The following is a 72,089-nucleotide window of genomic DNA, read 5'->3' as shown; positions in this document are numbered from 1 at the left end:
GATCAACCCTGTGCTGTTGCGTTAATCTGATTTGCTCGTCATCTAATTCGTTGAACTAACCAGCACCCGCTAAAGTTAATCAATAGAATTCTAACCACAAACCGCCAAGGTGGATTTGAACATATATTCTTAAGACATTGATTATTCTTGGATTGTTTGAAGCAAAGCTTTTGAACAGATAAAGAAAGAGGAAGACAATTGTCACTCTTCTCTTGATAATGTGATAATATAAATGATTAAATAATGCATTTAATATTCAGATGCCAATAACAATCATTGTCTCAGCGAAAGTGTGACCCTATTGATCAGTGATCCTGGACAGCACATAGAGTGGTCACATGGCTAGAGAGGCTTTGACTCAACCAAGGGAAATTATAAATCCGTGACATGATGCCATAATTCACATGGAATCTGACTGCCATGTGTGTCATAAAAATATTACATGTTCGTATTAAAACAACTTGTGCTTCCCATGGCCCATTACTCTCTCCTAATTAGAAAAGGGTTTAGTATAGATGTTCAGGAAGATTTGATGCTTTAATTTGGAGGGATTTAGAGAGACAGGTAGATCTAGACTCTGCATCTTGATGTAACCTGAACAATAATGAGCCACTAGTTCCTTTTTTAATCCCTCCCTGTTTTTATTTCCATCGCCATATCGCCCATTTTCACCCAAATCACACTCCTGCACAGTTTAGAGCCTTATCCCAATGTGTCACTTCACTTGTTTGGAAACTTAGTTCTCGAGATGGTTCCTGTTTCTGGAAGGAGAAAAATCTACCTACTGCATAAAGAAAGTTGCCATTGACCTTTCTGATAGGCTTTGTGCAAGAGGGCCAACGAATTATCTTCAAACTTCAAGGATTTTGGTCAATTCTTGCTAGAAATTAATGGATGAGATTTACCCTCTTCTCTGTACAGCAACTTCTGGCTAGATAATCCACTCCAAGATTACTGAAATCACCAGGAGAATTTGAAGGTCAACACTATTCTACAAGTGCAGCAAAAAAAGCAGAGTTTTGGAATTTGCTCAAAATTAGTCACTGGGGTTGTGCCCAGTTGGACCAATTCACTAGGCCCATTGTATCTCAAAGCAGGAGCTAATAACCTCAAGAGCCAGATTTTCCAAGCTCTGACAGCAGTTAGGTAAAGAAAACTGGCACTTGGAGAAATGCTGGCTTGGCTTTCGTACCAGATTTACAGTAAGATATATCAGCCACTTCAGAAAAATAAAGTGAAGATCACAATTGTCGATTTCATCCTTTACCCAACACAACAAGACTGGCTTATTATTATGGGTTTAAACCTCCTGAAGCTTTGCAGCATTTGATTATTAGAATGGAGCTGCATAAATAATTTCTTCTTCATTTTAAGTTAAAGCTGGGCATAAATTTCGACAGCGCTCAAAGCAAATATTCGAAGAGCGAAAAAGTGCATGACATGATTTGAACATTTAGAATAATTTAAAGAAGGAAGAGAAAACAAAAGCTTGTCTTTAGGTAGCACCTGTCAGAACATCAGGATGGTCCAGTGCTCTACAGCTAATGGCCCACTTTGGAATTATATTCATTATTGTGGGATAGGAAACACAGGTATGTAAGTAGGGTTCAGATTTCAGTTGAGTGTTTGATTGAATGAGTTGAAATGCCGGTGGAATAAAGTAACATGGAATAGTACCCTTTTGATTATCCTTGAGATTATCCTGTGTTCCTCTCATGTGCACTTCAAATCTCTGATGGTCTTTCCTTTGGTTCTGTTTTCTTTACCATTTTCCAGTGCTAAGGGTTATCAATAAATGTTACTAAGGACTCAGCGCTGTATATAGTAAGGAATGCCCAAGACAGAGAAATATTTATTGATCATTCTAAACATCCATTTAACGTCTCGAGGGAAAGTTCTGTGTTCCCTGACTTCTAATAGCTATCAAGAGCATTTTGTTTGTTGCCAGTGCCACTAATAGGTAGAACATCAACTGGGCACTTGCACAAACACAGCTTTGCAGTGCCACACCATGGCATCTCCGGGAGCAAAGATGGTGCTGCCTACCTAATCACACTTTGCCAGGAGTCAAATTCCTGTCCATTGACGTTTGGTCAGGTTGTAAAATCCACGGCCAATCCATCTCCACCCATCGTAAAATCACATGGACAATCCAGCTTTACTCATTGTACACTGTCCTATATTGTACAGCACCAGTGGATGAGTCTTAACAACATATTCAACGCCTGTGGTGAGGCCTACATCAAACAAAAATCTCTAAAACTGTAACTAGTTCCTAGTTATAGAGGAACTTTGATCAATTGTACTTTTGGAGGTAGGAGAAGCATTTACAATCCGTGGAGAGAATTCATTCAAATGGGCCAAATCCACTTAACACCCTCATCATTCATATTTCTACAAGGTTGTGAAGGAAATACAAGCAGACTGCAAAAGTGCCCAAATATCTCTGAAGAGATCAGTTTTGTTGACAATAACAGTTGGCAGCCATTTTTGTTGGTGTTCAAATCAAGAAAAACACTTGACTATACATTCATAGAATCCCTACAGTGTAGAAGCTTGCCATTCAGCCCATCAAATCCACACCAACTCTCTGAAAAGCATCCCACCCAGATCCACCACCCCACCTTACCCTCTCCCTGTAACCCTACGTTTCCCATGGCCAATCCACCTATCCTACACATCCCTGGACACTGTGGGCAATTTAGCATGGCCAATCAACCTCATCTGCACATCTTTGGGCTGTGGAACAAAACCTGAGCACCCAGAGAAAACCCACACAGACAGGGAGAGAACGTGCAAACTCTAGACAGATGGATTCTAAGCTGGAATCGAATTAGGGTCCCTGGCACTATGACGCAGCAGTGCTAACCACTGAGCCACCGTGCCACCCCATTCTTCAGTATCTCTCCAATAATTTAGTGGTTTTATTGATAGATGACAATTAATCTCTTTTATACCATTGAATCATTGTACATTTTGCATAGATTCATTTAATGAAGTCTGCAAGAAGGAATTGTGTATCTCTGATTGAAAGAGCAATCAAGAGTACCTTACAATTCAAGGATTTCATTGAGCTAATAAGCTTAGTGTCATGGAAATTCTGATCTACTTTGTGGTGCTTTCAGAGTAATGCTGTTACTTTTGCAAGCTTTACTTAATTTCAGCTTTCCTCATCTCTTGCAAAAACATCTCACCACTTGTCAGTAAAATGTATTGACGCTCCAAGAGCTCCACTAATCTCCACACACCCCCACCTTAATCTTTACCTTTACTCAGGAGACCACCCTGTTGGACAGTAGCATGAGTTTGTGAAGTATTAAACTGTACAAACCACAAATCTGATCCCTGGTCTTTACTGAATTGGCCATAATCTAAGTCAAGACTGCATTGAGGTGCTATAATTAGCCCTAGGTCCTCGGGCCTAGAAAGGAGATGAACATGTTGGTTTCTGATGTCTACGGCTATCTGGCAATGCCTGACGATAAAAGCTTGTGTGTGCATGTTGACTGAACAGAATGGATCTCAATAGCAATACACTGAATCTTAAAATAACCTATTGACATACATTAATCACCTTAGAATTGTTGTTCATCATCCTCTGATTCAGAGACGATAATGCTACAATTAAGCTAAAGGCTCGCTGCTGGCACAAGATGCTATAATTATGAAGTAAAGACAACAAAGGAAAATTGGAAATTACATAGAATTAGAACTACATGTAATGTTAACGCACAGAAACCAGCCATTTGGCACAATGATCTATCACAGTATTATTTTGTTGTCTGTTTGTGGTCTATCTCTGTTTAGTCTCCCAAGGTAATTCTGTTGGTGTCCATGCATCTATATGCAAGAACACTTTACTCACAACTTGAACTCTACACAGTAAGTTAGAGTGCCAGCTCCTTTTCAGCTCTCTTGATTAATCATTTATCATCACTGCATCATGATACATTGTCATGTTGTATCCAGAGCCCACAATGTTTATGCTCCACATGTACCTCCTCGCATTCCTCTTGCCTATCAAGAAATCCACAGCTGGGAGAACTCAATGGTATTTTCCCAGATGACCACTTCTGGAGCATGATGGTGTTTCCCACCTCAAACGTAAAAGCCTGAGTTAATTAATTGCTACCAATTCTCCTTTGTCTTTGTGTTGACTTGGTCTTTTCTAATGATTAGTGATAAAGGGTACACCACACAGTATAACTACAGAAGCTGCACCATTCTTAGATTACAAGAAGGTTTATTGCATGATAGCAATAAATACAACTGAATTTGGTCTGGCTTCATTACTAGAATGCTAAGGGGATGGTACAGATACATCTGCTTCATCTGTGTGTGACATCAGTAGAGTGAGTGGAGCCAATGTAACGTGAACATTGATCCCTTCAAATCCATTATGTCATACAACATCTCCCTCCAAACATTTTTTTCTGCTTGGTTAACCCTTATCCAATCTTTTCATATAACTATGTTATAATTAGCACTACCCCAACTCTCCCCAAAGCTCTGACAAATGCGAATAGTCTGGACATTAGACACTTTTCTCAAAATACACTCTAGATTTGGAAGAATGGTAGGCCTCTTGCTTGATGGCTGTTCCTCTGGTTCTGATCTGTGGATCATTTCTTTGTTGGAGGATATTTTATCTCTCAGATATCTTTCACAGAGTATGCCATTCTCTGTAGACATTGTTGTTGGCACATTACCTTACTTGGAGGACCACAACGACTCACAAACAGTCCCTGAGAAGAGAAGACAACCAATACCTCAAGAGGACAATAGGTTTCGAGTCTGATCAATCTTCATCAGAACTGAGTCGGTTTCTCCCCACAGATCTACCAGATCTGCTGAGTTTCACCAGCAATTTCTGTTTTTGTTTCAGATCTCAAGCACCTGCAGTTCTTTATTTTAGTTAGCCAACTTACCCAGATGAGCCAGAAATTGCCTGTGCAAAAGGACATTCTTTTGATTTTGTACTTGATACAGGAGCAAGTGTTACTGTTCTATGAGACCAGTCACCATGACTGTGGATGGTTGACTGGGGAATGAAACTCTTTCAGATTCTCAGTCGAGTTATTGCTGATTACACAGCACTATCTATGTCACAGGTATTGATTATTCTGTTCTCAACAACAGGGGATCAAACACATCCATCAGTCCTGTGAAGTCAGTGAGTTTCTCCATGTTCACAAACTTAAACAGATCTTTTATGCCAATGTAAGTCATTTCACTTGATTCTTTCTTCTTTTTGGGTGCCACCATGAGCCTGGTCAGCCCAATTAAGTCTTCTGTTAGTTGCGTCTTCATAAGGTTGGTCAAACACATTTAGTTCCTGAATAACTGATTGGATTGCATTTTGCTTCCGGGCCAGATATTCTCTGGGATGTTGCTGCTCTCCTCCAACTCATCTGATGAAATTGAGGCCGAGACACGCATGCAGACTCAAAAGTGAAGTTTGTTGCTTGTGAGCAATGTACATATTCTCAATTCACTGATGTATGTTGTATTGTCATGTAGCTTGAAGCATTCCTATGTTTCTGATGGTTGTTCCATCTGCAGCATTCAGCCTTACCTCCGTGGACTGTAACTGCTGCTTCTTCAGGCATGGTGACTGGTCTCATAGAACAGTAACATTTGTTCCTGTATCAAGCACAAAATCAAAAGAATGTCCTTTTGCACAGGCAATTTCTGGCCCATCTAGGTAAGTTGGTTAAAGAAAATGAAGAACTGCAGATGCTTGAGATCTGAAACAAAAACAGAAATTGCTGGTGAAAGTCAGCAGATCTGGTAGATCTGTGGGGAGAAACTGACTCAGTTCTGATGAAGAGTCATTGGACTTGGAAACCTGCCCTCTTGAGGTGTTGTCTTCTCCTCTCAGGGTCTGTTTGTGAGTCTTTGTGGTTGCTGCCTCCAGCAGGACTTGAATAGTTTTGTCTGAAGTTAAATTTTCTGTGAACTTTAGGAAATCTGACAAAGCTTCATAATGAATTCCAACAACAATTCAGTCCCTTATGAATTCTGATTTCAAAACCCTATCTTCACAGTTTCCACTAATCTGTAGAGTTCATTACTGAAATTGTCTATTGAAAGCCAAACTCTCTGTTAAATCTTGCTTGTCGAAGATTTTATTTTTGTTTTTAAATTGAAATAATTGTCAAAAAGCTTTTGGAACTGCTCCAAAAACATCCGCCATGTTTTGTCTGTCAATAACATCATTGGAAGAGCACAATTGGACCTATTGAATATCTAATAATTTGCTCAGCTTCAGTCTTAATATTCAATTTTGAGGCAATGCTGTACATTTCGGACTGTAACTACCAAGAAGCCCAGTCTGCAACATCCTTCTCTGACTTTAAAATCTATCAGGAAGTATTATACCTGTTTCAATTTATTCTCAATATGCTGATTAATCTTATTACCGTACTATCTCTATCATTCCGATAATGCTTTATAACTGTTGTTCTTTAACTTATTTTATTGTACTCACAATTTTGTTTTAATTGAATAGCTGCAGAGCTTGCTCATGTCTGGATCATCTGGGAAGTGTTGCCAAAGACAACTGCATGCCACTGTGACTGACTCCGTTGTACAGAGGATACAAAGAGGACAGGAAGAGCAATAGAAATTGGAGATTTGATAGTTAAGAGAACAAACAGGCAATTTTATGGAGACAGGTTTAAAAAAGACATGGGGGCAATATTTTTAACGCAGAGGGTGGTTTGCATGTGGAACTAACTTCCTGAAAAGTGGTGGATGTGCACACAGTTACAACATTGAAAAGTCATTTAGATATGTACATGAATAGAAAAGGTTTGGAGGGATATGGGCCAGGAGCTGGCGCGTGGAACTCGTTCAGTTTGGGATTATGTTCGGCCAAGACGGGTTGGACCGAAGGGTCTGTTTCCAAGCTGTATGACTCTATGACATGAATCCAGGATGGTGAGTTTCAGTGCTGAAGAAAAGTCACTAACCTGAATTGTTAACTCTGCTCCTGTCTCTACGCAGAAAAACCCTTTGTTTTTATTGTATGGTGTGTTGCCTGCCTAGTATCATGGTCAAGGAAGCGAAGGCATTAGTGAGGGTTCAGAAAAGAATTACAGAAATGGTTCTAGGAACATGGAACTCCAGTTACTTGGACAGATTGGAGAAGTTAGGTCTATTTTCCTCGGTTAAGACAAGGTTAAGAGGAAATGTGATAGAGGTATTTCAATCATTAGAGGCCTAGCTGAAACAGGTTGGATGAAGCTGCTCCTGTTGCGGGATAGATTCGGAGCCAAAGGCACGGATTCAAGATAATCGGCAAAAGAAGCAATGATAGCCTGTGGGAAAACTTTTTCACATAGCAAGTGGGATCAGGAATGTACTACCAGAGGGTGGTGGAGACAAGATCAATTGACAGCTTCATAAGCAAATTAGATCAATATCTGAAAATGCAAACTTTGCATGCTTACTGGGCAAAGGCAAGGTAAGGCTCTAGTTGACTTGCTCCTTCAGAACACCATCACATACTCAATGGGCTGAATGACATTCTTCAGTGCGACAACCATGCTAGAGATGCCTTTAAACATCAGAGAATCATCATCATTTTCACTTGCAATCTGCAGGCCTACTACTTAAGAACATCATTGGTTTCTTATTACAGGGTCATTGTGACTGAATGAAGAATTTCATATGTGCCAAAAGACACACTCACTCCACCCTCCCTTCCCCAATCCAACTGCAGTATCCAGTGTGGTTCTTAATGAGTCCAGGATGTTTCATTTGACTTTAACATGCTGGGTACATGTCACTTACATCTGGGCATCTGCTGCAAGTGTCAAATATAGGAAACCTTCTAGTGTTGATGCAAGATTAGCATTTTAGTGGCTTGAATCTTTGTCCTAGTCCTCTAGTCTCCCAATTTATTTGTAAATTATATTCTAGGCATGACTTTCCTACAGCATTTATAATCTTGTCTACATCCATAGGGTCATTTGTTAGATGTCTCCTTTAAAGTCTAAAAAGTCATCTAAGAAATTTTATTTATTTTGGACACAGCACAATTGACATTGTTTCATAATTGAGTATGTGGTTAATGTTTTTAAAGTTGGAAAGAACTGAATCAATAAGTTATGAACACAATCATTAGCTGGTTTAGGTTTTGTGGGTCAAACTCATTATTCCTTAAAATATTTACTTATCCAAAATAACAGTTGATTATCTATATACTAAAGCAAACCTTTAACATGTCAGGCACAGACTTCTATAACAATATGTCTTAAACTGGCTCAGCCATCGTTATTACAAATATTTTCATGGAGTTTGCAAATATAGACAAAAAATGCTGTAAATACCGAGCAGGTCTGGCAGCATCTAGGGAGAGAAGAACAGAGTTAGAGTTTCAGATAGGTGGCTTATCATCAGAACTGGGATATTCCAGAGAGGAACAGCTTCTATTCACTGCAGAGCACCTAAAAGGGGACAGATAGGTGGAATGAGGGAGATTCTTATTTTACAGAACAGATTTTATGGTGGTAGAAGGCAAAAGGAGACAATAATGAGAGAAGTTAGAGAAATAGATCATGAGTCTGGAGCATGTGTGCACGCTTTCAGAAGGACAGCAAAAGGGGAAGGAAAACACAGCAAATCTTTCTCCACAAATGCTGACCGATCGGTGTTTCCAGTATTTCTGGATTTTATTTCAGATTTCCAACAACTTTATTATGTTGCTCTTCTACATTATCAGTGGCCTGCCACTTTAACTCCCCGTTCTATTCCCACACTAACTTCTCTGTCCTCACTCTGCCTCCTGCATTATTCAATTAAGCTCAATGGAAGATCGAGACACAGCAAGTTGTCTGGACACTTACATTTTTATATTTTGCTGACATTTCATACTCATACTGCATTTTATGGGGTTCTAGCCTTAACATTGATTTTTAATAACTCCACATCTGATGACGGGACTAGGAAAGTTGTGGGATGCTGTTTGGCATGGGAATGTGTCATCAGCTAACCAAACATTTATTTACCAAACATCATATTTGAAACCTTTGCAACATTTTGCCTTATTTTTATAGGAGCTTTTTCAGAAGGTTGTCCTAATTCTCTTCAGTATGTGCTCAGCAGAGAGGCCTTGCAAACAATGAACTCTCTTATAAGAACAAAAGAACATAAGAACTGGGAGCAGGAGTAGGCCATCTGGCCCCTCGAGCCTACCCCACCATTTAATAAGATCATGGCTGATTTTTTTGAGACTCAGCTCCACTTACCCGCCCACTCACCATAACCCTTAATTCCTTTACTGTTCAAAAATTTATCTAGCCTTGCCTTAAAAACATTCAGCGAGGTAGCTTCAACCACTTCACTGGGCAGGGATTTTCACAGATTCACAACCCTTTGGGTGAAGACATCATTGAAGACATTTTTCTCTCCACTTGGGCAAGGGATCTGTTGCAGCTCAACTGCTCATCTGCTCAAAGTAAGTGTGACTGCTGCTATCTGCCAAGTTATTTAACCACTGCCAGCGACTGGACACAACACACTTGCGATCACCTTTCGCATCCGTAGGACCTTCTAAAGCAGCTCACAGCCAAATAATCAGTTCTGAAATACTCACTTGTAGACAACTTGCACACGGCAAAACCCAATAAACAATATTGTGATAAATTTCTCGATAGCCTGGCTTGATGTATTGATGAAATGATGAATGTTGACCAGAGTGCAAGGGGACCTCCAATGCTGTCCTTTGTAAAAGTACCGTTTCAATTTATATACGTATTAATTGAGCAATTCAGCACGGCATGGTGGCTCAGTGGTTAGCACTGCTGCCTCACAGCGCCAGGGACTCAGGTTCAATTCCACCCTTGGGAGACTGTCCATATGGAGTTTGCACATTCTCCCCGTGTCTGCATGCGTTTCCTCCGGGTGCTCCGGTTTCCTCCCACAGTCCAAAGGTGTGCAGGCTAGGTGGATTGGCCGTGCTAAATTGCCTGTAGTGTTCAGGGATGTGTAGATTAGGTGGGTTATAGGGGGATGGGTCTGGGTGGGATGGCTCGGGGTGGACTTGTTGAGCCAAAGGGCCTGTTTCCACACTGTAGGGATTCTATGATTGATTCTATATCCAGGCCTTCTAAAAATATCCACCTGCAACTACCACAGCCTGAAGGAACAAAAACAGAAGTTGCTGGAAAAGCTCAGCAGGTCTGGCAGCATCTGTGAAGACAAAAAATCAGAGTTAACGTTTCGGGTCCTGTGACCCTTCCTCAGAACAGCCTGATGGAATGTAGCATGGCTCGGCTACTGTTATCAGGTATAATACTGGACTGCTAATCTTTAGTTCCATTGAATAATTTAGTACTTGGGACCTTTGTTTGAAAGAAAACCACCTTAAATAAGCCAGGACACTGTTTTAGAGTGGTTGCACAGGTCACCTGACCCACAAGAAATGTCTAGTTTCAATTTAAATGAACAGTAGGTACGTTTAGGCAGTTCCTCTGTAGAACTTTACATTTGCTGTTGTTGGAACAATTTGGAAAAAGTGGTGAGCAACAGCCACATCAGCTGGAGAAACTGCTAGCGATCTGGGAAACCTATTGTACCCACTGCACAAAAGAATGCTGAAAGCCATCCTTCTGTTTCAGCGACACTGCAATAAGCTTTGACAGTTGCAGATTTAACTCCTTCATTCATATGGATTATCTCCGTTATGTGCCAATAACCAGCAGTCACCCGATCAAAACACTACCTGGAACAACCAATATTAGGAGAATGAGAGAATGTAACCGATATAATTGGATAATACAATCTTCATATAACCAATATAATTTTGTTTGTACCAGAAAGGTAGTGACACCAATAAGGCCAATGGAACGGAATAACTGCATCTCTCCTGCAACAGGCTTCTTTTTAAAGCTCAAAGCATAACTCTATGACTAGTCAAAATACACTACAGAGGCGGAGAATTTAAATCAAGGGCCACACCACCCAGCCTGGGAAAAGGATTGACTGCAGTTTATAAAGAGACTGCCGCCAGATGAACAATCAGTTTGGCTGCAACACCATTGGAAGTTCAAGACCAACATCGAAATGTTTATTTTTCCAATGTGGAATTTAACTTTAAAATTCCCATCAGCTACCAAAAGGTAGCTGGTTTCTCATAAGAGAAGGTTTTTTGTGGTAATGTTTGTTTTCTCTTTTCTCACTCCCACAATGCTCACTGTCAATTAGGCATGGCTTGTATGGTCTTCCCCAGACAAGCCACCCCACCCCCTTTTCCTCCCCACCCCCAAACTCAACTGGATTCCAGCCTATCTGGTCTTGTTGGTTCTGGTCATTACTTTCAGTGCAAGGAGATCTCCTGGAGTGCCAAAGGTCTTCACATCTGTTAAAACCAGGAAGAATACAATCCTGCCTGCACTAGCTACAAAACACACTGGCTTCATGCCTTTTGAATAGGTCAAGGAGACCTCCGTTCTATAAAACTAGAAGGGTCTGAAAGGGTTAATACTGTGGAGCTCTGTAAGCACTGTCCACTCTGACAGTGTCATACACACTTGGGTGAGAGAACAGCCCAGGAGCTTGAAGTAGACTGTCTGCGTCCTCACCATGGTCCCTGTAACAATGGGCAGGATCTTCACTGGCCCCAAATGACGTAGGCTATGAGGAGAAATTTGGAAGAATCAAGTGGCAATTTGAGTGAGGTCTTTCCAGATGTCGTGAGCAACAATCGCATTTTCCAACAAAGTTCTGGACTTTGAGGCAAGATGCTGACAAATGAGTGGTGAGTGGCCAATTAACAGGAATTAATAATCATTATCACCCCCGTCGCTACCTAACGTCATCTTATGAATAAGCAGGTTTCCATTCTACCACCCACGGGATAGACACTAGACGTTGAGAATTTCCGACAAAAATGGGTCAGAACAGGTTCCTGGTGGATCCAGCTTGCAACTTGCTCCTCTGACCTCCATCTTGGACACCCAGCGCCAATGTATCAAGACACGTTCCACAGGCAGTGACCACATGAACCTCACATCCACAGACACTGGTGTCTGACACACGCCACCCTCTCCGTGCCATCATGGATCTGCTGCACGTTGGAGCATACAAGCACCTCGCATTACAATGCTGCTCTGAGGACTGACTGTGCAAGGATATGCACCCAGCTCACAGACTGGACGATGTTGTATATTAGGGCTGCTCACTCATTTAGCACCTATCTGGTTGCTCACAGCATCCCTGCCTTTCCTTGCATTGCCTTTTAGTATTTCACCCTGTCAACCATACTTTAAAGGTCCTTAGTACTTCTGCCTTGCCTTGCTGCTTAGGATTGCTACAAAGCTAGGCAGCGGACATTAGTCATTATTAAACATGCTGTACGTGCAGCAAACAAATAGCCGTGTCTCAAAGTAATGGGGAGTAGCACTCAGTTGAGTCAAGAAGAGCTGCTTGGGCTAGGGATTTAAATGGCTTGGGCACAGTCATTTGCCCATGTGGGGAATCAGGGGAGTCAGCTTCACTACAATCTGGGACATGTACCACAGACAGTCCAGCAGGTCCAGTATAAACGGTCAGGGGATTTGCAGATCATCAGTTGCAGATCATCACAGAGAATGGTCAGCAATCTGGTCAACTATCACCTGGGTCTGTCGTTTCTAGTCAGTCAGGGCTAGAGCGGTCATTCCTGAGGGTGAGCGGAATGAATGTCATTGGTAAGTATCAAAGGGCACTGTTGTGGTAGCAAAGTAGGAGCCTCAGCACTGGGGATTGGACTCAGCAGCTTGGAGGGTACAAGACAGTGAAGGGGAGCTAATTGATACATAATTGGTGGAACCAGTAGTTCTGCAGGAGTGGAGGAAGTGCTGGCTGGATCCAGGGACACAGCATAGATGTGTAGCACAGCTATGACCTTGGGCCACAGGGATAGGATGGTCACCCACCCGTTCAGATTGCTAGTCTTGCTTCCCCCAGATGACGCGGTTCTATGAGAATGTCCCGGGACATCCTCGGTCTATAGTGGCTACGTAGCTCGGTCTTCCGGAGGAAATGGCGTCCAAGACAAGAAACTGTGGGTCTCCTCTGCCTCTTCAACATCCTGAGAGGAAGGTCAGCTACAACCTGCCACATGCTGCTGCTGTCCCTGGCCTTGCTGACACTTTTCTCCCTTCTCAATTTCTCCACACCTTCTTCAGTACTGCGACCGCAACAATAACGACCGCTGTTGTGGCTGGATCCACTGTGATGGATCCAATGAACCTATGTGCAGTGTATCAGAAGCAAAACTCGCTCTTGGGAATGTGAGCATTCAGTATTCACATCACTCACAAGCAACAGTTTCACACAGTCCTACATACTTCCTGCACACGGTGCACTCCAACAGGTAGAGCCATGACTGCCTCCACATGGAGCTTTAACAAACTAGACCTTATTCTGAAGCCTGCAGCACATGCCATGCTGCATAAATGCGAAAGAAGTTTACAAGTGCAGCTGGAATAGTAAAATTAATGCGCAATCCCCATCCCCACCCTATTTACCCAAGACAAGCAGCATTGCCTGTAAGCATATTTATGCAAATCCTTACAGTTTAAAGGAAAAGTTCTCTGCCCTTGTGCAGCTTAGGAGACCTTGGATTGTCTTTCAATGCTGCGATGATTACTTCTGTTTCACAGAGATGACCACAATCAACTTGCAATGACCACTGGCGTGGTTGACATTAGTTGTGACAAGGATTTGTATCGCGCATAGTCAGTCACTACATGCATTTCACATGCAGAACTTTGTGATCACAGACATCTTTACCCTGCACTTTGTAAATGCCTGGTTTAATGCAATTTTCACTTGAAAGGCCTCACACTCTTAACAAGTGGACCCTGCATGCTAGGACAGACAAAACCACTTACTTTACCCGCAGCGTGCTGGCAGCCAATTCTCATTTCCATTGAATGTTTGCAGTTTGGATGCGGATGGAAGTCATGACGGCATTTGACACAAAGTGAGTTCCAAACCTTCCTGTTCATTTCTTCTTTGCCCTCCTGCTGACTCAATCAGTTCTGACCTTCCACATGTCTTCTCCCAGCCCTTTTATTTCAGCCTTCATCTCCCAACATCAACCTCTGACCCTGAAACCTACAGCTTAACCACACCAGCCATTGTGATGCCCCATTGATGAACACCTTCCATTGTAACCCATATTCTCCAATACCCTGTGTAATCTTTTGGAACGTAACCTTCAACCTGAGGTGGGGGAGGTAGTCATTGAACATTTGATCCTGGGTGACCCAAGATGACAGCAGTGCAAAATCTTTATGCAACAGGCTGCTTCTCTGGATCCACTGGAGACCTGTGTGGGATCTCTCAATCTTCACCCCATAATGAAAATACTACTACTGATGTAATTTGTGCTCGACGACCCTGCTTCATCTCGTTTCCACATGAAGAGGTCAGTGTTACAACCCTGTTGGCAGTAGGCATTGCCAGCATAGCTGGCATTTCCCATGGTGCAAGGTGTGGTAGACTGAGAACATGTTGTGTTGAGAGGCACCACATCATAACATGACTGATGTCATCAATAGAAAAGGCTTCCATTGCATCAAGGAACAAGTCATCTGTGATCATTAGTACCACATCCGGGAGGTCAACATTGGGTTCCATAAACACGATGTGGCAGCAAATGTAATGCAAAGGGAGCAATAGTGCAGGCAGCTTCGTACAACACAATGGACAGGAACGAGGGTTACTCATATAACAGTCTTTCCCTTCGATCCCTACTTGAATTAAACAAATGCTCGTAGTTGTCATCACCACGACTACCATCATCCTGCCATACCTGAATGTGATTTCTCAGCCCTCCCCACCTGGAAACACAAGGCTGAAGGCCCATTTTAGCTCGGAAATCTTCCAGCACACTTTCTCGCAGTAGCCTGGGAAATGGCAAGTCCAGGTTCACTGGGTAGTCTATATTGTAGCTTCAATTAAATAAGATTTTGAGGCAGTGCTTGAGGCATTAGAAAAATGGTAAGTCAAAAAAGGAAGTATCAGAAGGCTGATCAGAAGTTTAGACAAAAAGATTGGTATTAATAAGAGGGAGGTGGGGTGGCTCATGGAAGCAACCCCACCCATTGGAGAATTGATGGAAGAACAGAGTGGGAGGAGGCATTTAGAGGCCAGAGTTCAGAGTTGTGGAGTTGTCACAGCCCTTCATACCTCATTACGATGACTGTTTTTATGACCTGCACTTGATTTTAGTGTTTTTTTGTGCTTCCAACAGAATTTTGCAAAGTTAAGCTGAGCAATAAGTTACATTGTAATCAGATGCACCAATTAAACTGCAAGAGATTTCTTCAGCTGTTTATTGTATAAACCTACCTGTTTAATAGACATAGCCTAATCTTTCACAAGTCTGCAGCTGAGTGTCTGCAAAAAAGATATCGTCACAATGATGTCTGTTTCTGTGGCAACAAAAAATCTTTTCAATCTTGTCCTGGTCACTCAATTGCATTTGGTCATTTAAAAGATATTGTGCAAATGTCATGGGTTTAATCCTCAGTGGTTGTATGTTGTATGAGGATTGATTATTTCAGAATCGAGAATCTCCTCCATCCATTGCAGTATTTATGTGAAACACAGCAGAGTCCGGGGGGGGGTTACAGAAAAGGAGTTAACACTAAATTGGGAGAAGTTTGCTGCTTGTATCAACGACTCCCCATTTAAAATGAAAAGGAAATGTCCACTTTCAAGAAGCTAAATGGAATTTGTTAGGAACATTTTGTTCAAAGAAGCTGCGATGTGGTTTAAAGTAAAAGACAAAGGCTGGTGGTGTGCTAAGGTGCAGGGAATGTTGCAGTTACATTTGTGCTTATGTATTTTCTAATCAACCTGCTCAGAGACCACCTCTGGAGGAAGGTGGGACTTGAAACTTGTCTGCCTGGCTCAGAGGAAGGGATACTACTGTTGTCTGGTTCGTCTTTAAACAAGTTGCAGAATGCTATGAATGAATTTTCCCAGGTGTCCCGCAATACCAAAGCGATTAAATCCATATGGAACACAAGCCGGTACCAAAGCAAAACATTCCCACTTTATTAGGAACAAAATTACAGTAATTTTTAATACTAAAACATACTATCCCTAATCCTATTTGGAGGCTTACAGTTATAATACTTCCCGAGTCTCTTGTAAATTTACACAAGTCACTCTCTCTGTGGCTCTGTCTCTGCAAAGCTGCTTTCTCCCTCTCTCTCTCCCTCTGGATGGTCAACTCGTCTCTGCCTCTTGCTATGCTGGTCTCCTCAAAAGGCCTCAGACAATTCCAAGAACAGTTCCAAGAGACTGTCTACAGTTGAATTCTGTTTTTATACCTTTTAGATAGTTTTCTGGAACTTTCTGTAGTTCTAACCAATCAGGGAGATACACTTAATAGTTTGAAACAAGAGTCAATCACTTAGATGGCATGCTACTGTCAAATTTCTTTACGTAGCATGACCCGGTGCCTTTCTGTCTGGGCTGCCCTTTGTTTAGTAGATCAGTTGCTCAGGGTGACTGTGCGGACTAACTGTTTTCCTTTACATTACGCTACTGTCATTAGCACCTGGCTGCTGTGTTTGCCCTGTGTCTGATGTGTGGGTTTTGTGATTTCAGCATTTCAATTGGCCAATGTACCCATCATCCCTTGCTGTTTGGCCAAGTTGGCAATCTGAGTTTTAGCAGCCAGGAGGCTGCTACACTACCACTACACTACAAGATCCCTGCGTATTTGTGCATATATGCGTGTGAACAAATGGGAAACTGCTCAGCCTAACCTGCCTCCAAGTCAAAATCAGAATTAGTCCAGTCTACTGATGCTTGAATATGAAGATGAACTTTGGGTGCACACCCACGTGAAGCTTGAGCTCCGGGTCATTGTCATTAACTTCCCCGAAGCACATGAGAAAATGGGCCTTTCCCTCATCACCCAGAAAAATAAGGTCCTCTTCCAAGCAAGTCCCACAACATAGTACCTCTCCCGTTGATTATGGGTAATAGCGAGATGCTGGAAAATGGGAACCATTTTATGCATCTTAAGAAGCTTTTTTTTGACAAATTTCATCATTGCCTCCAATGTAGCAGCTCAGCCTTTGGCCAAAGCATTACTTCAGGACCAGGATCAAACTCAGTTCTAAGGTCATGGTTTAGCAGGCAACAGTGATCCCATCCCTCCTACATACCACAGAGACTTGGGCAAGCTGCAGCACTGCAGTAATGTTGCAAATGGTACCTTCTCTAGATCCCCCTAACCTGGTGGCAGAACAGTGGTCCAAGAGCAACATTCTCAGTGAACCCATTTACCCAGCATCGAGGTGCTATATCACTTTGAATCAGCTCTGCTGGCCAGGACATGTTGTACGTACACGTAACACCAGGTTCCCAAACAAACTGCGCTTCTCGGATATCGATAAAAACAGTGGAACTGCTTTAAAGATGTCTTCAAAGCATCCTTTAAGAGATCAAACATCTCTACCAATTCACAGGACACTCTGGCCTGTGGGTAACCAAAATAGAAAAGAATTATTCAGAAAGATACTGAACACACCAAGTTTTGAGAAGATGCGGAGAGAAAGTATACCTCGTACAAGAGAGTGTACCAGCCTCCAAACAACCTGCCTACCTGACCCTTTAAGTACCAGTCACCCACACCAGGCAGTGTCTGCCAATCACACATTGGAAATATCCAGCATTGCCAAGCCCATTGCCTCACAGTGGAAAAGCTTGTCCCAGATCCTGCGGGACTATCTAAGAGAAGAGTATTTATTTATGTGTGACACAGTGTTTGTGTAGTTGTCTGTGTTTGTGTATGCATATATGTTCATGTACATGTGTGTACACATTATTTCTTAGTATGTGTGCATTCAGTTACATGTATATTTATATTCTGTATTTATTGGAATCATGGCCAGGTAGATCCATTGATTATGAGATCCCAGATTGGAGTTGTTAACATAGGTCAATCAGGAAGCCTTGGCTGATAGATATAAACAAGAGATTCAGAAAGTCTTCCCAGTCCAGTGTCCGGCTTTGATCTGGCTGCTCACAGCCCATGTTCGGTGCACATGTAAATAAAGGGTGACTTGGTGATGGGATACCAGCCTCTGTGCAGTTATTTCAGGAGCGCAAGAGTGGGATGTAGACCTGTTCTCTCTCTTGTAGCTTCACCTGGGACGTTTTCACCCCAGGTCCGGTTCCTCTGACTCGGACTATGACACGGGTGGCATTACTGGACCATAGCCCGTCTCTTACGCCCGGAGCATATCGGGAGAGTTTCCTCCTTTGCTTCCGGTGGTAACAATAACGAGACTACATCCATCTCGGACTCTGAGGCTTCCTTGATGCTAGATGGAGGGTGTGAACCCATGGTTTCTGACAGGCCTTCTGGCTGTTCTGAAGGGCCGGGTATGTTTTACTTCTGTCCCGTTTGCGAGGTGCCAGCTTTCAGGTGATCCCCACGTTTGTTTAGGACCACCTCACCTACGCGAACTTTCTATGTCATGGGACCTGACCCCACATCGACTTCACCTCATACCCATGCCGGACCACTTCTGTGGTTCCAGCACCAGACTTCGTGCCTGAAGTAAACTGTCTCTCACTTAGAGGAGGCATGTGGCCGGCATTAGCATTCCTGCTGCCTTTTCATATTCTTATGTAATGTTAAACAGGAGCTTGGAAATGTTAGCTTTGGCCCAAGGACTCATATTCTTCTCAGTAGGAAGGTCCATCTTTGTTGTAATCTTCCAACAATTGCTGAAGACATGGACTGATCAGATCGGCAATCTCAACACAACCTGGGAAAAAAAACTTATGATCTCTGCTTTATATTGCTGCACATAGAGCATGCATTTACTAGCTAAACTATCAGAGGTGATAGAGACGAATGCTTTTTCTGCAGGGCGAGAATTCTTGCTTTTGATCATCTATCCCACTACATAACAACCCGACCCGAAACGTCAACTTTCCTGCTCCTCTGATGCTGCCTGGCCTGCTGTGTTCCTCCAGCTCCACACTGTGTTACCACTACATAACAATTTATTTTTATACGACTCCTTTGAAATGCAATGGGATGCTTTTCTGCAATAAAGGTCATGAAAACATTAGAGATAAAAGCAGGAATAGGGCAATCAGCACATTGAGACTGCTCCACCATTCAATGAGATCAAGGCTGATTTGATTGTGGGTTTAACTCCATTTTCTTGTCTGCTAATGATATCTCATAAATAGACGTTGGTAGAGGTTATAATTGTCCTTCCTTTTATTTCAACTTCCACGAGTTGTTTTAAGTCTTCTTCAGTATCATCCAGAAAAATTAAGGAAGCGAGGAGACAAGAGAATAAGCATTCTACCTTCATGCCTGACTGATGTTGAAAATGAAAAGAAATATTAGAAATGAATTCTGTTGCAACAGAAAATTCCCACGGAGCTTTATCCATATTTCAACTCTGCAGTTCTTAGAGCTTTTTGATTATGTGCTTATCTGCTTTTCTCTGTAAACAATGCTCTCGATTTGTAACCTATTGATTTTGTTCACAGTTCTGACTACAAGGACTTGGGATGATTACATATTCAAATGCTCAAGGAATATAATAGTTTTGTGTTGACTCTGGTAATCCTTGTATAATTCTTTAACCTGACAGATTATTTTTCTATTTTAAGGTCAAAAAGAAGCCATGACCTCATCTCAAAGTGATAAGCACTCAAAGATTAACTTATCTAAGAAGAGGGTGTACCTACTGTGGTTTTAATATAACAAAATGCTCAACTATAACATTTTCACTCCACCAAACCTTTCATTGAAGTTAAAACGAAGGGGCATTGATCTAAGAGTGAATGCAAAGTTAGGGCACTGGGCTGGAGTAACAGTTGCACCAAAGCTATAGAGGCTGTGAAATTATTGACAGGATTTAGTGATTGAAGCTTAAACCATGTCAACATTTAAGATTAGGTGAGGGCAGTGGTCAAAGGACAGGGGAATGTCAAGAGGGGAGACGGTAGGTCTATGGCATTAGCATATTGCTCTCATGAACCAAGACTGACGGACTTCATTGCTCTTCCCTCATTATCACATTTCGCAACTCCTCTGCTACCAATGATTTGCTGTGATATTTTTTGACTCCAGTGTTAAGGAGGAAATATTTTCTCCAATTAACAACAAGGATAACCAGGCCACTGTTCCCAGGTCCATCACAAACTCTGTTAAATACTGCATCAACTTCAATCCCCTTCCTAGCTGGTAAGTGTCTCAGCTTAAACCAGACTGCCCACAATCCCTGAACCTTGTGGATCTTTAAACGAGCTTTCATAGAGTCATACAGCACGGAAACAGACTCTTCCATTCAACCAGTCCGTGCTGACCATAATCCCAAACTAAACTAGTCCCACTTGCCTGTACTTGGCCCATATCACTCCAAACATTTCTTATTCATGTACTTATCTAAATGTCTTTTAAACATTTTAACTGTACCTGCATCCACCACTTCCCCTGGCAGTTCATTCCACACATGAACTATTCTCTATGTGCAAAAGTTGCCCCTCATGTCTTTTTTAAATCTCTCTCCTCTCACCTTAAAAATATGCCCTCTAGTCTTGAAATCCCCCACCCTAGGGAAAAGACACCTCTTTTCACCTTACCTATACCCCTCATGATCTTATAAACCTCTATAAGGTCATCCCTCAACCTCCGATGTTCCAGTGAAAAAAAAGTCCCAGTCTATCCAGTCTCTCTTTATAACTCAAACCTTCCAGTTCCAGCAACATCCTGGCAAATCTCTTCTGAACCCTCTACAGCTTAATAAAATCCTTCCTCTAACAGGGTGACCAGAATTGGACAAAGTACTCCAGAAGTGGCCTCACCAATGTCCTGCAAAAGCTCGACATGATGTCCCATATACCACATCAGCTGCCTTGGTGTTGGAAGGAGAAACGAAAACAAAGCTAAACTTGAGTATATCACTGGCTACTGGTCTCATCTGGAGTGTTATGTCCAACTGTAGACACCCACACTTTAAGAATGATATCAAAGGCTGGAAAGCATGGCATAGAGATTTTAAATGAGTAATTCCAGGGATGAGCGACTTGAGTTTTGAGCAGAGACTAAGGAGACTGAGGTTATCATTGGAGCAGAAAAGGTTAAAGGGGAGATTCAGGAAAGGTGATCAACATTATGAGAGGTTTTGATACAGTGAACAGGGACAAAACTATACTCAGTGGGAGAGATTGCAGATTGAAGGTAAGTGGGCAGCACAGGCACAATGGGCAGGATGGCCTAATTTTGTGCTGTTCATTTTTCTGATTCTATGACAGAGAAGCGCTTGCCCATCACTGCCTCTTTTACTCAGAGGTTTAAACAAAGTGCTAACCAACACCTAATAATTCAGGGTGGCTGGGACATGGAAAACACGAGCTATAATCACCAAAACCTCCAGGCAAATTCTCCAAGTTATCTCATTCCTCTGGAAGCAGCAGAGTCAGACCCTTGACCTGATTGCCCTGGAAATAGCTGCTGTTCGGCTCCATGTTTTAGTCAAAACCTTCTCTAGTCACTTTCCAGAGGAATATCATAATTGCCTTTGAAAGCACGCATGACAATTTTAGTTAAAAATGCCAACTAGAGAGATATTCCACTGCCCATTTCAGTGTCACTGCATACCACCTGTTGAGCATGTTTTGCCCTTTTGGGGCAAAGTTAGAATAATTCTTTGTAATGGCCTGAGGACTCAACATTTCAGATGCAACTGCTGTATTGAATACAGTTGAATTCATTAGTTATCTGAGAATCAACAAACATGATTTTGAACTTCAGAGACAGGCAGTGTGACACTGCACACTGAGTACTAGCTTGACCTCAGCTGTTCTTGCTACTGAATGAAATGCGGTGCCATGAATCAAGGTTTAAGTGAACGATCAGTCACTGAACTGAGACATTAGGATTGGTGCCAAGTTACTGAAAAAGGAGCATTCATTTTCCATTCGGTATCATTGATGGAGACAGCACTGCAAGGATCATAACATTCAAGAGTTGGACCACCCTGATTCTCTTGCTCACAAAGGCATTCGAAGAACTATCAAAACTACAAAAAAAAACTCGCTTAATCTTGCTAGTCATGTGCACACTTTCTCTTTCAAAGCTCAAATCCCATTGCATAAACATGTGGCTTAGTTTGGATTAGTAATAACCAGCAGTTTTCTACCATTTCATCCCTCCCCTCCCCCAAGCCACACATACATTCTCTTGATGCATGCGCGCACACTCTCTCTCACACATACAAGCATCTTAAATAAAAGGAATATTCTGTGGAGGCTGGAAATTTGAAATCAAAACAGAAAGTGCTGGAGCAACTCAGCAAATCCGGCAGCACCTGTGGAGAGGGAAACAGAGTGAACCTTCTGAGATCAATACAACTTCTGAAGAACTGAAAGGGGCTGGAAACACATACGTCGTGCTCTTAAAACATTACTCAGCATAAATACTTCTCATCATGTTTGGATTTCTAGAAAGTTGAGTTTGATAATTAGGTGAAGGAAGGAGTTCATAGAAACATAGAAAATGGGTGTAGGAGGAGGCTGTTTGGCCCTTTGAGCCTGCACCATCAATCATAGTCATAGAGTCATAGAGTTTTACAGCACGGTCCATGCCAACCAGATATCCTAAATTAATCTAGACTATTTGCCAGCATTTGGTCCATATCCCTCCAAACCCTTCCTATTCATTTACCCATCCAGATGCCTTTTAAATGTTGTAATTGTACCAGCCTCCCCCGCTTCCTCTGACAGCTCATTCCATACACGCACCACCCTCTGCATGAAAAATTTGCCCCTTAGGTCCATTTTAAATCTTTTCCCTCTCACCTTAAACCCATGCCCTCTAGTTTTGGACTCCCCCACTCCTGGAAAAGGACCATGTCCATTTACTCTATCCAAGCCCATCATGATGTTATAAACCTCTGTTAGGTAACCCCTCAACTTCTGAGGCTCCAGGGAAAATAACCCCAGTGTATTCAGCTTCTCCCAATAGCTCAAAACCTCGAACAGTGGCAACATCCTTGTAAATCTTTTCTGAACCCTTTCAAGTTTCACAATGTCCTTCCTATAGCAGGGAGACCAGACTGAACGCAATATTCCAATACTGGCCTAACAAATGTCCTGTACAGCTGCAAAATGACCTCCCAATTCCTATACCTCAATGCACTGGTTAATAAAGGGAAGCATATCAAATGTCTTCTTCACTATCCTATCTACCTGTGACTCCACTGTCAAGGAACAACAAACCTACACTCCAAGGTCTCTTTGTTCAGCAACACTGCCCAGGACCTTACCATTAAGTGTATAAGTCCTGCCCTGATTTGCCTTTTCAAAATGCCGCAGCTCACATTTTTCTAAATTAAACTCCATCTGCCACTCCACAGCCCATTGGCCCATCTGATCAAGATTCCATTGTACTCTGAAGTAACCTTCTTTCCTTTCCACTACACCTCCAGTTTTGGTGTCACCTACAAACTTATTAACCATGTTTCCTTTGTTCTCATCCAAATCATTTATATAATGACAAACAACTATTTGTCCACCATCGATATCAGGCTCCCTGTCAATAGTTCCCTGGCTTTTCATTACTACCTTTTCCAAAAAGTGGCACAATGTTAGCCAACCTACAGTCATCTCACCTGTGCCTATCGATGATACAAATATCTCAGCAAGGGAACCAGCAATCACTTCCCTAGCTTCCCACAGAATTCTAGGGTACACCTGATCAGGTCCTAGGGATTTATCCACCTTCATGCATTTTAAAACTTCCAGCACCACCTCCTCTGTAACATGGACATTTTCAAGATGTCACTATGTATTTCCCCACATCTCTGTCTTCCATATCCTTCTCCACAGTAAACACTCTTGCAAAATAATGTTCAGTATGTCCCCCATCTCCTGCGGTTCCACACACACAGACAGCCTTGCTGATCTTTAAGGGGCCCTATTCTCTCTCTCGTTACCCTTTTGTCCTTAACGTATTTGTAGAATCTCTTTGGATTCTCCTTAACCCTATTTGACAAAGCTATCTCATGTCCGCTTTCTGCTCTCCTGATTTCCCTCTTAAATATACTCTTACTGCTTCTAAACTCTTCTAGGGAATCACGTGATTTCTGCTGTCTATATACTTCCTTCTTTTTCTTAACCAAAACCTCAGTTTCTCTAGTCATCCAGCATTCACTCACCCTATCAGGAACATCCTGTCTCTGGAACTGATCGTGGCTGATCATGCAATTTCAGTCTCCCACTCCCACTTTCTCTCTGTACCCCTTGATCCCTTTAGCTGTAAAGGTCACATTCAGCTCCCTCTTGAATATGTCAAATGAACTGGCTCAAACAGCTCTCTGTGATAGAGAACTCTAGAGATTCACAACTCTCTGAGTGAGGAAATTCTTCCCGATCTCAGTCCTGAATGGCTTACCCTTTATTCTTTGACTATGACCCTTAGTTCTGGACTTCCCCAACATCGGGAACATTCTTCCTGCATCTAGCTGTCCAGTCCCATCAGGATTTAATATATTTCTATGAGATCCTGCCCCTCATTGTTCTAAATTTCAGCAAATACAAGCCCACGCGATCCAGTCTTTCCTCATATGTCAGTCCTGCCATCCTGTGAATCAGTCTGGTGAACCTTCGCTGGACTCCCTCATTGGCAAGAATGTGCTTCATCAGACAAGGAGACCGAAACTGCACACAAAATTCAATGTGTGACCTTACCAAGACCCTGTATAACTATAGCAAGATATCCCTGCTCCTGTACTCAAATGCTCTCACTATGAAGGTCAGCATGCTACTAGTATTTTTAGTATTAATGGCCAAAGATCAGTGGACAGTAGTTTCTGCCCAAAGGAGTCAATAAATAATTGACCATTCACTCGGGAATGATAAGAATCTGCAAAGTTCATCCTCGAGATGAGCATCCTACACACCAATGTGAGAATGAGCTGGTTCCATTTCTCCTGAAGAATTAATAAGGGGATTGAAGTTATATTTGGAAGGGCCAAGACAGAATTGTGTTTTGGTAATCCAAGAGACTTATAATATGCTTCCAGCTTTCTCTCTCAAGTTTACAAAACATAACAAAAGGATAATGATGCAAGGTTAACAACTCCTGTACTCAAAGGTATTTTGAACTGTTTCTACACTTTTCACTCACTGTAGTCCTTTTTAACACTGTTAGTGCACCTACACTAAATGGACTGCTACGGTTCAAAAAGGCAGTTCATCATCACGTCCTCAAGGGCAATTAGAGATGGGCAATAAATACTGGCCATGACAGTGATGCTTTGATCACATTGATGAATAAAACAAAACCAATGCATAAATAATGGGATGAGTCAGAGGCAGTCAATGACTGTTCCTGTCTCTGAGCATTTTAAACAGAGATTGTGCGGAAGGATTTGTCATTTATCAACAGAGTCACTATCAGGGTAGCCGCAGCATTAAAATGTTATGAAGGAATTCCTTAAAAAAATAAACACTGGGTTGGACACTGTAAAGTGTAACAAAAGGGTTCAGAAAAAAGGCGAAAGAAGTTCACACAAGAATTAAAGTTGCTCTGAGTAAAAGGAAGGAAATGTTTTCAATAATTTCTGTTTTGGTTTGAAAAGCAAAGGTTTCTTCAAAGGGAGGGGTTTTGATGACATTTTATGAAGGGGATAAGAGAATCAGCAAAGGGAGTTGTTTTAGGAACAGGGACTGACGGGCAATAACTGGAAAATTGACGATTGGGTGGACGTGGAGAAGGATGAGTGAGCAGAATGAACTCCGGGAGGGTGTGGACCCCGATATGTTTGGAAATCATTCAAAGTAGGGGCTGGTGAAACTTGAAAAATTGTAACTGAGGACAAGGATTTTATGATTAATACGATGGAAGATAGGAAGTAGATTAAAGTTGGCAAGTGCAGAAGAAATGGGAGCATCCAATCTAGTGAGAACAAAATGTAAACTACAGAGTTTAGGATTAATCGCACTTTATGAAATGTGGAGACGGAGATGCTGGTGAGTCTTTCCCACTGTGCTGTGATCCCTTGCCTGTATAATTATACATCTGAACTCTGTATGACAACTCAGTCTGAAGTTAGATTCATTGCTAAGTGAAACTGGATACAACCAGATTCACCTTAAAATCAGTTGCTATAATGAAATCTGTAATATTCACTCAGCGTTATTATAACAGCACATTGCTGTGCCACATCACCTGGCTATAACATTGAAGGCAACCCTTAAAATACGTGGGTTATTTTTGGCACTAAACTTGGAAAAAGAATGTTTATGTCTGCTGCACAAGTATGTTGTTGAATGCATTGTTCACATTTTTAATGAACATTTAACTTGTCATTGATGAATTGGAGTTCTCTGCCTACAAATATAACAACGTTTTGCAAGATGGTATCATGGCAATCAGTCACGTTGTTCTATGATATGTGCAACAGGGTGACTTCATTGAAATTCATTTGTAAAGCTAGCACCATGGCTGCCAGCTGTTATATACTGACCACATCCATCTCGTGCACTGTATTCCACACGATAACATGTGCTTTCACATTGTGAAGTAAGCCAGTAACATGTTCTAAGAACTTTTGTTCAGCATTGTCTCCCAGCAGATAGAATGAGTGGAGGAACCATCAAGCAAAAACATGAGATAGTAGGAACTGCCGATGCTGGAGTCTGAGATAACAAAGTGTAGAGCTGGATGAACACAACAGGCCAAACAGCATCAGAGGAGCAGGACAGCTGACATTTCGGGTGTGGACCTGTTTCTGAAGAAGGGTCCAGACCCGAAACGTCAGCTTTCCTTCTCCTCTTAAGCAAAAACATGATCTTTGATTCACTCAACTGTGTACCTAATGCTGCTCTAGCCAGTCCTTCGAGAAGAACACATCCTTCATAAAAGAAGCCAATATTTAAGAGAAAAAGCTGGTTGTGATAAATATTTGTCAAAAATTGTCCAAACTTTGCTTCCTAACATTCCATGGGACAAGGAATGCCTGACATGTACACACTGTGTGACCTTTCTCAATGCACCATTCAAGGATCAGCTGATTACACAATAAGTAAGCATCTACAAACTGGACGATTGTAAATATATCTACAAACTTGGAGTCATTGCACAAGAATGTCCCTCACGACCCTTGTGGCTATTCTCCCCTTATTGAGAGCTTTATTGATTAAAGGGAAGTTGACCTGATACAACCAGGATTTTCCCCAATGAAACTGCCTCCATGTTCTAATATTTATCATAGCTGTGATTTTGGAAATTTTTAAGAAGTGTGGTTTCCCATCTAGTAGGGGTATCAGCTGATGGGAACAAGAGAGAAAGCACACCACTGAGTTCCCAGCCATTTCTGAGAATGATGCTGCTTTAAGGAAAGGCATAGGGTATTGACGCTTGACAGTTCTGATTTAACTTTAAAGGGGAGCTGGTCACTGATGTTTATACATTTATCAATGATATAATAAACTATTAAAGAGAATAGATGACCCATTTTGTCCACCGACCAGTTCAAGCTATACTTTTGGGATAAGAGTATCAGGGTAGGTGTGAGTTCATCTGCTATTTTACAATCGTCTGTATTTAAATAGGATCAGTGAAGAGATTATTTCATTCTCTGAGCTCTCCCTGTGCAGCTTTCTTCCCTGATCTCACACAGGCCGATCCCTCCTAATGATTTAAGTGAGTGTAATGTTCCGACATAATAGCTGTTGACCTGGTACAAATTTTATATAACTGACAAAGTGGGACAGTGGCTTGGTGGCTAGCACTGCTGCCTCACAGCGCCAGGGGCCTGGACTTGATCCCAGCCTTGGTTCTGTTTGTGTTGAGTTTGGATGTTCTCCCTGTGTCTGCATGGGTTTCCCCCAGAGTGCTTTGGTTTTCCTCCCACAGTCCAAAAATTGCTCCTAGTGTGCAGGTTAGGTGGGTTAGAAATGGGAAATGCAGGCTTACGGGGATAGGGTACGGGGTGGGTCTGGGTGGGAAGGTCTTCAGAGGGCCTATGTGGAATCAATGGGCTGAGTGGCCTGCTACCACACTGTAAGCATTCTATGAATTCTCTGGAGCCATGACATTTAATATGCACTTGTTCGCATCTTCCCAAAAGTGCAGCCATATAAATGTGCCTGAGGACTTATTCATCTTTCTCCTTTGAGACATGCAATTGATAAGTCCAAGAGCGAAATCTTATGAGAATACGGGGGTTATCTCATAGAAAATACCAGTTGGTAACTACGTCAAAATCCTATAACTACTTCATTGTCTGTAAAGTGCTTTAGATCATCTTAAGCCTGTGCAAGGCACTATACAACTACAAATCAATACTTTGTCATGTTTTAGTCCCATCATGGGTGAGTTTTCAGCTCCTAACAACCTGGATGTTACCTTCATAGTCCTTGGCGTCCTTGATATTTTGATATGTTTTAATAACATCTCCAGGACAAACAACGTGTTGAGTGACTCTTTTATCAATTGCCCAAGTGCAAATTCTGTGTTTCAGGATTCAAAGGACACACTTGTCTCATCTATAGCTGGCCCCTTTGGTCTGGAAGTCACAATAATTCATAATGAGTTAATTCACATAAAATAGAATCGAGACTGGTCACTGACTGTCTCCTCGCCTCTAAAGAGTTTCACAGCTTTTCAGTGGAGGAAAGCAAGAGAAAACTCATCAGGAAGGATGGTATTGTGGAGTTCTCTAATTCTCTGGTAGGAGATTGAAGGAATCGATTGTTGAATTGATGCAGTGGTTTGGAAAGGAACTCGGGTTCGTGGCTGGATCAGCGTGTAAATTATTCCACTCTCCATTCATCTTTGGGAACTTGGCTCGCTTTGCAGCCCCTGACAATTCAGCTGGAGGTTTTCTCCCCATCCAGGCAGCAGGGGGCCTTTATAATTGGGTTTGAACAGCCTCGGACAGTCTCCAAGGAACAAAACACTGTTCAGCATCAACTGGCAGTGCCCTCGTAGGAACATAATCAATGCATGAAAAATAGAAATGCGAGACATGTTTATAAGGAGCTACTGCCTTTTTTCAAACTTCTAGTTAAGTACTTTGAGATCAGAAAGGATACTTCATCCAATACTCGCTATGACTAACTCTTAAATGCTCAATGCATAGATAGGGTTTTAAATGAAAAATCCGCAAGGGTGATATAAACCAAGGGAAATGTAATTAAGGTAGTCATAAAAGAATCTTTGAACTAAGTCTAAAAAGTGAGAGAAATTTGTGGAAGAAGGCCTAGACCTGTTAGGCTCTTAAAACCTACTAGATCTTCCAGTAAAAACCAAAAGAACTGCGGATGCTGTAAATCAGGAACAAAAACAAAGTTGCTGGAAAAGCTCAGCAGGTCTGGCAGCATCTGTGGAGGAGAAAACAGAGTTAACGTTTTGGGTCCAGTGACCCTTCCTCAGAACTGAGAACCTAATTGGTGACTGAGACAGTTTTCCACTATGATTCCCCAATTAAGAAAATCTGCCCTACCAAGACCCATCAATCAATCAGAGACTGGCAGATGTGCCACTCGGCAGCATCATGGAGAAGGCCCTGACTGCTGCCAGTACAATTCTCCAGGACTCCAAGGGATGTCGGGTCTGACCATGAAGCAGCTTGTGGTAGGTGCTTCTTGCAGGGTGAAGAGGGCTCCCTGGGGATCAGAAGAAATAGCAGGATTGTAACTCACAGCAATCACACACCTGTCTTAGGCCCAGTCACTCGATCGTACGCAAATCAATGCAGACAGAGGGACACAGCCTCTAACTGCCACACCGACAGCACTGATTCATCAAGTCTCGAGCCACGTAAGGACCTCAATTGTAAGCAGGTCAACTTCTGGCCTTCCCCATCCAGGATTTAATCTGAACAGAAGTGGAAATACAATGAGTTCATGGCTGTCCACAAAATAATTTTCCTTCTCTCCTCCAGACTCACCACCTCCTGGACTGGAAACTTCTGTCATTAAAACTAGAAGTGTTCAGTTAAGAATGAGGATATCATGCTGGGAATGCATCAGTGTGTTACATTGACGTCTTCGATGCTCAAATGGCAATCTGAACTTGTTTTTGGGATAAGTTTAACACACCAGAGATGCTAAATGTCAATGTGATGGGGGTGCAGGTAGTCAAAACAAGATCCACTCATGACTTTGAGGATCGAGACTGTCTCAATTCATTTAAACTAAGTGGCTCTTGGTCTTCATTTAATATCTGCCACCCTCTAATTAGTAAGTCATTATACAATTTAGCACCATACTCTGGGTGATTTTACAGTCGGGATATCTCCAGTGGCCCGATCACCTTTCATTGGCTGATGTCCCCTCTCCATAAACTATTTTACACAAATCAATGTCGAATTATAGCAGCCTCTGCCATGGCATCAACTCCTTTGCCTTTAATTCCAGAGCTTTGATTGCTGTAGGACCAGACCTGGTGTTGCTTGCAAACCATGGGAGTTTTAAATGACCTTGTGCCTATCTTCACCAGACACATGATGCCAACTCATTCTCCTCTACAGTGCAAATTACAGAAATAGCATTATATTTTCCCAACTTTCTCTGGAGGATTGCACGTCACTGTGGCAATGATTTGATCTGCTTCTTAATTCTCTCATGTTTCCACAATGGTGTCCATTGTTTCTCACAAAGGGAACATGTTGTGTTTCCAACTCCAGTTAGCTGGCGCAAAAAAGATATGAAGAAATGGGAAGTAGCATTTAATAACGCAATTGATAAAGTGATGCCAAATATGAAAAAAAGAACAAGGAAACAATTATTAAGTCATTTCAAAGTACAGGACTTTTGAGTGTTGCTGAAAAAAAGGGCACATTTTGTTGAAGGCTTGCACCAACCACTCATTACTTCAATCTACATGAAATGAAAAATAACTTTTAATAGTGTATGAGAGGAGACTGCTAGCTGGCTAGCAAGTGAACACTATTCGGTAAAGGTACTGCCATGGAGAATGCACCAATTAGATGGCTATTGACAGTTAACTGCCAAGCTCAGTTTAAATTTTAACTTTTAATTCAGGCAAGTTGACTCTCATTGGCCAAAGCACTGTCCGGAGAAATGAACCCGAAAATGGATTATCGAGATGAAGAAAGTGTGTACATGTTCTTTGTGTCTGCAAAGAACAACATAAAGATAGAGTCTTTACACTGGTATATCTTGCAAATTGTCCTGATGAAAGCAAAACGAAGAACATTGACAAGAGAGGTGTGTTTTTTCAAAATACGCTAAACAATTATTATTGACCATTGATTGTATATGTTATCAATTTGATTTGCAACAATTGCAATTCACATCGATCAATAAGGCATTTCAATGTTTCTACAACAGAGTTCAAGGGAATGGGGTTGTCACTTTGTATTGGCATTGTCTCTTGTCTATTATGCCAAGGAGAATTGGAATTAGAAGACAAAAGGTCAAGTGAAAGTCTGAGAAAATCTTGAGAGCCAGCACTTTGGTACCATCTAGGTATGGAAATCTCTATATATTGCTGGCCAGCTTTATTCAAAGGGTTTCACGTGAATGTTTTCAGAGCGAAGAAGAGATATTTCCAAAAAGGATTTGGTTTAAAAACCCACTGCCCCTTGAGCCTGTTCAATATGATTGTGGCCAGTTTGCATTCTAATGCCATCCATCTGCTTTGTCTCCGTAGCCTTTATAACTTTGGTTAAAATTATACAATTGACCACAGGTTTAAAGTTGTAAATGGAGTTGTCATCTACTATTTTTTCTAGGAGACACATCCACATTTTTGATATCCCCTTATACACTAACTTCTGTTCTGAATGGCCTGTCTCTGATTCTAACTTGGTGCCTAAAACCCACCAGCAGTAAAGAGTTTTTTTCTCTCCTGTAGGAAGTGCTGGCTGGTTCACTGTTCACCAGCTCCCTAGTTCTGACACTGGGCTTATGTATGGAATGTGGTATGGTGGAAAAAGAATGGAGGCAGATGTTTCAGAGGCAAAGAAAACCTTGATTTTTATTAAACAAACAAGCAAAGTTTAATATATTTACAGAAAACAAAACAAGAAAGTGAATATCAAATTAGAACCTGCCTGTCTCTGACTGAGACCATGTCTCCCAGTTTGCTTAATCCCCAGTTAATTAATACAGTGGGTAAAATAGATACAGTGGGTGACTGTTACTCATACTATTAGGGAAGAGCGAGAAAGAGAGAATTACCTGCTGACCCCAAGTCCTAATCCATTTCCCTTCCTTAGAGATGCCCTACAGGGTTAACCCCAAACCTTCCCTTCCCCTGTCTAAGATTAGCCCAGCTGAGTTAGAGGTCCCAATGACCTTAAGCTCGTCCTTGGTGTGAAGACCATGATTTCAACTGGCTGTGTCCATAGTCGCTTGCCGTAGCGAAGGGCCGCAGGTACCAATAATAGTCAGTCTGGCGGTGTCTGTCGAGGCGTGGGACCAGCCTGCTGAGTACCTTGGGTTTTCTCCTCCTCCTTGTGGTTCTTGCGAGCGGGTTGTTGTTGCAGATGATGGTGAATGGTCTCGCAGTGCCCCACTCACAGTGTAGGATTCTCACTCTCTTTTCTTGCTTTGCTTTCCTTTTCCTTCGCTTTTCGCTGCACCTTCCACTTCACTCCCTCTCCCGTGCTGGGCTCGGGGTCTCCAGTTATACCCCACTGCAGGTCCCCCCTTATCTCCTGCCAAATCTGTGAGCTATTGTTCTTCCTCTCTGGGCTGAAAGGGTTTCCTGAGCACTGCAGTGGGTGAGAATCTTTTTCGATTGAAATGAATGGTTTTGGTGGATTTGGAATGTCCGGCATTTCCTTTGGACTGGCATCTGTTCAGTTCGCATCGTGGTGTGAAGGTTCCAAGGTGAAACAGGTTTTCATGTAACACAAGGGCATGGAATGCTCAGTAACTTTGTGCCTGAGCACTGATTTGGAAGTGAATGGGTTTATACCTGTGTAGGCTCCAAAGGGTCTGAAATTGTTGATGTTGTTTATTTCCCGTAGACTGGCTTGCATTGTTTTCGCTGAGGCACGGATGGGGGAGTTTCCTTTGGTTTCAGTTAGCTAATCCCTGTCCCAGACATTTGCCCCTGGGCTTGTATATTCCCCAGTCTGTCCCAGCCAGCCTCTACCTGGCTCAGTTGCAGCCCATGGTTTCTGGAGTCCCAGTGGCTTTAATCCAATATAATATAATTCCCACAACTTCTGCCTTCAGAGGGTTTTTAAGTCCAGGATATATCCAACAACTGATGGGGATTTTTACCCCACCTTACCCTATCAAATCCCTTTAAAGTTCCGAAAGGCACCAATTAATTAATGCCTCTACTTCCTGTATACCACAGAACATGGCCCTAGATTGCGTAATCACTCCACATCAACCCTTGACGTTTTGGTAACATTCCAATAACTCAAGGGTCTACATGGACAGATCCTAGATGGGAGACCATTCTCTATCAGAAACCATGTACCATTCCCAGTCACAAGTTACACATATGAAATGTCACCTTGGAGTGAGTTTTAATTTGGAGATGGGAGCCCCATTGTGGGTGGCAATGTACCTGGTGCCCTTGACCAAGAAGGCTCAGACGACTATAACTCATTATTTAGATGCCCTGAATCTACCAACCACCCAAGATAAGGACAGCGCTGGTCAATTGAAGATCACAGAGATCAAGCTGTCTGGAGTCCATAGAGATGGTTGTTAAAAGGTACTATATCAAGCCCAACATACCGTCTGGGGAAGGAGTGCCAAAACTCACATTGTATGATGGATCCAGCCATCCATTTCAGTATTTGGTGTCAGCGACTGTCTCCATCATAGGAGACATTGGTGAGTCATTATATATTGGGCATTGTGCAACTTCAAGTTTTCAGCCTAAATCTATCACATGCCTCCCTAATGGCCTACATAATCCATGGTAAAGAAGCAATGAGCTCTCTTGTTCCATAAATGGAACTGAATACAATTCAGGGGAGCAACGCCAACCTTGTACTCCACTAAAACAACAACTTGGAGTTATACGGCAATTTTAACGTAATGTAATCAAACATCCCAAAGTGTTTCACAGGAGCATTTAATACTGATCCTCATCAGGAGATACTGGGTCTGATAATCAAAAGCTTGGTGAGAGAGGTAAATGAAAGAGTTTCATATAAGAGAGCAATGCGTGGAGAGGTATAGGGAGGGCATTCTGGAGCTGGTATCCTCGTGTAGATATGCTGCAAATTTATGAAAACGATGGACCAATCAGAACAGAACAGTAAGGAAGATTTTAGAAGTTGCTGGAAAAGCTCAGCAGGTTTGGCAGTATCTGTGAAGAAAGAATCAAGAGTTAAGGTTTCGGGTCCGGTGACCCTTCTTCAGAACTGTCAGAACTCCCAGTTCTTCACAGACGCTGCCAGACCTGCTGAGCTTTTCCAGCAACTTCTGTTTCTGTTCCAGATTTACGGCATCGGCAGTTCTTTCGGTTTTTATTTAAGCCAAGAGGCACACTGGCATAGCATTGCATTTTGTCCGAATCCTATTAGAGCCCTCAAGTGACCAATCAGTGGCATCTTCAGTATCTTATCCCGACCCGCTGCTATTTTGTTTACAGCAATGGAAAACTTACATGGACATGCAGCCTGCAGTGTCTGCAATTGGGGTACCTTAGATCCATCAGAGGCATCCCTCTCCTCCCACCCTTATAACATCATTCCTCTCCAACACCCCGCCCCTACATTAAACCCTTTAAGCCTCACATCCTGGTTTCTCACAACCTGCACTCTGATAACAACCCAACCACCAGCATCATCAGCCAGGCCCTAAAAATTCTTTCACTTCATCCTCCACCACAGCCTCCTCTTCAGGCACGGGCAGTCACGCCAGCAGTGGGCACAGCTCAAACCTGGGTGTTCCTGGTCCTGCTTACACCTCACAGGCAGTCAGCTGTCTTCAGGCAGGACTTCCTCCCCAGTTAGAACTGGGTTGGGGGAGGGTGTGTCTAACTCTAGGCCAATCATATCTCCTGAATGTTAAATGGCTACGGGGTAGTCAGTATCACTCCCCACTGACCTTTCAGGTACTGGAGCATGGACACCTGCCATCACTCATCTGATAAATCCTGCCCCTAGTGACGGCATTAGGCCAGGACAAAATAAAACGTGGGAAAGGTGGAGCTTCAGATCAGTAAAGAAACCTGAATGATTTTTAACTGTTCTCTGCACGTTACTCTTTTATCGGAGCTCCATCAGGTTCCAAACTCATTGCCAAGTAGGATCTTTCCAATGATCTGACAGAAGGGCTTTAGGTTTTGAACAAGGGCCCTGGAGCTGAAAGGCCCATGTCTATCCAAATATATGAGGTGCAGCAACGTCTCAGTCTCTCCGCCCTGACCTCTATTGTTTCTGCTCGGAAGTTGCCTCACCTAAAACCTGCCAGGAACAGGCCTGCGATTGTGAAACAATGAGCTGAATATTTATAGCTTCAGGAAACACATCTATTTCTGAATCGTACTATTAAATTGAACTTTTAGTGCTGAAATAGGTACTTCAGACCAAATGGTTGACGCTAGTGTTTCTGCTCCACAACAGCCTCCTCCCATCCCTCTTTCATCTCACCCAACCTGTACAACCATCTTTTCTGAATCTTTCTTATGCTTGTCTAGTGTCACAGACAAAGGGTCCATAAATTTCAATTATGATTACTTTTCCCCTCTTGAGCCTGGTAACAACGATGCATTGTTTGATGCCATGTTTTCCCTTACTGAAGGAGGTTGAAGCATACTTGGCCAACTTGTTTCTTTTGAAGTTCCAACCTTACAAATAAAGCCACTGCAAAAAACCTTTAAGATTGAAACAATGGTAGGTTTTACTGACAAAACCTTCAAAATGATGGGGAGATTGCTGTGTTATTTCACTCACATACACATGCACACAAGACAAGAGGAAAGGGAAAGGGAAGGCAAGATGTTATAAATGATGAAATTATAAAAAATCAAAGATTTTGGCGTTGGTTGACTTGACATGGAGACCCGTGTGTGAAAAATTGGCTGATCTTATCACAATTCATTTTCTAGAAGCTGGGATACAGATGGATTGCAGTTGAAGGTGCAGGGTTTTTTCCCACAAACCCAGATTAAAACCAGTTTGAGAAATAAACTGCGAGATTCTTTCTGGAGATGAGACTTTAGGGCGAGAGATGGAAAGCAGGCCTTCTAGTTACTAAGGCCTGAATCTGCACTGCTCGTTAAACAACAACTGTAATCAGAAATTAAAACAGAAAGTAAAACTACCTATTTGAAAAGGATTCAAATATCTCAGTTTCAATCATATAAGAGGGTGGTGTCTGCTAAACGGTTCAGAGAAGTGAGGAACTATCATCACCCTCATCAAAATCACTGTCCAAAGATGGACAGGCTAGGTGCATTGGCCATGCTAAATTTCCCGTAGAGTTCAGGGATGTGTAGATTAGGTGGGTTATAGAGGAATGGGTCTGGGTGGGACGGCCCAAGGGTCAGTGTGGACTTGTTGGGCCGAAGGGCCTGTTTCCACACTGTAGGTATTCTATGATGATTCTATGATCTAAAATGGCCATTGTGAAATTTCGAGGTGTCAATGGTCCATCTCAGTGGTTAATTAGAAATCCACAACCATCTTGATATTGGACAATAATAATTTAAAACTCCTTTGAGGGATGGTCTTCATGGGAACTGGGAAGTCTCTAGGCAACTTACCGTTACAATAAATAGTAGGCCAGGTCTCCAGGAGTTAAAGATGAGTTACTGGCTTTGGCTTGTGGAAAGTTCTGGAGGGTCCAGCTAATTCCAATCATGTAATTAAAACAGCCATCTTAACAGTTCAGCAATGATTACCTTTTTTTAAGAGATTTAACAGGGGAAATAGAGAATATAGCCTTACAAAAGAAGTTATGATTTTTCTTCTTGAAATATCCACCCCACTTACCTTGACTACTGAATATGGTAGCAAATTCCTCATCCTCACCACCCCAATACTGAAGGAGAACCGTAGAGACTCAAAACAGCAACTCTGTCGCTCCACCAGATGCTGCCAGAGCTGCTGAGTTTCTCTGGCATTTTCTGTTTTTATTTGCGATTTCCAGCATCTGTGGTACTTTTAGTTTTAAATTTCATCACTCACTGGTTTCTCCTGAATTCCCTATTAGATGCATTAGTGATACTGAAGACCACCATGCCCCTCCCTGTCACAACCCTACCTCCATTTTGGGTTTGCCCACAGCACTATGTCAACCTATCAAATCCCTTCATAACATGAAAGGTGTCTTTCAGGTTACCCTTCAATTTGTGCCTTCAATGGAGGGTCTTCAAAAACAAACAGCCAAGTGACTAAAGGACAATATATAAAAATAATTACCTGAAATGTCAAATAAAGACAAAATGTAAAGCAGAATAATTTGCAGTATGTTCTTTGCTAGGCTCCCTATGTGCACAAATATCACTGTTATTTTATCGTATTATTTGAACTTGCATCTTACTTAAACCATCATTTCACCTCAGCTGGAAATAAAAATCTATTGTTACGCCCCACCCATGACCTATTTCCCAAGCTATTCTCCTCATGCTATTTCAACAATGCTTTTACATCAGCGTCATCTTTGGAGTGGGTTGGGAAGAGATCAAAAATAACCAAGAGTGAGAAAACAACATTCTCAAAATCTAATCATGAGGCAGAAGATGGTCTAAGCTGACGCCCCACCCTGATAAGATTCATTACTCATTTTATTCTTATGTTTCTTTCTGCTACAAAAACAAAACAATTTCGGCTTTCGTAGATGAATCTGGAAGGATTGAAATTTCACCTGCAGGAAAGAGCTGCATTTCTATAGCCTCCAATCACAACACTTTCTTGCTTTACAGGACTTATTCTAAAGTCACTGTTGTTATTATGTTGTGAAATGCCCACACATTAAGGATTCAACACTTTGCTGTCTGAGCTTATCACATATGATGCTCAGAGTGTAATGAAAAGTGACAGCTGCTATTAATTCACCATCATTCAATCCTAATCCCGAAGCTTTGCTCTGCAATATGCAGCATCACCATACATTTTGCTGCAGCATCATGAATATTAAAAGCTGGAGAAGACTGATCGATGCAGTTAAAATTGTTTAAAAACACCATGCATCAATTGTATGGTAGCTGTTAAACTTCATCCATCACGTTCCCTCCTGCTGACCTTACAGGCAGCTGAAATAGGCCCTTTCTGTACAAGAATACCCATTTCTCAAGCTGTGGATTTGAGTTTCAGTGTAAATATGATCAAGGTATCAATATCAGTCCCATTCTCCCTCCCTCATTCACCCAACATTTTCCAACAATCTACTCTTCGCACATACCCCTGACTTTGCCAACCTGCCCACTCTTGGCTGTCAATTTAGAGTGTCACCTGTTAACTTACTTGCTAATGGATGGAAAGAAATGAACTAATGGAATCCAGAAGGGGAGGTGGAGGCTGGTGATGATCTCAGGCGTAAAAGAACAAACTGATTCCCCTGCATCATTCCCCCTACCCTCGGTTAGGCACAAAAAATTACTTTTTATCGGATCCATTCCCTTGTGAACGAATTTGTTTTAAAAGGAGCCATTTAAATAAGCTTTTTTTGAGTTAGCAAAAGAGAGTTTATTAGTTACTAACTGTGAGAAGAATTAGTTCACACACATACACACACACGGACACATACACACACGTGTACACACACACGTACACAGACACACACACGTACACAGACACACATACGTACACGCACACACGCACACACACCTACACCCACACTTACACACACACACATGTACACATACACGTGTACACACACATGTACACACACACACGTACACACACACACATGTACACACACGCACACACACACACTAGGAATAAGAAGTGAGTGTAAACAAAAGTTGAATAACATGGACCAGTTTCTGAGCTGCTTGTGAAGAGCAGATAACGTTGCATCCATTCCATTGTACAGCAACCGATGGTATTAATGCTGTCAGATTTGCACATAATTTTGAAGGTTTTGGCTTTTCAGGTTGTTTGAAATTCTTTTATCCTGATTCTTTTTGATGGTGGCTGATAGAGTGTTGCATGTATTATCTTTCATGCTTTGCAGGGGTGTTTAATGAATGTTCTTAAAACTGTGATTGTAACAGTACAGTGATCCACACAGGAGGATGTCAGTCAACTAACACATGCAGGCCATCATGAGAGATGACTTTTAACCCACTTTTCTGTATCCCCTGGAAGGGTAAAACATTGGCAGAGGTGCCGGTAGATAGGGGTGGGGGTGAGGCCTGATCCTCTGTGCTGTCCAACATTGTGCTGAGAGCAACAATCTGTGGCCATTCTGAATACTCTGCCTTGTGCATAAAATAGGGCCAGAGATCTTCTTCAGAAGGTGAATGACCTATTCAAGCACATATCTGGTGGCCATACTGGATACATTCTAAGATGACTGAGTTTCATTTCCGACCATTGGTATCAGCTAAGTTTGAAATGGGAAACAAACGCAAAGAATGCTGAAGAAACTCCGCAGATCCATAGTCACCTGTGGAGAGAGAAACAGAGTTAACCTTTCGAGTCTGGTGCGACTCTTCTTCAGAACTTAATTTCTCTGGCAGGTCCAGTTCTCTCGCAGGGTGCTGACAAACACTGTACCTTATTGCTCCTGGAGGTCTAACCTTCCTTCAGTTCCTGAAAAGAGTCAGACCAAACTCAAAACATTAACTCTTTTTCTCTTTGCACAGATGCTGCCAGGCCTGCTGAGTTTCTCCAGCGTTATCTGTGTTTGTTTCAGATTTCCAACATTGGAGGTATTCTACTTTTATTCTAAACTTGAAATGGGTGTACCTTGTCTCTTAGCAATCACCCCAAAGTCTATTAATCCTCTCTCTCTGTTCTGCTCCCTTCTGTTTCTTTCTCTCTCCCACCGCTCTGCTCCCATGACCAGCAACAGGTCTGTCCAGAGCTGATGCTGCTGGTCATATTTCTCCTTGTGCATGGTCCAGTCTATGGTAGCCAAAGCATCACCTGTCCTGATGTGGGGAAGACAGCTGAAAGTAAACTCTCAGCAAAAGACTTGTGAATGGTCGCTCTCCACGTGAAAGGTTGGGAAGTACTGAAGATGCATTTCAGTGCTTCCACGGAATTCCTCAGTGTCCTTGCTTCCACTGCGTTTCAGGAAAACCTGGGAAAATTGCCAATGCTGCATTCAATTTTAAAACTGAGTTGAACCATTGGTTTAATGAGCGACTTATACACATTAATGGGTAACATGTCTCCCTCAAGGGATTTGCAAAAATACAGTTTTGTTTAAGCAGGCGAGTTTTGACTGGCATCCAAACACGCTCACATTTTTAAATCCTCCTGCACTCATACCAAAGCCCACACTTTCCTCTGGGTTCAAAAACCCCCGGAAGTGCGAATGGTTTGCGTATGTAATTTAGAGACACTCCCTTCACTATTCACAGTGAACAATGTTCAATAGTAACCAGTTTTGGGTCAGATTCTTTCAGGCGCTGCTAAAATTAATCTTGTTTTAACACCACCAACACCACCACCACCAACACCCCCCAACATGCACCGCTCCCCCCCACCCCCCACCCCCGCCACTCACAACACGCAGTTAAATGTATCCTTAACATTCCACCGTAGATTTGTAAAACAGAATCATGTATAAGTTGGAAATGATCTTCCGTGGCATCATGCTGTTTCACTTTGAGCAGCAATTAAAAAATGGTTTTCTAAAAGTAACATACTAATCCACTTTCAAAACCATTGTTAGACCTGTAAACAGGGAGGCTACAAGATCGGGCCTTTTATTTTAAGCATCCTTTGTGTCACAGAAATACAGAAACATAGAGAAAAGGTGCAGGAGTAGGCCATTTGGCCCTTCAAGCCTGCACCACCATTCAACATGATCACGGCTGATCATGCAGTTTCAGTATCCCACTCCTGCTTTCTCTCCGCACACCTTGATCTCTTTACACGCAAGGGCCACGCATCAAAGTAAGGCTTCTCTGAACTTAGTTATTTGCCACCAGATGGTTAAAAGATTTTTGTGTGATTTCTTGAACAGGGGCTGGCGGATACATTGAGAGTTAAAACCCACCTCCATTATTTGTGACCGAAAGCCCCTATTGGATCTTAATGATAATTTGCGAGCAGCCCTCTTTTTTTCCAATATGAAGATGTGGGCAGTCCCACGCCACTCTCTCTCAATCCCTTGTCTCATGGTATTTTGGGTGCTCTTTTCATTCGTTGCTTTCTATTTAAGAAGACAACAGTGGGAAAGAACGGGGAAATTGGAAACCCAAGTAAAAGAGGCTACAATATATTTGCCATTTGGTCTGCATTCATGTAAGAGCAGTCTTTATGCTAGATTCCCCACTGACCGCCTTCAATCATTCTGAGGAGACAGAGGATGGCATCTTATAAGATCCTGAAAGACATAGGCGAGGAATGTTGGAGGATCATGAAAGAGATTGGCAATGTCTTTGACAGTGGTAGGAGCAATAACTCACAATGTCCAACAAAGTTCCTGACTTTGAGATGAATTGTCACTAGAAAGCATCGAGATGCCTAACCACAGGGATTATAGCTCACCGACATCCTCATTAACACTGAATCTCATCTCGTTCATTTGCAGATTCTAATTGCCTCATGCATCAGATAGAAACCAGACGCCCAGAATTCCAACATTAAATTTAGAGTGGGTGCCTATGCAGCTCCAGCTTGGTGCTTATTCCTCTGGATCGACATCTCAGCGATCCAGCACTGACATCTCAGGGCACTCTCCAGTGCAGTGGCTGCTTATACCCTACAGCCACTCTCCACACCATCATGGCAGAACTCTGTTTCACTTACTGTACGCTTCTGCACTGCCACACTGCACATCGGGGAGCACTGGCAACAATCACTGGAATGCTACTGCGGGGACACTTTGTGTGCAGGGACAGGCACCAACTCATAGCGTGGACCAGCATCTCAGTACAGCTCGCTTGTTCTCCTAGCACCCATTCACCTTGCACCTACTGAGGTGGTCACATCATCTCTGTTTTGCCCTGCATTGACTTTTAGCGCAGTCACAAAGCCAGGCAGTTCCTCGTGGTTGTCAGTGATGCTCTCTTTGTCTCCCCTGGCTACATTGTTCCCCCTCTCTGATGCTTCCATGCTACCTTTCTCCCTGCTGCACTGTTCCCTCTTTCTAATACTGCACTGATCCCTCTTTCCCTGTGCTGTATTGATCCCTCTGATGCTGCACTGCTCCATCTCTCCAAGGTTACACCATGCCACGTCCTCTGTCTAATGTTGCACAGGTTCTTCTTTCTGATTAGTACTGCACCCTCTCTCCCTGCTCTATATTGTAATGAAAATTGCATTGCACATATTGTCCACTTAAAGTTGCTGTAAAGATGTACCAGCAGAGGGAGTCCATTTAGAAAACAAACATAACTACGTATGGAATTTTCTCAGACCTGACAATAAAGTCGGGAAAATCATGTGAAATGTTCATTCCGGATTTTCTTGAGCAAGAAGTCCCATTTTTGGACCATGTGTTAAAAGCAAGACGATATTCTCGCTGGTGAGTGGGGAAAGGCCTATTAGTGCGAATTGTCATTAACTGACATCCTCCTAATTACATAATTTTATTTTCCCATTATTCCACCTGCCAGGTAGAAACTAGACAGCTACAACTTGAGAATCGCTGTGTGAGGCAAGGCCACTGTTTCCTTCTGTTTGTGCTGTAAATGTGCGCAATAGAACTACAAATGGCTGTGACCCTACCCCGCGTGGTGTAGCGTTAAGTGGTTTACTCCTTGAGGGAAGGGCTTTATTTTTGAGTGAAGTGAGGACCTATTAAGACTAACAGCATTACACAGATACCCACACGGTACAGCAGCACAACATGCTATATGTATCTAACGTATTAAAATGCTGTATGGATACTAAATCCTGGCCTAAAGCACTCTTGACCACATGCAACACCAGGAGTCAGTCCCATTTATGGCTATGATGAACAAACAATATAATGTAGCCTGGAAACATTCCCCTTACTTGGCAAATCTGCAATCACTTCCCAAGTTCCCTTAGCCTGGACATGAAGCTCTCTACACACCTTGGATCCTAAAACATCACATAGTGTTATGGATAGCTAGGCTCTGTACTTCCAGTCCTCTGGTTGCAGTTAGACAGACATTGATGAGGAAAAGTGAACATGCACTTAGAAACGTGAGATGTATTTACATTGAAGTGTCACTGTGCTATTTATGTTCCCCTCAAAGGATGTCTTCTTCCTTTCCCTCCCACTAGCTCCCAGAGCAGCCCTGGGGTGTGCAGTTGGGGTGGAGGGAGTCTGCCATATAGTAGGACCCATTGGCCTTGGAATTTTGGTTTGGTGAGCCAGGGGTGTTTGTATCTAGTGGGCCCAGTCATGCTGAGTGTGTCCTGCCCAGAGACAGGGCCACAATCCTCAGCTTGAACTCCAACAGGAGGGTGGCAGGCAAAGTTTCTCCTGACTTCCACGACATGGGTCAGCGCACAGTTATTGGCATGGCAACGTAATTCGCAGAATTGGCTTCCAGTCTAGTTACACCCAGACCTCAGGGCTACACACCAAAGAAAACATAATTCGTGAGAATGCTGGCACAGGCAGGTTAGAGGTGGAAGGGCTGGCCACCTTTTGAGTGTCCCAAGAGTAGCCTCCTGGTTGGTGCTCTATGTGGTGACTCCAGTGACTGGATACCTACTGACTATCCTGTCTCCTCATGAAGAAGAGGCATCTAGAGGGAACTCAAGGCTCCTCGACCCCTGTCCCTTTACTGTTGGTGTTGAGGATTGCAGTGTTAGGCAGTGTTAGACAGTGTTAGACTGGATACACGATTGCCTTCTAAATTGGGTGCCGGTGCAGAAATCCCAGGATGCCCCAGCAGTGGCAAATAATTACGTCACTGGCGCATGAAGAAAAGGATGGGCGGTGCGTATGTGGAGGCGAGTTAGAGTGATAGCGCAAGAAAACCCGTTAGACCTTGCGGAGAGAAACCCTCCGTGAAATTCGCCAAAAGTGATTCTGACTTTCAGTAAGATTCAGCCCTACATTTTACTGAAATGTGCAGTAGTTCTGCTTCTTGTGGAATCTAGCTGAATTTTTTCCCAAGAGCTTCACAAGCTTCCTCTCTCCCTGTTGTACATTACACCACTTCCCCACTCCATGGTGTTTGAGAGTTGTCTGATGAGTATGAAATGGATATTTCAGAGAAACAAAATCAACTCCATTTGACCCGCATTGTGGAATTTTGATGACATCCTGGGCCTGTCGCTCCAACATTTAGAATGAATGTGCGATCCTAGCTGCTGGGCTATTGTTACTTATTTATCTTGGGGCCCCGACTGCGAGAAGAGAGAGAAGAATCTGAAACCCAGTTCAACCTGAGGCCATGCATCAAAGGCAAAAGGCAGACGGGTGTTAGTTTACCATATCATCTAATCCCAAACAAATCAGAAATATTGTGGCAAAGTGTTAGGGTACAGCTATCCTTATGACTGACATGTATGAGAAACACATATGAATATTCTCAGTGAATTTAAATAGCACAAGGAGCCTGAATTGTTCAGAAACACCTTCATGCCAGCACAGGCTATTTGTTCAGATCCTCAGTAACGTTGGTGCAACTTCCCAATACTTCTTGCTAAATAAATCTGAATAGTAAATGTTCAATTGACTTGCCGTTGTATTTTCCTCGAACCATCTTCAAATATTAGAGGAGCACCAGTCCACTGCCACATTTCCAAGGCTTGAAGCAATGAACTTCTGGGATGTGTCCTTTCCAACTTTTCAATCAGGCTTCGATGGAGATTTTCTGTCATTTGCCTTTGAGCCATTCTTGCTTAAACTGTAACACAACTCACAAAATTATTCATAGAGATAACAAGGTGTAGAGCTGGATGAACACAGCAGGCCAAGCAGCAACCTGGGCCTGTGCTTCAATTTCCTTTTCAGCATCAATTCCCTTCAGCGTGAACATTTCATTGTTTCTGTACAATAACAGAAATGACAGACATGGGGCTGGGAATAGAGTACAAGAGCAGATAGTCTATCCCCAGCTCTAGAGTCTGGTCCAAGCTATGTGTCCCTAGCTCAGGAACTTAGAGAATTTACCTTGGGCCTCCCCACTTTCCTGTTTAGATTCCTTTCTTTCTCTCGTCTGACTCACTTTTCCTCCTCACATCAGTCTTCAGCTGAGGGAAGACACTGAGTGCAAACCTGCCAGCTTGGCCTGCACATATCTTTCTGCCACCCAAGAAACCAGAAGCCCAATGAAGGTAATATCAGCTTCCTTCTCCAATAAAGAAGTTTACATCATAACATGTACCCTCTCTTCCCGCCATACCATTGTGAATTGGACGATCTATTTACTGAATGGTGTAATGCTTCTGTAGCAAAGTCACATTTGACCACTGATACTTAGTCCACAGACCCCACTCCATTTGATCATGTGGGGTCCCAGTACTTAGGCCAGGAAGTAGCATAGGGCTAGTGGCTTGGGTTGCTTGAATGTGTTGGTGATGGCAAGGTCATGTGATCAAACCTCCAGGCTTACACCCAAAGAAAGTTGGCAATCTGAGTGAAGGTTTTAGCCACGAGCTATTACTAGAGGATTGTTGCTTCTTAAGGTAACTACCCCATCCCAGGTATTAAAGAGAACATTTACTGAACTGTTTCTAACGTGTTTACATCCTTTCTTAAATAAGGAAAACAAAAATGTACATAGTACTGCAGATATAGTCCTACAATGCTTCAATGCTTTATACAACTGTTACAAGACATCCCTATTTTTATATTCCATTCCCTTGCAATAAACAACAACATTCCATTTGCCTTTCTATATCACTTACTGTAACTGCATGCTGACTTATTGTGTTTATGTGCGGGAGACACAGATCCCTCTCCATCTCAGAGGTCTGCAATCTCACTACATTCAATTAGGTGCATAAGGTGCATAAGGAACTAGGACCAGGTGCAGGCAATTCAGTCCCTTGAACCCTCTCCATAGTTTAATATGATCGTAACTGATCACATCTCATCAATTACATCCTTCCTCAAGTAATGGGACCAAAACTGAGCACAGTACCCCAGATATGGTCTCACCAATACCTTGCACAATTGCACCAACACTTCCCTGCTTTTATATTCCATTCCTTTAGCAATAAATTCAAAATTCCATTTGGCCTCCTTATTGCCTGCTCTACCTGCATATTTCTTGTCTGCCATTCATGCACAAGAACACCCAGATCGCTCTATATCAAAGCATTTTGAAGTTTCCCTCCATTTAGATAATAAGTTGCCTTTTAGTCTCCTAACTAAAATGGATAACCTCACACTTATCCACGTTAAACTCCATCAGCTAAATTTAGATCAATTCATGTAACCTATCCATATCAATTTGTAACTTTCTTATTTCTTTATTGGAACTTACTTTCTGAACTATTATAATGCCATCTGCAAATTTGGTCACAGCACCTTCTATCCCTGCTCCGAATGTAGATTGTAAATAGTTGGGGTCCAAAGACTGAACTCTGCAGCAACACAATGGTTATACATTGCCAAGCAGAAAGAGACCCATTTATCCTCACTCTCAGGATATAGGTGCAGATGCTGGAATCTGTACTGAAAACAAGAAATGCTGGAGATCACACCGGGTCAGGCAGCATCCATTGGAGAGAAAGCAAGCTAATGCTTTGGGTCTAGATGACGTTTTATCAGACAAAGAGTCATCTAGACTTGAAACGTTAGCTTGCTTTCTCTCCATGGATGCTGCCTGACCTGCTGTGATCTCCAGCATTTCTTGTTTTCACTATCCTGACTCTCAGCTTTCTGTTGGTTTGTCAATCTGCCATCGAGTTAACAAACTACCTCTAACCATATGTAATCTTACATTGAGCATCAACCTTTCTCACAGCACCAGATCAAGTGCCTTCTGCAGATCCCAGATATACTGCATTCATAGGACTGCCATTAGCCACTTGTTACATCTTCGAAGAACTCTACATTAATCTATGACTCTGTGGTGCTGTAAGTGGTGACTTATAAACTTTTCACTGTACTAATGTGTATGCACATGACAATAAAGTTAATTCTAATTGGAGAAGCTCATTTTACCCTTCATAAAACCATGCTGACTCTGATGGATTGCATTTTAACTTTCTAAATGTCCCATTGCTACTTCCTTACTAATGGATTCCAATAATTTCCCAATGACAGGCATTAAACTAACTGATTTATAATTTCCTACATTCCACCTCCTTTCCTATTTGAATAAGGCTGTCACATTAGCATTTTTCCAATGCACTGGAATCTTTCCCCAATCAAAGGAATTTTGAAATATTATGACCAATGCATCTACTATCTCAGCTGCTACTTCCTTTAAGGCTAAAAGATGTAGGCCATCAGGCCCTGGGGACTTAAACCTGCCAAAATGTATAGGTATTTTTACATTATATTCCTTTTGCCAAATTTTTGCCCATTCACTTAACCTAACCATATCCCGTTGCAGATTCTGTACTTCCTCTTGATAACTTATTCCACTTATTTGAGGTCAGCAGCGATTTAGCCATCATACGATGAAGGCAAGTAAGTGAGGAGAGAGGCAGGAATTCACACAGAACATCTTAAAATGTAATTGTCATTGGCAACTCACTACTTAATCTTTAAAGTATACATTTTATATATTATGTAAATACATATAACATACTGCTTTAATCTATGTTTAATATGTTTACACAAATTGTCTTGTTTAAGAAAATCATCATCAGCATTTCGTAACAGAATGGAACCTAGAAACCTGGAAGAGGAAATTAAATGCCTGTATCTTTTTCTTTTGCAGGGATTAAGGAAGTTAACGTGAAGACAGGTGGGTAGAGAAAAAACACTATCCCAAAAATGGATAGGTCCCTTTATCTCAAGCAAGCTTGCACCATTCCTTGTAGTTGAACTTGCTCTCGTGTACTTAATGGAAAGATGCTGGAGGGGATTTTTTTTTTGGGACAGATATTATTTCATGCCAACAAATGTGTCAAAAGCACTCCTTTCATTTTCCCTGAATGTTGTAACACAGAAAGAGGTTATAATTATAGGAAATCTCCAGTATTACGCCCTATCCTGACTGCTTCCTTTCAGATGGAGCAAACAAAAATTCAGCTCCTTTTTAATTATTTGCCACTTTTTTTTAACTCATCACAATCGAGGACACTGTCTTTTCCTCAGATCTGAGGCTACATGCAAGAAGGAACCATTCTGTTACTTGCCTTTGAAAGTCCAGCACTTCTATATGCTCACTGCAAGCTGACTCTAGCAGAAAGTATAGGACATTTCTTCCTCATCTTTTGCCTGGTCTTTCTGGGAAAAACCTCCGTTTGCTTGTCATCTTCCTGCACCGAACTCATGTACAATATATATAACTACAGGGGATAATGGCGACATGAAGAGAAACTCCTTTATGCAGTGAATGGTTTAGATCTGGAATGCGCTGCTAGGCAGGTTGAATTGAAGCATTCGAATGGGAACCGGATTATTTTCTTGAAAGGAAGAACTAGCTAGGTTAAGGGGTAGAAGTTGGGGAAGTGGTATTAGGTGAGGTGCTTATTCACAGAGCCAGTGCAGGCAAGATGGGCCAAGTGGCCTCCTGAGGGTGAACAATTCTTTGATTCAGTGATGATGATAAGCCATGCATGATCTCTATGTAGCCATCTGTGCTCTTCGTATCAACAGGGTGTTCTTCACGACCAGAAGATAAGCAATGCGCAATCTCCAGAATAGCATCAGCTCGATTTGTTACAGGGAAAGCAGCCTTCGTTTGGCAGTATTCCATGGTGTCCAGGCTGAGTAGACCAGAGAACACCATTGAAGAGGACAGAGCTGTGGTCATAATCCATGGCTGCTGTCCACACTGAATATGGCCGTCATAGCCAAAGTGCTCACTTAACCATCCACACGGCTGATGCATCTTCCACAGCAATGTACTGTTCAGTTGAGGTGTGACTAAACAATGTGGGTAAAGGCTACTGTTTCTGCCTGTAGCCAGCACCCTGATGGAATGAGTATAAATCGATAAGTTCAGCACTCACCTGACGCCTACTGTCAGAATAATTCCTCCACGAACTGGGGTTCAGCTCCAGTGAATACAGCTTCAGAGTGGACAAGGTTGGAGAAACCTTGCATTCAGCAGCTGGGTCATTTTTACAATGATGGTTTTCCTGGCCTCGTGGCTCTTGTTAAAGGCACACTGACCACATGTTGTTGAGTTGTGGAGATGAATCATTGGCCCGCTATAGAGGGGCCAGTCCTTGTCACCCAACAGCCACCCTAAGGCTAGATGTGGTGGTGAGCTTTTATTGGAACGGTGGACTAGGATGAATGAAAACCAGGACAGAGAGCATTCGCCATTGTGCATGAGCACACACCAACTGCCCCTTGAATGAAGGATAACTTTTATGGTGCAAGATCATCTCTCCACAAAACTGCAGTCACTGGCCGGAAGGAAGTCCACTTGGCCCGCTACCGTCTGTTGTGGAAGAGCGTCTGGCACCTCAAAAGAGAACAAATTGGGAAAGTTTACACGGTTAGCTGTTCCAGCCAGCAAGTATCTTGTTGTGTATATATCGAGGACCATAGTCACCATCACCGCTGCTGATAGGTTGTGTCCTTTGATGGCAGCTTCAATGCTGCTTGTCTGGTTCCAGGGCGTCCCCATAATTCTGTGAGCCCTTTCTTCAGTTGTAGATGCACAACGTTCTTAATTTGTCTTATGCGGAAGTAAGAGAAAGGAACAAAAGTAAGAAAGTAATCAGTAAAAACATCGTTCCAAGCTTCGGACACTGTGGGCCATGCTGAGAAAGTTGGGAAAATCAGATGCGATATCCTGTCAGAGCCTTTTCAGTGTCGCGCCCAAGTTTCCAACTAATTGTCGATTGACGAAACCTGATTCCCGAAACCTGATTCCCGCTGAAGAATGGTGAGAAACCAAATTTACTCAGTTAAATCTCAATAGCCTCATTATGACCAAATCTGCCCATATTAACACTCACTTTCTCATTCTCCTACCCACTGGATAGGAACTAGATGGCGAGAAAGCTGACACGCAAATTAGAGTGGTTGCTTGGCAACTCCAGCTTGCCCACTTGTTTGCCTGGGACCTCTGCCTTGGACCCCTGGCACCAACATCTCAAGGCACACTGCTCTGGCAGTGACTCCACGCACCCCATGTCCATGAACATTGGCATCAGACACTTCCCAGCCTCACCTCGCCCTCAAGACATGTCTCCAATCCACTGACAGCACCCTTCTGTATTTAAATGGTGCAGTTTGGAGTGCACTAGCACCGTTCACTAGACTTCTGCGCCAGGATACTGTGCACACAGGACTGAGCAGCCAGGTCGTAGATTGGACCAGGGTTGCTTGCTTCCTTTCTTCAAGTTCACTTGCTTTGTGCACGACATTGCTCACTGTCTTGTCCCCTCTAGCCAGAGCTGCAATGCCCAAAGCACTTTTATTCTGCCTTGCCCTTAGTGCCAGGCACAAAGCCAAACACCTCGATATGGTTGTTGGCAGTCATCACTCAAGGTGGTGGACATGTTACAGTGTAGCATTGTGCTATAAACTTGTATCATGTGCCAGCACATCAGTGTCAATCTCACCCGCCTGTGCTTCAAGCAATTGGCCATGTCTTGATGTTTATGAGGAGTAGTCCATTTTCAGGTCCACAGGGACATCCTTCAGTCAGTGGGCTTCAACACAGTCAGTCTGATATCATTCCAGAGGCTTGGGGATGGTTAGTCAGCCATTCGGGGTGGTCAGGGTCACGGGGTGTGTACTTCCACAGTCCAAGGAGAGGGCCATAGTCAGCCCAGTGGATCCAGTGAAACTAGTCCAGGGAGCGGTGGGAACAGAGCAGTGAGAACTGAGCAGAGATCAGTCAGGGTCCTGGTCACTCATCATTCGGGGCCATCCAGCTAAAGCCATTGAGGGAGCGATCCATGGTCAGTCCTGAGGTGTCCATCCATTCAAACTCAAGGGATGCTGGGAGCTTATCAGAGGCCACTGCTGCAGGGGGGAAGCTGAGGAACTTAATCTTGGGGATTGGAGGTAAAATGCTGTGATGTAGGGGAGATAGCTATTGGGAATGGGGTGGGGGGACGAGTCAATATGTAAGCTGGGTGAGTCAACAGAGCATTGAAGAGTTTGGGATAATGCGAGGAGGTGGGGTCATCAACTCTAAGTCACATCCTGTTTTCCAGGGTGGGTGGGGACATCAGTAGTCTACTTGATCTGTCATCTTAAGTCAATATGCCTGAGGATGGCAAGGGTGGGAGGAGTGTTGGGGGGTGGGGGTTGGTGAAATGGGCAGATGAAGATTCAGGTAGATGGGTTGGGTTGGGATCTGGGCGAGTTCAGAGCCTGTGGGTTGACAGGGAGGACTGCCAAGGAGGGAATGTTTACATTTGGAGACTCACCGAAAAGAAGATGCCAAGCCCAACCCTGTTTAGGGAGCGACTGCTATTTCCTTCCACCGTGCTGTAAATGACAAGTGGAGCAATGAAAATTAAAATGGCTGCAGCCACACACAGAGAGGGCAGGGTAAGTGTTTCATTTGGTGTAGGAGGAGGCTTCAATTTTGAGCAATGCAAAGCACTTCAACGCATTATACACAGACCCCTACGTCAAACCTGCCAGCACTATATACTTTGTGACCCTTAGGCATCAGCGTGCAGCATGTAGTCCAAATCCTCGCCCAACTGCTCCTTGCAAATGAAATAACGTTACAAGGCAATACCACTACTGGTTGTGACACACATGCTCAGTTTGGCTGCCTGGAAAGGTTGACCCTAGATGTCAAAGTAGTGATCACCTACAATGTATCCATAGCCTCCAGAAGGTATAGGAGCTTCTCACTTCACAGACTGAGCCATCAAACATTGTGTCGTGCCAAGGATGGCTAGACTTTGTACCTTCAACGTTGTAGGTGTGGGGAGACAGATATTTGCACACGCAATTGGTGAAGAAATGTGACAATATATAAAAATGAAATAACGTTTTTTTACTGTAATGTGTCTCCTACCTGCCTCAGAAGGTTTACTTTCTTTCCCTCCCACTATGTCAGGTTGCATTCGTAGGTTCCACAGCTTGGATGGAGAGACCCTGCCCTACAGTGGAGCCTATAGGCCTCCGGGTTTTTCAGGTGACCCCAGGGGTGTTTGTGGCTAGAGGGCCAGGCATGCTGGCCAGAGGCAGGGACGCACTCTTCAGCTTGAGCTCCCATCGGGCTGGCGGGGGAGGGTGGTGACAGGCAGAGTGGAGGTGGAAGGCCGATTCCCTCTGCTGGAGTCCTGAGAGAGGAATTCTTGGCGGCCTATGTGTGGTCCTCCCTCAGGCTGACTGCCTACTAGCACCACCAGGAGATAACTCAAGGTCCTTCTTTCTCCCCACCTTGTTGTTGCAGCTGAACATCGATGGCCGGAGTGATGGAGAGCTGGAGCGTATGTACGTCAAACAGCTTCTGAGACTGTTATGCCTGGCCCTCCATGGCAGCTACCAGCCTGTCCACGAAGGCAGCCAGGTGATTGCACTGGGAGGTGGCAGTGTGCCAACAGCATTGCCACAGCCCTGCAACCTTTACAGCAGGTTGGCCAATGTCAGAGAGTCATAGAGTTATGCAACATGGAAACAGACCCCTTGGTCCAACTAGACTACACTACAGAGTTCCCGAAACAAACTGGTCCCACTTGCCTACTTTTGGCCCATGCCCCTCCAAACCTTTCCTATTCATGTACTTATTCAAATTTTTTTTAAATATTGTAACTGGATCTGCATCCATCACTTCCTCTGGCATTTTATGCCACACACGAACCGGTCTCTGTGTAAAAAAGTTGCCCCTCATGTCCTTTTTTAATTCTTTCTACTCTCACCTTAAAAATATGCCTCCTAGTTTTGAACTCCCCCATCTCAGGGAAAAGACCTTTGCTATTTACTATATTTATGCCCCACATGATCCTTTAAACCTCAATAATGTCACCCCTCAACCTCCTATGCTCCAGTGAAAAAAGTCCCAGCTTCCAGCTTATCTATTATTCAAACCTTCCATTCCCAGCAAAATCCTGGTAAGTCCTTTCTGAACTCTGTCCAATTTAATAACATTCTGCCTATAGCAGGGCAACCAGAAATGCACACAGTACTCTGGAAGAAGCTTCACCAATGTCCTATACAACTGCAACATGAAGTCGCAACTCCTATAGTCAAAGATCTGAGCAATGAAGGCAAGCATGCTAAATACTTTCTTAACCACCCTGTCTACGCATGTGACACAAACTTAAAATAATTTTGTACCAGAACCCCTAGATCTCTCTGTTCTACAGCACTACCCAGGGCCCAACTTATAATTGTACAAGTCCTGCCTTTGTTGTTTTACCAAAATGCAATACCTCGTATTTATCCAAATTAAACTCCATCTGCCACTCTTCAGCTCATTGACCCAATTGATCAAGGTCTTTTTGTAACCTTAGATAACTTTCTTCACTGTCCACTATAGGTTCAGTTTTGGTGTCATCTGCAAACTTCCTAACCATGCCTCCTATATTCCATCTAAATCATTTATATAAGTGACAAACAAAAGTGGACCCAGTACTAATCCTGTGGAATACTTACTGGTCACAGTCCTCCAGTCTGAAAATCAACCCTCACCGCCACCTTCTGTCTTCTACTGTCAAGCCCATTTTGTATCCAATTACTGCAGTCGTGAAGTCAGTGTGCAGCTTTTTATTTAAAGGAGATCCAAATCAATAAGATATCACATGTAAGTTGTGTCCTCATGATGTAACATCATACATGAAAGTGAATCTCTACATCGTCGAACTGGTTATATTTGGAGGAAGGCTTCTGTATAAAGATTAATGAGACATGTGTGGTGCTTGAAACCATTTTTCTCGATCAATTATGTCTTTGCGCAGGTTGCAATGTTACCAAAGCTTCCTGCTGTCAGTGTCTTGTCCACGCCTACATGTCCTCAGTCACCAGTCTCTTCCCTCCATTTCTGTGGCAGCACTTTAAAGGAAGGCAATTCCAAGTCATACACAGGAAATTGAGCAGGCATTCCTGAGTTGAATGAATGAAACAGGATTTCCTATTCTTGGCGGAAAGATCCCAGCAGTACAAATTGAAAGGATTTATAATTTCACATTCTCGAAATGAACAGAATGCTCGTCGTAACCGTAGCCGTCAGTTTTAAATGTTATCCATGCCTTCCATACAGACAATGTTCCAAGGTGATTTGAAGAGGTACTGGGGGAAACTTAGAATAGAGGCACTGACAGACTTGTTCACTCGGATGATCAAAAGCTGGAGATCTATTCGAAAGAGATTCTTAAAAGCGAGAAACAGACAAAGAGATTTAAAAAGGGAATTTCTTGAGTGAAAGAAAAATGAAATCCCTTATTTACTTATCAATGCTGAGAAAAAAAATTGCAATATCAAACACACAGACACACACATGTGCGCACACAGGAGTGCACACACAGGCAGGCGCACACAGACACACACACACACACACACACACACACACACAGACACACACACAGGCACATACACACACACAGAGGCACATACACACACACACACATACAAGCACACATACACACATGCATGCGCACACACTCACAGGCACATACACACACACACACATACTGGCACACATACACACATGCACGCACACACACTCACAGGCACATACACACACACGCACACACACCTTTGATGAAAACTCATCTAGAATCAAAATGTTAGCTTGCTCTCTCACCATGGATCCTGCCTGACCCATTGTGATTTCGAACATCTTTTGTTTTCAGAACAGATTCCAAATATGCATTTTATCACTGAATGCAGGTGGCTGAATGACTTCAATGTTTGGATCCAAGGAAGGGCATAACTAGAATCCAGACTCAGTGCAATAGAGACTCCAGGCCAGGCAGCTGCTGCAATGGAGAAGGAAAAGGCAAGAAAGGATTTCATCATAACCATGTGACTGTGATGATGTTGACAATAACAACACATTGCACTTACGTAGAGACTTGTGTATGATGAAACTGTTTTGTGCGAGAATTGGCAAACAACACCTGACACCTATCAGAATAGTGATACATTAACTTTTGACTTCCATCATGTGATTTCATTATTCAAGACCTTTTGTGGGCTAAAATTGTTTTAAAAAGGGAAAACACTGAATTATGACGGATGCATTTGACCCGGTTGATCTAAGCTCATGAAACTATTAATAAATAAGCTGAAATTAACATGATTGCAAAAAGGCATTGTAACTCAAATCTGTATCCCCTGTTTGATTCACAATTTTCTATAATGCTTGCATATTGGGATGAAAGTTGCTCGCAGATGATCTGGATTGAAAGAATTATGAAGTCAGATGCTGGAATATGCAGATGAACTATATTTCAGACAACAGTTTTTGGGTCTAAACAGAAGAAGAGAAATAAAATGGATGTGCAATAGCAGATCTGGAAGAATTGCTTTCTTCTTCCTTTTGTTTCTGTCAGCACCTCAGAAGGTAACACCCAAAGAACAGCAAGTCAGCGAAACATCCATTCACTGAGAACTCACAAATATCTGCAAGCTTCACCACTGCTGAGGATACAAGTCAATCAGTAAACAACCATGGTCTCAGGTTAAAATCTAACACCTCAAAGCCTCTAAAGACTTCTTAAAACTGCCCATTCTTGATCTTTCCTTTAGTACTGGACCATTTTGACTTTATACCCATGTGTTTGCACGTGTTTGTTGTCACATTTATTAATTTTCATGTTGTTAGTAAGTAAATAATAAAGTTTGTCATTAAGAAAAACTTTTAATTCACTCCTTAATTTTGATTGGTTTATCATTTTAACTAATGTAGGATTTGGCTACGTATTCAGAACCATTAAAATGTTTTTTTGAGGGTGAGTGAGGAGGGCTTTCAAAAAAAAGATCACTCCTCCTCATCTGGACATAACAAGTCGAGTATAACAAGTGAGCTAACTTCAGTTAAGGAGTTAAGTTTTATCACTTTAAAGGAGGAAGGAGAAGGATGATTTCCTGCATAAGAAGGCTCTAGAAGTGTCAAATTAACCTGGTCTATGTGTATCTCCTCAGTGATAGGAAAACAGATGGCAGTGAGTCATAAGGCAGCAATTTAAATTGGTTTTCCTGCAGTCCATCAGAAATCCACAGAATGAAATGCAAACTGTTTACAAATGTGCAGATTAGCAGCAGGGCACAAACCACCCTCAGCTCACTGCCATTGTAGAGGGAGAACACTACCCACCAGTGAATTTAAGACCTTCTATAACTGAGCGAAAACGCAGCGAATGGAGGAAATCTGATGGAAACATAGTTAATTCATTTGTGAATTTCCTTCTTTTTAATAACTTAGTAATCTTAAGAATGGAAAATCTGTTCGGTTCTTTGTTTTGTTGACTTTATGCTGGAGTTACCCCAAAGTGTCCCCTTCCCATTAAATCAAAAGAAACAGAGAATGCTGTTTGTTAGCAGGGATTGCTGCGAGACTCACACAGTGCCCGAGCACTATTAGCTGCCCACTTTCCTCCCAATGGTGATATTATTGAAACCAGCAGCAGGGAGAATCGTTCTTTCAGTTTTTAAGACTGCTGCTTGTGCAGTCAGAGTCGCCTTTAAATCTTTTCACACGGCCTGTCCCCATCTGCCCCTGTGCTGGATCTGATTTTTTACGTGACTTTTATTGACTGCAATCACTTTCTCTTATTGCAATGTAATGCAACTTCCTCACTATAATGACAGTGGAAGGATATCATTGGAACAGGAGGATGTCACTGATCCCTCAAGCCTCTTCCCCCTTATTTCAGGTCATTGCTGGAATTCAAAGCAGCTATTTCAACAACAACGTCTGTTTGTTCAGCACCTTTAAATTTCCCAAAGAACTTCATAAAAGTGTAATCAGGTAACAATAACTCACCCTTAGATACATAGACGTTGTTCCCACTTATGGAGGAGCATAGGATTAGGGGGCATATTCTCAGAATAAGGAAGTAACAGATTTAAGACAGAAGAGTAAGAATTTCTTCTCTCGGAGGGTAGTGAATCTGTAGAACCCTTTTGTTGCAGACGTCTGCATCATTAAGTAAACTTGAGGCTGACGTAGGTTTTGATCGGTAAGGGAAATGAGGGGTTAAGGGAAAAAGACAGTAAAGTGGAGTTGAGGATTATCAGGTCAGCTATGATCTCGTTGAACAACAGAGCAGACTCGATGAGCTAAATTACCTACTTCTGCTCCTATGGTCTTATGGTAATACTTAGTCATATTCGGGTGATAAACTTGTTAATGGTGGGTCAAAGCTGGGTCTTAAAGGAGGAAAGAGAGGCAGAGAGGTTTAGGAAAGATATTCAGAGCTTGGGACCTCTACAGTTGAAGGCATAGTCACTGAGGGTGGACTGCTGCACTATAAGGGTGCTCAAAAAATCAGAATTTTGCAGACATTTTGGATGGTTGTAGGGTTATGGGCAGAAATAGCAGGAAAGTGAAAGAATCACCAAACCAGTACACTCTATGGAATGGGCAGCAATGGTCATACCAGTTGTGGAGCCCAACAGGTCAGTTGGCTTTTGTGAGGATTTCAAACAAATGGTAAATACTAAATCTCTTGCACAGAGGATTTATATGCAAAACTAGCTGGGGGGAGGGGGCACTGTCCTTCACAAAGCTAGACATGAGCCACTGCAATGAAATGAGGATTCCCAGAAGTATGATACATTTAATACCCATAAGGGTTTGTACCAATACAGGAGACTGCCTTTTGGAGCTTGTGTCATTTTCCAGTGGACAATGGTGAACATTTTACAAGGTCTACCGCAGACTTGTATTTATCTGGATGACGTGCTAGTAACCGGGAAGACCGATAAAGAGCATCTACAGAACTTAGATGTAGCGCTTAAACATTTCTCCAAGGTGGGTGTATGCCTTAGGAGTGAAAAAAATGTGTGTGACTTAGTAATGACTTACTTGGGCTACAGAGTCACTAAGACCAGGTTACACCCGTTGGAAGGTAAAGTCTGTACTGGAGTTTTGGTCTTTCCTTGGTTTGGTGAATTGTTACGGAAAATTTATACATAACTTGGCTTCCATCCTGGCACCCTTACATCTGCTATGGAGAAAGGGTCAGCCTTGGAAATGGTCTCACTAGCCAAGAAGTAGCCTTTAGGCAAATGAAGAAGCAGCTAATGTTGTCCAAGGTGTTGGCACACTATGATCCCAAGTGAGATGTGGTGTTGATATACAATGCCTCCCCATAAGGTACCAGGGTAGCATTGGCTCACCAGTGGCCCAGCGGAGAGAAATGCCCGATAGTGTATACTTCCTGGACTTCGGCTGATGCTGAACAAAAATAAGCTGAGATAGAGAAGGAAGGCTTGGCGGTCATCTTTGGCGTGAGAAAGTTCTACCAGCATCTTTATGGACATAAATTTGTCATAGTAACGGACCACAAACCCCTGCTCGGGCTATTTAAAGAGAACAGGGCCACGTCACCCATGGCTTCAGGTCGAATTCAGCGGCGGGCTCTTATTCTGAGTGCGCAAAATTACAGGTTGGAACACTGTCCGGGAGGCCAAGTGGTAAATGCGGATGCCTTGAGCCACCTCCCATTGGCAGATACACCACCGTCGTGCTGCCACTAGAAGAATCCATTCTGATTTTAAACATGCTGAATGCCCTTCCTGTCACTAGTGACAATATCAATTTGTGGATACAAAAAGATCCTATCCTGGCAAAACTAAAACAGCTGGTAGTGAGGGTGGTGGGGGGCCGGAGGGGGTGGTTCCAAAGGGCTGTCACACCCAGAACTGAATCCTTTTTGGACCTGGAGGGACCAGATCACAGTAGAGCATGCCATATTACAATGGGAAGCAAGAGTGATTGTCCCAAGCAAAGGTCGCTGCCAGATTAGGGGATGAACTCCACCAGGGTCATCCAGGGGTTTCCTAAATGGAGATGTTGACCAGAAGTCATGTCTGGTGTCCAGGAATGGGTGCAGACATAGCCACATTGGTGGGGCAATGCCCAGAGTGCCAACAATGGCAAAAATTACCGCCAACATCTCTCCTACATTCCTGGGAATGGTCGGGTAAACCCTGGGCTTGGTTACACGTTGACTATGCCAGTCCTTTCATGGGCTCAATGTTCTTAGTCATTGTGGACGCCCGCTCAATGTGGTTGGATGTGCATAGTGTTCATTCGTCAAACACAGGGAACAATGATTGAAAAGCTGCGAGCACCTTTTGCAATAGAGGTGCTGGTCACAGACAATGGGTGATCATTTACCAGCAGGGAATTTGAGTATTTCCTAAAGTCGAATGGCATTCGACGTGTAAGGACAGCTCCATACCATCCGTCACCCAATAGTCTGGTGGAAAGAACTTTGAAGGCAGGCTTAAACAAACAGTCTATAGCTTCATTCAATGTGAAACTGTCCCTGTTCCTGTTCTATTATAGGGCCACTACTCACGCAACTACAAGGATAGCTCCAGCAGAATTGCTAATGGGGAGAAGACTCCACACCTGGTTAAACCTGATTTTCCTGGACCTGAGGTGGAGGGGCGGTGGAGTGTGAAATGGCATCAGGAAGGCCAATGCCGGACACAAGACTCCCCTAAGTGAGAGAGATAGTCTACTTCAGGGGACGAAGTTTGCTGTCAGAACCATGGGAATAGCCCTGCATGGGTCAGAGACATGGTCGACAAGAGGTCAGGTCCCATGAAGTACAGTACAAAGTTCGGGTCGGCGAGGTGGTCCTGAACAAGCACGTGGGCCACATGAAAGCTCTAACCTCACAAGCAGGACAGGGGCGAAACACAGCCGGCACACCCCCCACCGCCCCCAGACATCCGACATGACCATCAGAACTCGTGGGATCTTCCCCTCCGCCCAGCATCGAAGAAACCTCAGAGGCAGATGTAGCAGCCTTGACGCTGTTACCACCCGATGAAGATAAACTTCTTCTGACACTCAGGCACAAGGGGTGGGCTATAATCCAGTATAAGCCTCCACTATCCAAGACAGGGTCCTAGGAACCAGACCTGATGCAAAATACCACCTCCCCCCCTCCCGCTGGTCCAGGTCAAGCTACAGGATAAATAACAAGCCTACCTCGCAGGACTTAGAGGGGAAGGGTATAGTGATTATAACGAGGTATTCCATGTGGATCTCATAGAATAGAAGCTCCCTGATTGGGGCTGTTAATCTGGTCCAATCAGGGAGTCCTGGCTGACAGATATAAACAGGAGTGTCAGGGGTTCAGCTCATTCCAGGAGCCGACTCTATGCCAGCTGGGTCAGTGTCAGTTATTTTGCACGTGTAAATAAAGGGTGACTTGGCAACAGGATACCAAGCCTTTATGGAGTCATTCAGTAATGCTTGTTTGTAAACAGGTTTATGGTTTCTAGTAATTAAGCACCATCCCTGGTCTTGAATATGATCTGCATAGCAATTAGAAAGAGAAATGAACAAGGCTGTGACAGTGGAGGCAGCATCAAGCACTGGGACAAGGTGACATCAGATATTAACTAAGGGGAGGCAACCAAGATACATATGCTACTTCTTACAGGTCGCAACTTAAGCCAACTTTCCAACTTTGTTGGAAACTCTGGCCTAAATTTTCAAATTGCTATTATTTTAACCTGAGTCGGAAAAATCTAGGCCAAAAATCATTTGGCATCTGATAAACATTATTTTATTTGTACACAAAAAAGCATTATGCCAGTTTTAATTCCTGAATAGAGAAAAAAAAGTGCAATTACAGAAAGTACCCAGATACATATCTCCCCTAAAGGCTTAATGTGTGAAGTTGGCAGGATTGACTCTTGTTCTATACAGACTTGGCCAAATTTAGCCAACGCTTTAGTGAAGATACAGTTAAAGTTCATCACATCAGAGAAAGAAGAGTTTCCACTGTGATTCAGTAACCAGCAACCTTTCCTGGAGAGTGCAGCTTGTTTTAAACAGAAGAGGAAAGGTGAATCAGACCCAGTCTTTTTAAACTCCCTCTCGGTCAGTTGCAACAATTTCTTTTTTACCTTGCAGCTATCATGCTTCAGTTAAAGGCACAGTTAACTGGATCAAAATAAAAGACCCAATTACCAAGGTACTTCTGAATAAAGGTGGAATTTTAAAGCTTACTGACCCCAAAAAAAAGTATTAAAAATGCAACATCAAATACATACATTAACACCAGTAATCAGCTTTAAAAGGAAAGTGTATCTGGTACAGACAGGAAAATTAAAGGCTATGCATTTTAAACATCCTGAAAGTCCATGAGGGTCAAAATTTTTAAAGTGGGAACACTGTCATGGTATCCTTAGCAGTGGTGAAATTTGCAGAAGTCTTTGGGTTCTCGGTTAATGGTTCTTTGCCCAATCTGAATTTTTCACCATGTACTGTTCTCCAAGATGATCAGATGGAACCAGGAAAACAGACAACGCCTTTTGGTCCTTGATGTTTAGAATCTTTGTCTCTGCTCTGCTACTCAAAAACCGTTAAGAAAATATGGTCAGTTACATTTTCCCAAATCAGGCTCCATTGTCCATCTAACCAGGCTAACATTCATCTCCCAACAAATTGCCATACAAGTGCCAAATAAAACAAGAGATTGGAATTTCTTGATTCATTTGCCTGGTTTTGATGTATTAAGAAACAATGATAATTTCAGAACATTCCACATGGGCCTCCTGAATTTGTCTCAGTCTGTGGTTAGGTGGCATGGCAGCGATTTTAGAAAAATACTTTTTTTTAATCTACACCTTTTCTCCCCCAACACTCCACTCACCCACCATTGCATAAATGCTGCCCCTCCAAACTTCATATCAGCTGTGATGAAGAATTATCTAGACCCGAAACGTTAGCTTGCTTTCTCTCCATGGATGCTACCTGATCCACTGTGATCGGCAGCATTTTTTGTTTTCAGTACAGATTCCAGCACCTGCAGTAATTTGCTCATACTTTTTTCTAATTAAAACCACTCTAGTCCAAGATAGGTCTTAGGTATAACATTCAAATCACTGAGGTTTAAATGTGTGAGTCCATATTCACCACATTTGTAACAATCTATTGGGTATCAGGTAAGTTCAAGATAGAAATCAAAGCAGTGCCCTTTTTTGAACATTTGCAGTAAGGAGAAAGCAGACAGGACAGTTGAGTTAGGGCCACAGTCAGATCAACCATACCCTTCTCAAATCACAAAGTGAGTTTGGTGGCTCAGTGGTTAGTGCTGTTGCCTCACAGCGCCAGGGAACCAGGTTCAATTCCACCCTCGAGCGACAGTCTGTGTGCTTGTTCTCCCCGTGTCTGTGTGGGTTTCCTCTAGGTGCTCTGGTTTCCTCCCACAGTCCAAAGATGTGCAGACTAGGTGGATTGGCCATGCTAAATTGCCCCATAGTGTTCAAGGATGTGTAGATTAGGGGGTGGGTCTGGGTGGGATGCTCTGAGGGACAGTGTGGACTTGTTGGGCTGAAGGGCCTGTTTTCACACTGGAGTGATTCTATGAAAGTTCATCAAGCCGAATAGCTTATTTCTTCCTATAGCTGTTAAGAGTTTTCAGGTGACAAATGACTATTGAGAAGGGCTGCTGGGAAATGGCCTGTGTTTTTCTTTTTTTTCGGAAAAACTCATTTTGACGATGAGGATGCCAGAGACATTGTCAACCTCCCTGATCCCATGAGATTCTTCTGGGATCTTGACAGTTGACAATCAACAACAAAGTCAACACCAGAAACAATCACATTTTACGGTGTCCTGCTCAGCTTTTAGAATGCCAGGAGATGAATGTGTACACTGCCCTAACTTTAACACAATGGTGAGAAGTCTAGAGGAGAGGCCACTAGTCTGCACAGGAAAAAAGAGAACAAAGTGAATTCATTTAAAAGCCCTGCATGTAGATTACAGCCATTGGTTTTTTTTTAAATACAGGAACCAGTGAAACTAAGATGAGCTGGAGTTGATAGCAAGCATGAAATTTTATTTAGGGATGTGTTCCACTTCTAGTCAACGCAGTCAGCAGGTTGAATCCAGGCTGGAACAGGAGGATTACAAATTCCAGGCTGACATGTGTTTGGGAATAGACAGAGTGAAATTTAAAAAAAAGGTTGCACCCTAACGATATTTCTAACCCTCAGGACATTCACGCACCTCTCATGTTTAGATCCAGAATTCTCAAGACCTCATTTCTTTCCTTCTGATTTCTCACCTCTGATCATACCATTTCACTGCATTATAAAACACGGACAAACACACAAATTGGGAGCAGGAGTAGACTATTCAGCCTTCTAGCTTGCTCTGCCATTCAATACTTTCAAGGTTAATCTGCTAGTAGCCTCAGTTCCACATTCCCAGTTACCCAGATAATTACTGATTCCCTTGTCAGTTAAGAATTTATCCACCTCTACCTTCATAGTATTTGATGATTCAATCTCCTCCACTCCCTGAGAAGACAGCTACAAAGACTTCTGAAATTCTGAATAGAAAAAATTCTTATCTTGGTCTTAAATGGGACATTACATCTCTTCCTTATAGAAAAACTCAGTAGGTCTGGCAGCATCTGTGGAGATAAAGGTAAGTTGACATTTCTGGTCCAGTGACCCTTCTTTAGAATAGACCTGAAACATTGGTTCTGTTTTCTCTCCACAGATGCTGAGTAGAACTGCTGAGTTTTTCCAGTAATTTCAGAGATCCAGTATTCCCACAAAGGATTTGAAAACACTTTGGTCGGATCTCTTGAAGAATTATGAACCTTCTGGCATCACAGTTGGTTTTGGATGTGTCTTCTTCCAAGGATGAGACTCCACCAGGAAGAGAGAAGGGGAAGCGAAAACCAGCTACATCTGGTTGGGTTAAGGTTTCACTGCCTTTCTGTGCTCTGGCAGGCCGGAGAGGAGCCTCAGTGAGATGAACCATTGAGGGTGCAGGAATTGGGGAAGGGGGTGGTGGCAGAGCTGTTCAGATGATTTAAAGTGCAGCAGACATCCAGTGAAGACCGCTTCAGTCATACAGTCCATGCTCCCCCACATCAACAAGCAGGTAACTTATCTACTCCAGTCCTACCATCCTAAAACAAATGCAGCAATCACTCTGTATGTGCAGCAAGCAAGTAGCCATGTTCCAAAGTCTTAGAGGAGTAGTCCTTACTAAAGCCCATGGAGGCAGCCATCAGTCAGGGGGTCCCATTACAGTACATCAAGGGCAGCCCAGAGGATTGGCTATGGGTCAGGCGTCCGGTCGGGGTGTTGTCGGTCAGAGGGTCTGTACCTCTGCAGTCCAAGAGTGGTGCCATGGTCTGTCCTGGGGCTCCAATGTGGTCAGTCTGGGAGAGGGCGGCCAATGCAGTCGAGGAGATGCACAACCATCAGTCAGGGATCTGGGCATTTCTGATACAGGGCTGTTCACTTGGCTTGTTGAAGGGTCACCATCAGTCCGTCAGGTCTATCCTCGGAATGGGGAATGGGGAAGGACAATGGTAGCTACTGCTGCAGGAAGGAGTCTTGGTGAAATATTCTTTGGAATTGAGGGCAACAAACTGGAGGGCAAAGGGGGGGATGATAATTGTGAAGGCAGTCAATCTGCAAAGAAGTGCTTCAGTAAAGCATGGGCAGGAAGGCGATCATGAGGGAGGGAAGTTCATCCATCGTCTGGAGATCCTGACTTCATGGATGGTACACTGTATAACTACATTTAGCATGGCCACCTCATATTCCAGGGGCTGGGGGCAAAGGTGGGCAGGTGCAGGCTCATGTCGATGGTTTGGAGGGGATCTGCAGAGGTACAAAGCCTGTGGGGTTCATGGGAAGGGGGTTTACCAGGAAGGGGATCACCAACAAGTAGAGGTGGAGGCTGGAAGCCACTGGCTGAGGAACTCTCGCTGTCACCTTCCATCGTTCTGGAAATTCCACAATGGGGAAGAAAAAGGCTGTGACCACTCCCAGAGTGGGCAGGGTAAGTGACTTGACCTGCAATACCATCAATCTGAGGCCCTCTGAAGGGAGAAAACATTACACACAGCCCCAGGCAATAAACAGGACAATCCTGCAGGGGTCCTCATCTCTGGCCATCCTAATGCATTCTGAGGAAGGGTCACCGGACCCGAAACATTAACTCTGTTTTTACCTTCGCAGATGCTGCCAGACCTGCCGAGCTTTTCCAGCAACTTTGTTTTTGTTCCTGATTTACAGCATCCGCAGTTCTTTCGGTGTTTTTTTTTCATCCTAATGCATTGTCTGCCTATTTGCAGTACAACTCTCTGCCCCAGCATCACTAGGCACTTCACTCTCTCCAACAGCTTTGGACACAGAGTGGTGTCATGAGTTATGTATCAATGGTGTCAGCAGGACCCATTGCCCTGTTTACACCTTGTTCCTTTTGCTTCTACAGGATGCAGCAAGCTCTTAAGTCAGACATTGATCTATGGTGCATCCTTGTGGACAGCAAGTTAGATATCTCACAGACAAGGGTACATTCAGGGCTTCGTGAAGAGTCAAACAAAAGTTGTCAAATCAAAACAGTAAAATTTATAGAACAATAAAACATAGTGTGCAGTGAATTGTCATCTGTGCCATCAAAATGTCCTCAATGAGTTTTCTTCTACGTCTTCTCCCTCCCCTCACTATCTAAGTGCGTTCCCTGTTTCCACAGTAGGAGTAGATAAAGCCTACATTACATTGGAGCCCGTTGGCCCTGGAGGAAACCCATAGCCCAGACATGTTGAGAGTCTCACTGCCAGAGAGAAATGAACACTTCGCAGTTGTACCATCAAGGGTCTGGAGAGAGGTAGGTAGGCAGGGATGGAGGAGCTGGAGGGCTCAGCGAGCTTTGGAATCTCCTGTTTGGAGACCTCCATGGGCCTTTCTGTTGTTCCTCCTCTGTCTGGGTACTTCCTGACACCATCCTCCGTGTGTGGAAGGGGCACTTGGAGAAATTCTCCGAACCCCCTATCACCCTGCCTTTGGTCCTGAGAGGCGAATGAGTGCAGGAATGGGCACCTCTCCACCAGCCCCTGTGTATGCTGGGCCTGGACGCCCATGGGCAGCTGCCAACCTGTTCATGGTGGCAGACAGACGCGGCCATGACCCACTGCACTGCTGCAGCCTCTGGGTAATGAGGGGCCATTGCCTTGTACCCAGCTGCCTGCTGTTCCTGTCCCTCCCTGTGCCTGTGGGTGAAGTCCCTGATTGCCTATACCACAGGCTCCTCTCCTGCCCGTGTCTGAGCAGGTCTCTGGCAGCCCTCTGGGGGGTGCCAGTGGCCTGGGGGGGTTTCTCCCTCGGTCAGCTGCAGAGCTGTCGCAGTGAGGGGCTCATGGGACAGTGCTCCCGAACTTTCTAAAAGTGACGCTCCGACCGAGGTGTCCGCATCTGGGCTGGGATGGGGTTCCCAGGCAGCCTTGTCAATGATTCCTCTCAAGCTTCTCATCCTCAGAGATAGAGGAGGTGGGTTGTGGAGGAGCAGGCCATTTCTCCATCGAGGCCATGGACCTCCCTCTGGTACCTGTGAGATACAAGGCAGAGGAGGAGTCCCAGCCGATGGTTTGCTGTGGTGTGCAATGACTGACAGTGGGGTAACTGTGAGAATGGAGTGGAACGAGGAGTGGAACCTACTCGATTGGTGGGACACGGATGTCTCAGTATCCCCACAGGAGCGATCCTGGTCTCCTCCTGCGACAGACAGGATTCTCTCCTTGTAGGTGCTGAGAACTTGAATTTTGGGCACTCTCCACCCCTAATGTGGGCCAACTTCTCCTGGAATAGAGCAAGGGAGGGCCTGAGTGAGCTGAAGGTGATTGGCGCAACTCTTAGTGCTGGTGCAGGTGGTCAAAAAGGTGGCGAGGCTTCTCGGGTGAACAAGTAGGCAGCGCCAAGGCCATGCAGGGCGGCTGGTGTGGGGAAGGATGGGACCGAGTGAGGGAAGATGCTGAAGGCAATAGTGAGAGTGGCAGAGCATGAGTCTTGGGTGGGAGGCGGATGTGGTGGGCAGAGATAGAGCGAGTGTGCCGAAAAAGCAGAGAGAAGTGTGGTACTTGCCTTGGCGGAATGGAATGGACATTCCTATGGCACTGCCAACCATTCTTCCTCATCCTGCTGAGGTGACACCGATCCAGGAGGCAACCTCTGTCCAGTCTGGTGGCATCCCCTCCTCTCCTCTGCGCTGTCCCCTTGACCAGGACCTCCAGATCCCAGATAGAGAATCACAGTGCCACCCTCCTGTTTTCTGACAACCCCTATTCTGGACTGAAAAGGGGCAGCTTCAGGATGCCAATGCTTGCCTGGCTGCACAGCAGCCTTTTAACGATGGCGTCGGCACCAGGGAAGACTGAATGTCTTTTGCCGGATATCCGGCCAGTGGCGGGGATAGAATCAGACGTGCTTCAGGCCCATCGGGGCAGGGAAAATACGGCAAGAAATCTCGCTGGGTGTGAATCATATCAAAGAGCTTGCAACCTGCACTTAGCCAAATAAAAAGTAAGGTGCAACAATATGTGTTGCAGCGGACGGTTAACATCAGGGGGATGGGACATACTTGCCCTTATTTAGCACTCTGACTGACCTGCAGTAATGAAGACGGTGAGACATGAGGCCTGGTCTTGTTCTCTCTCAACACTGGAAGAGACAGTTGAGCCTGGAGCCTGGGTGACCTCCGTTGGGAATATCCTCCCGCTGAGGTACATTCCTAGTATCCTTGAGTATCTTTTGAGATAATCTGTAATTGCCTGCTGACATATGAGAACCCCTCAGAGCCTGCAGGGGAGGCCAAACTGTTCTGAAGGCGGCCAGACAGCTGGCCGGTTACATCCAGTCCGAAGCAGATTTCAGGAATTTTTTTACACAACATTTAGCAGCACGTTGATTGCCTGCTCCTCAGCTGAGGCCTTCACTGTAAAGCCAAAATCCGGAATGCTCCGCAGGGTCAGCTGCAAGTCAGTCGGGCGAACTGTTGTCCCTTATCAACCAAATGGCATTCCCGCCAGAGAGAGAGAGAGAGAGAGGTCAAGATGTCAGTGATGAAACTGTCAAGTTGTGAGCTTTGACATGAAGAAGACCCTCAGCCAGTGCAGGTTTAGCAAAACAAAACCCGGATCAATCCCAGGCCTCCCACACATTGCCAAAAGCAACAAACATCAGACCAATTTGGAAAGTAGTCCGAAGTCTTGGTTGATATCTTCAAAGGCGAACTGTAACTATAATTAAATTGAATTGAGATCATTGTTTTTCCTCCTGTTCTTGATGCAGTGACACAATGAGATGCTGGTGGGGCCCAGCTGGATTCAAAAGAGTCCACTGGATGTTTCATTCCACGCCTACATTTCCTGACTGTTCTCTCACAGAGTCAGGTTGGCCCCTGCTAACACGCTCCCTGAATAGGTCAACATGTTCGGATGCTGCACTGAAAACATTTTTATTTCACAAGCAAACCTGACTAAAGTGCGCAGGATACCCTGCATGTAAAACAAAAGTGACGTTAAAGTTTAACTTATGTGATCAAAAATAAAATGAAGCTCGTCGTGGTTGCGACCAGTCAGTAAGCAAGGAAGTGGAAATCTCGCAGCATGTTAAGTCTATTTTTCTGGGTTATTCGCTCTGTGACTCAATGGGCTGGTGTGACGATACTGTGGTGTTAAGAGGTATATTTTACCCTTTTCTTATGATGAGAGGTTTTAAGACAGAGGTTTGAAGCTATCTATTTGAGTCCAATAAATTAAACAGCTTATGAGGCCTTTTTTTTTTAAGTTGGAACAATAGAAACAGCCTCTATGGGTTGAACCAGGATTGTTAGTTTCAGTTTTTCGGTAGCAGTTGCTGGAGTCTTGAAGCTGGGTTTGGAATACCTCTCTCCTTGCTAATCTCTCTCTCAGAGTTTCCTCTTTATGTTTTCTTTCCCCCCCGCCGCCCCCACCTCGGACTGGAGAATTGCCTGCGAGGCAATCTGTTTTACTGAATTTACCTTGGCCAGGCATGTGTTTCTGGGATGTTACTATACTGGAACAGTTTAGTAATCAAATAATCTATCATTCTGTTTAGCTTTCCAATTGACTTGTTATTCACATTTCCTTTTTTTTGTTGTATTTTAACTATAGAGTATGAATAAAGTGTGTTTTGCTTCAAATCTTGTAGTTTGACCAATCAAATTGTGTCTGGAACGCAATGTCTGACACTTGCCTTTAAAATAAGAAAAGTTAGGGTCTAGGCTACCTTCTTTATATATTTTGAGGGGGTTTGGGCTGGTCCATAACACTGACCATGCTGAGTCAAGGTAGAAGATGGTCTATCAAAAGAACGGGTGCTGCAGGCGAAAGATTGGGCTGGATCTTAAGATCCAGAGGGGCTTATAGTAAGGAAGAGGGGGTTAACTCATTCTAAAAGGAAGCCAAGGGGTTCAGGGCCTTCAAGTTTGCACTTATGGTTATACAGAGACTTGTACACATGAGGAGATGTGATCATAAATGCTTACATACGTGGGAAACAGATTTGCACAAATGTCATCCATGTCACTGATGTGCCATCTTCTTTCTCGCCCACCCGCTCGGTCTCAGTGCAGCCTCTGGGTGTTGTGACAAGAGGGCCTAGATATGCTGAGTGTTCCTTCGCCAGAGGCAAGTGCTCCCCCCTCAGCTTGTTGATGGTAGTAGGCATGGTGGAGTTGGAAGGCCAGACCACCTCTGGAATGTCCTACAATGAGATGTTTGTGTGTGTGTGTGTGGGGGGGGTGGGGGGGGGGTAGTTTGGTGAGGGTGGGTATTTCCTGTATTCAGTTTATCCTCCCATTGAGTCCCTACTGGCACCACCTCGTCTCTATGTGAAGAAGGGGCACCCACAGTGGGGGCATGATCCTCTCACCACACACACTCATTATCAGCTGGAGCAACCGAGTGCAGAGCACTGGATCTCAAAAGTGTGCCAGCGCGGAGGGAAGCCATTTGGCACATTGTTAGATGTTCCCTGGCACATATCTCCTGCTTCTCCTGCGGATCATTTTGAATCAACGGCCCTCTTCTTCCATTCACATAGCCAGCAGATCCTGACTGTGCTGGACCTGGCTCTCCTGTGGCAGCTGCCAACATGTCCAGGGAGGCAGCCAGGCGATCGCATGCCGGAGGACAGCAGTGTCCCAAAGGTGTTGCTGCAGGCCTGCAGCTGCTGTGTTCTGTTGCCCAGTCCCCTGATAAACCAGCCCACTGCTCCTGCAAATTCTTGTTTATTCAGATGAAGTCCCCAGATGCCAACACCACAGGGTCCTCTCATCTGAGTCCCAGCAACCTGAGGTGTTTCACCGTCAACCAGCTGCGGAGCTGTAGCAGTGAACTCCTGCCCAGTGGGTGCCCCTGATTCTAACCGAGCCAAAATACCCACTGAGGAGTCAGTATCCGAGCTGGCACGGCTGCAGGAAGCAGCCTTCCGTCTGAGGAAGAGATGTATTGAAAGACATAACCACAGCTAACGTGGACAGGCCACTGGTACTTGCAAGACACAAAGAAAGCATCACATCCAAGGATTACAAATTGTGGCAGGTGGAAAATTGGGTTAATGTGAGAACTGCACTACAATAAACAATGATTCTTCCTTGGTTGCTGGGACATAGATGTCTCTGTATCTCCGCAGAACCTGTTCCATTTCTCACCAATGATGTCCAAGATCTTCTCCTCAGAGGGAGAGAGGAACTGAGTGTCAGCATCTCACCAACGCTCCTGGTTCCTTCAGGTAGGTAGTTAATGAGGAATTTGGGACAATGGCACAAAGAAACTCACTAGGCCTCACAGAGGGAAACCCTTCATGAAACTTGATGAAATTGACACAACCAAAATATGGTAAGATTCAGCTGATTGTCTCTCCATGCAATGCCCAGGATCTTAACGCTAGCAGCATTGATGGAAGATGTCCAACTTACATGACACCTTCATTGTTCTCATCCTTGTCTGGGTGATGTGGATTGCAGTTAGTACTACAACAAATTGTAGACTCAAAGCTATCATCTCAGTTGGCACTTTGAATGAGACACAGTGAAAAAAAAAGATGTATTTCACTATGGATTACAGACATACTGGCTGAAGTACCAGCTATGAATCTATTTATCAGTGGCCTTAAGGCTAAGCTCAATGGCAACTGGTAAGTACTGAACAGTACAACCAAACCCCATTGGTCATCAAGCATGGTCAACAGAAATGGCAAGCATCTTGGTAACACCAACAGGCTCAGTATTGTGACTAACTTCTCCAAACACAAGGTCATCAACATCTCACCTGAATGGTGGCTCTGAGTGAGATTGACTTGATTAGTTCAGACGCACTTTTATTTGTACCATTCCATTATGTTGTATTTCTTTTCACAGAGATGCTCAATGATGCCTGGGCGATCTCCTATTGGCCGTGTCTGTCCCTTATAGTAAAACCCAGTGCACCAAGTTCGACAAATCCAGTTCTATCAGTCCCTGTATTTCTTTCCATTGTTTAGTTCAGTCTACATAAATATGTGAATTTGGAAGGGAATTTTCTCAATGCTCCTGTCTCATGGGTGGATCATGCAAACAAAGAAACTAGGAGCAGGAGTAGGCCATTCAGCCCTTTGAGCCTGCTCCACCATTCAATGTGCTCATGGCCTGATCATCCATCTCAGTATACTGTTCCTGCTTTCTCCCTATACCCTTTGATCACTTTAGCCCTGGCAATTATATCTAAGTCCTTCTTGGAAACATTCAAATATTTTGGCCTCAAATGCTTTTGATGGCAGCAAATTCCATAGGCTCACCACTCTGGTTGAAGAAATTTCCCTTCATCCCAGTCCTAAACAGCCTACCTGGTATCCATAGACTGTGGCTCCTGGTTCTGGACTTCCTGGTCATTGGGCAGATGCACACTGTGTTTCCCCTGCCTAGTCCTGTTAGATTTTAAAAGAACTAAGAGCTGGTGTGGAAATGAGAAATGTTGGCCAGTAGAGGAAGTGAAACAGACTGTGAAATCATTCGCACAAAGCTCGAACCA

General features: G+C 43.5%; 2 long non-coding RNA genes across 2 annotated transcripts; one reads left to right on the top strand and one right to left on the bottom strand.

Annotated features, from left to right (window-relative positions):
- The first annotated feature begins 25,754 nt into the window (after nucleotides 1-25,754).
- Nucleotides 25,755-55,348, top strand: LOC125483594. The gene is made up of 3 exons (XR_007262544.1): nucleotides 25,755-26,025; nucleotides 47,897-47,923; nucleotides 54,906-55,348. It is a non-coding gene; the product is annotated as an uncharacterized LOC125483594 (long non-coding RNA).
- Nucleotides 53,806-55,053, bottom strand: LOC125483593. Its single transcript, XR_007262543.1, has 2 exons — nucleotides 54,857-55,053; nucleotides 53,806-54,423 (listed from the first exon to the last, which is right to left on the bottom strand). It is a non-coding gene; the product is annotated as an uncharacterized LOC125483593 (long non-coding RNA).
- Nucleotides 55,349-72,089: the final 16,741 nt, after the last annotated feature.

This window comes from Rhincodon typus, chromosome 7, assembly GCF_021869965.1.
Source record: "Rhincodon typus isolate 14 chromosome 7, sRhiTyp1.1, whole genome shotgun sequence".
In the NCBI taxonomy this organism is placed as follows: Eukaryota; Metazoa; Chordata; class Chondrichthyes; order Orectolobiformes; family Rhincodontidae; genus Rhincodon; species Rhincodon typus.
Note: the sequence above shows the minus strand (reverse complement) of the source record. Positions and strands in the feature narration are given on the sequence as shown.